Genomic DNA, 63,427 nt, shown 5'->3' with positions numbered 1-63,427 from the left:
TCACACCGGGTGCTGCGGCCAGCCTCCCCCCTGCCCGGGGCTCACACTGGGTGCTGCGGCCAGCCTCCCCCCTGCCCTGGCCAACATGGCTGGTGATGGGGCGTCCAGAGTGCTGCGAGGTCCGGCTTTCCCAGGCCGTGGCCACACATGACTGAAGAAGCGTGTCGACCCTCCCAGAGACGGGGTGCTTCTCCAGCCCTGGCGGCCCAGGAGCCCTCCCCCCTCGCCCCATTCCCGTCGGGCCTCGACCCTACAGGCCCTGGCCTGCTGTCCTCACCCATCTCAGGTCCGAGGCTGGTGTCCCCGTCCATTGACAGACTTACCTCGTACGTTTTTACTGCAGGTATTTCCATTGTGACGTCTTCAGCAGCCCCACGTGACAGGACACCGGCGGGTTTCCACCTTTCCCATGCTTTGTTCGGCCATGTCCTTGGTGGCATTTCAGGAATGGACATCTGATACTCGTGCCTGTCCCTCCCTCCCTCTGTCCTCCCTGCAGGGGGGGGAGTGGGTGGTGTGCATTGCACCCCGACCCACCTCAGAGCCAGCAGACCGGGCTTGAGATCTGCCGTAACCGGGAATGACAGGCACTTACTTCCCACGGCTCCGTGGCTGGAAATCTGGGGCCAGGGTACCGTGTGGTCGGGTCCTGCTGAGGATTCTTCCCCTGATTTGCAGAAGGCCACCCTCTCGTTGCGTCCTCCCGTGGTGGGGAGCCAGGGAGCTAATGCCCCTCGTGGGGCCCCACATCCAATACCTTTCCACTGGGGCCAGGCCTTCAGCATAAGAATGTGGGGGACACAAGATTCAGTTCCCGACACTTGCCTTGGCCACTTTATCGCTAGGGGGCCTCCAGGAACATTGCGAGGCTCTCAGACCCTCAGAACCTCAGAAGCTCAGAAGCTCCCCATCCATAAAATAGGGACAACTCCAACCACTGCAGATGGGGACACACAACTCTGAGCACCACGTGCGTGCGCCCGGCTCGGGGAGCTAGGTGTCACGTTCCCCCGGTGTCCCCCATCTTCTGACTGTCGCCCCACCCCTCACTCCCCCCCAGCCGCACATGAGCAGCTTCTTCCTGCTGCCCTCCAGGCCTGGGTCCCAGGACTCATCCCTCCCTCATGGGGCCTGTCCCCTGGGACCTTTGACGCCACACAGCTCTGCAGGGGCCGGTATAACCTCCAGCAGGGATACGGCCAGCTTTCCCGCCTCCCTCTGCGGTGGGACCAGGGGACGTGGCTCATCCTGTGGGATGTGAGTGCGTGGACTCAGCTGACCCCCTGCCCTCTGCCCCGACTCCGTCCTCCCGCCCTCGGTCTGGCTGCTGGAACAGCTGGTTATGGGAACACGGGGTGGGACGGGGTGGGCCGTAGGGCCGGGCGCCGGCCGCGCCGGGCCCTCCGGGGCTCCCACGTTGGAGATGAGCTCCTCCCTGATTGAAGCTGCTGTCCCTGTCGGCAGTGAGACCCCATCCTGGTGCTGACCCGGACACCCGCCCCTGCAGCTTCTCCTCACCATCTAGCCTGCTCCCTCCTTTCCCTGTGAGATGGGTATGACATCGCCTCCCCAGGAAGCTGCTGCCCGCCCCCCAAACCTGCCCATGCAATTTGACTCCTCGACAGTCTGTGCCCCCGGATGCCCTCCCCTGGCCGGCCTGGCCCAGTGGTCACATAGGTGAGTTTGGCAGACCCCATCCTGGGGACTTCATGGTCTCGGGGGCAGCAGACGTGGACCGGCGTGGATGCAGTGGTCGGGCCCATCCCAGGGCCCATACGCAGGGGGCGTATGTGTGCAGAGGATGCCTGTGTCCCCTCAGAACGCTATAGTGTGGCTCATGGTCAGAGTCCTCTAGAGGACATCATCCTAATTCCAACACCGAAGTGATCACAATTTTGTTTTTCAGCCTGGGAATGGCTGGGAGGGGCCAGGGACCTTGTTTCTCCTTTAAGTATGACTGACACATGGGGTCCATCCATGCAGCGGACTACCTTCCACCTTAGCCAGGACACAGGTTCCCTCATGGAGGTGCCCTGTGGTCGCGGCCGACACGGAAGGACCACGTCACGTGTGGTCGCCCCGATAGCAAATGGCCTGAACGGACAGCTGGAGAGGAACGTGGATTCGTGGTTGCTGGGGGCGGGGAGGGGAGCTGGGGGTGGCGGCTGAGGGGGGTTCTTGTTCCTGTAACGAAAGCATTCTAGCTGCCCGCGGTGATAGTCCTAGGACTCTGAATAGACGAGAACCCACTGTTGCGCTTTAAATGGGTGAGTTACATGGGGTGTGATTCGTATTTCAATAAAGCTGTTTAAAAAAATATATGGGCTGAAAGAAGTACCCACCCCCGCTAGGACCCTTTCCAAGGGCAGAGACAGGATGGAAGGAGTCCAGAAGCACCAGTTTCTGCCAGGTGCCCGGGGTCGCTCCCCGTGAAGGGGGTCTGAGGGCCTCCCCTGCCGGGAGAGGGCATCGGGGGCACCGCCCCGGGCTGACTCCCAGCACCCTGGCTGTGCTGTCCGTCCCAGGCCCCTGCTGCTCTCCTGCCCAGTCTGGGTTTGCTGCCGGGAGCTCTGCGGTCAGCGCCTCCCCTGTTCCCTGCCGCTCAGCACAAGGCCTGGCCTGTAGCAGGTGCTCAACTCTCGGGGAGCCTGTTTGGCCCCTGCTCCCCACTTAAACCCAGGCCCCATGGCTCCTGGCAAATGGAAGTGGCCGGGTCGGGACCCGAGGGAGGACTGGCATCCAGCTCACATTCACAGAAATGTGGGGAGTGGAAGGAAGAGAGCCCCGTCTGGGGCCTTGGACCCCAGGGCACCTCTGAGCTGCCTCCTGGTACCCACCGGCCATAGTTGTGCACTCTCTGGGCTCCCTGGCACCCACCTGGGAGGGGCTGCAGTCGGGGTCAGAAGTCACAGCCAGAGCTGGTGCCTGGGGGGCCTGAATTCAACCAGGGACAGGCAGGGCACGCCCTGGGACCCCCGTGGCCTCGGCCCTCTGGCCGTCACAGACCATCCCCAGAGGACAAGGGGGTGGAGGTGCCCTGACGTGCCTGTTGGATGAGATACGAGGGGCGCCTGCCCTGGGCATCCTAAAGGCTCAGGGTGACAGGGCTCCTGCCCTGGGCATCGCGGGGACGCGGGGCCAGGTGCTGCTCAGACCCTGCTGCCAGGAGCACCAGGGACCAGATCATCCGCCTGCTCCCACCACTGCATCTGCTGAGCACTATGGAGGCCACGTTCTGGCCCTCCAGGAGGTGACGCGAACTGGCCATCACCCCGTGTGGTCGCTGCTCCCTCAGACTCGGACGCCCAGGGAGCGCAGGGTCTGCCCACCTCTCATGCACTCACACTCTTCTGCACCAACCGCTGTGTCCAGCCATCCTGGTCTGAGTCCCGATGCTCCAGGTCATTCAGGAATGCGGCAGGGAGTGGGGCCCTGAGTTGAAGACCCAGGCCCCCCAACCCCCCCAGGGGCTGGTCTCTGGAGGGAGGGGACTCTGGGGTCACAGTGGGGGGGGGACAGGCCCACCCAGGCGGGTTCAGGGCCAAGAAAGCGCTCATCCGGGGCCAGCCTGCCACAGACTCTGAGACACAAACTCACAGAAACCCACAGGAAGGATGTACAAAACCACTGCGCTCTGCAAATTCACAGAAACAAACACATTGGACAGAGAGATAGGTTTAAATATTAAAATATATTTATATGCACATCATTTTAAGTGAGGACACCCGCCAACTGACATTCCACGGAAGTGCTGCCATCCTCGCGGTAGAATTCACACGTGCCTACTGAGTGCATCCCTGCGCACACCACCCTACCAGGTAAAAAACAACCCTATAAATAAGTTCATGTAAAATATGGGCCATAAATATCTGCTTATGTACGGTGCTCCCGTCCTGCTGCAGATCTGAGGACGGGAGGGGGAGCAGGTTAGAAAACACCGAGAGGGCGGCCCCCCCGGGACGGCGCCCCTGGGCACGGCCTCACACCCCCTCCCCGACCTCCGGAGAAACACCGGAAGTTAGGCCGGGCGGGTCCACAGGACCTGGGGAGCGGGACCCGTTCGGAAGCGCGGCCGGCAGACACCCCGTGGCGGGGGCCAGTGCCTTCTCCTTTAATCCAGTGGTTTCAATGGTGCCACACGCAAGGCGCTGTGTGCGCATGGAGGCCGGTGACGGGCCCTCCCCAGGCTCCCGGACGGGACGGCAACCGACAAACCTCCGGGAGGCACAGGATCCCGCACCAGGCCCGCAGGCGGCTTTGCGCTTTCTAGAACTAGCAGCACAGTTAAGATTGCATAGACCTTTTTAAAAGCACGGCTGTTAACGTGTCCAGGGGCTCTGGGGGCCCCCGAGGAAAATTCAGTGCTACGTGGCTGTGTCCGTTCATGGAGCAGGAAGCAGGAGGGGAACGGCTGTTGGGCCTCGTTCTTCCTGAGCCGGAGACACCATCACCCTGGTCCCCAGGCACCAGGAGGGAGGTGTGCCCATTCTCCACGTGCCTTGCTTCCACTCTCCCTGGTGTCTGAGAGTCACATGGGTCCTCCACCAGCTCAGGAACCCTCGGAATCCAGTGGGGGATTTCTGGAGGGTCCTCAGCACAGGGGTATCACAACGGGTGAGGGGTTAGCCCTTCTGGGGAGAAATCGACAGAGTCCTCACGAAGTGCCCCTGGGCAGACGGGTGGGCCGTCAGACATCACTCCGGAGCTGGAGGGCCGAGGGAGTATCCTGGAGGTCCATGGGGTTGTCGGAGGCCGAGGACTGGCTGGGCAGAGAGGCTGCCAGGCTGTTGGGAGACTCCGAGTGGGGCTTGTACAGCACGCAGGCGGTGGCAAAGAATAGGAAACCCAGCACCTGGGGGGGGGGAAGGAGGAGCTCGCTGGACGCACCCAGAGCCGCCCACCCAGCCCCGGTCCCCGAGGACCCCTGCTCTGGCGAGAAGACCTGCTTTCCTGCAGAACCCTAGTGTGGACACCAGTATTGTTCATGAGGGAGGTGGAGGGCTTCATGGGCTGAAGAGCATCCCCCCAGAATAGATGCCCCAACCCTGACCCCCAGAACCTGCAGTTGGAAATAGGTCTTTGCAGATGTCATTCAGTTAAGGAGCTTGAGATGAAATCATCCTGGATTTCGGGTGGGCCCACCTGCCATGTCGGGTGTCCTTACAGGAGCAAGGAGACCCACAGGGAGAAGGCCACGTGACCCGGGGGCAGAGATGGAGATGCAGGCCCAGGCCCTCCGGCAGGGCCCCCAGAGGGAACCGACCCTGCCACATGTGGGTTTGGGACCTCTGGCCTCTAGAGCTGAGGAAAGAATAAATATCTGTAGTTTAAGCCCCTGGGTTTGCGGTCAGCACTCAGCGCTGCGGAGGCCACCTCACCCGCAACCAGCCGCACAGACCTCACGGCCCCGCCGGGCTCCCACGCGGCCTCGGAGGACTCTGGGCACGCGAGGGCACGTCTTTACAGCTGACCCAGCGCTGACCTCCAGAGCCACAGAAATCCCTGCTCACACCCGGCTATCTCTATGCTAAGCCGTGCAGAGATAAACCCAGGGGGCCGACGGTCCTCCATTCTTGAGGCCCTTCGAGAAAAGCTTGAGGCGAGAGGTGGAACCCCTGAGCACCCCCTCCACCCGGAGAAGGAAATCAAAACACCCTTACAGACTGGCCCTAGAATTTCATGCTATTTTGAAGGTTTTGTGCCTTTTCCTCCAATCAGGCAAAATTCAATATATAAATACTGCGCTTCTCCCCACACAACGTGAGCCAAGTGTTCCAGCAGGACGTTTCTCCTAACGGGGTCAGGCTAAGGAAGGGGGCAGCGCCCAGGGCATGGGAAAGCTGGAAGAAGCGGGTATTGCTCATGCGTGGATCCATCAGGCTGACCCGGCCCAGACGGGAACAGGCCCGTCGGAACCTGAGCTCACAGAAAGGAGCTGGTTTTCACTTCTGCAAAGCCTCAGCTGATGCGAGCCCCAGGGCCAACCGCCAAGCTGCAGGGTGAGGGCCCCAGCCGGTGGGGGGCCCGGAGCGCCCCCATCGCAGCATCACGGGCCCGGCCCCGACGGCTCTAACTTGGAAAGGATGCTGCTCCTGGACGCCAGGCCACCAGGGTCCAGCGGGGGGTCTGAGCTGCGGGAAGGCCCCTGTGGGGCACCCGGGACCTGAGCTAGCTGGAGAAGATGCTCAGCTCTTTGGAGTGGCCTCTGGGGCTCCCTTGGTCCCGCGCACTCACCTTGTACACCAGCCCAGTGATGAGCATGTACCGGCTCATGGCCGAGTTCTGGTACACGAAGCAGGAGCCCCGCTGGCCACACTGGTCCTGCCAGAGCAGGCACGCCTTGTCAATCACCCAGCCGAAGGCGATGGGCCCGGGGATGGCCCCTGCAGAGAGAGGCTCAGTCAGTAGCCGCCAAGCACGGGGCAGGCAGGGTGGGCGGGCAGCGCTGAGACCCAGACCGCGCAGGTTCTCAGAAAGGTGGCGTCGGTCTTCGGTGATCTCAGGGGGTGCAAAGTGGACGTCAGTGTTCCTTTCTGGGGGGCGCCTGGCGTCAGGCTGGGGGATTCCCTGTGACTTCTGACGCCCTTCGCACTAAGGAGGAAAAGCCACCCTCTGGGCAAATCAATGACCATGGGTCCCTCTAGTGGACTGTTAGGGAATGGTGCCGTTCAGCAACGTGGGCACACACTGAGGAGACACCGGCTGGGTGCCCTTGTGCAGTGAACGACCTACGCAACTGTACCACTCCACAGAGCTACCCAGTCCACAGTACCTAGAGTTCTGACCACAATCCACTGGATTCCCAGCGCAAAGGATCTCTGCCGGTCACGGACACACCTGAAACGGAAGACGGCAGCGTCAGCGTCCCGGGGAGCGCGGCCGTCCGCCAAGTCACGCCCCCACACCAGCAGCCAGGTCCTGGCCAAGCCCCCGGCCGCGTCACCGCCTCCCCGGGCGACCGGCACCTCGCCAAGGCAGTCAGCGCCGTGAGGCCACAGGGCTCCAGGGGGCCCAGCACGTACCCTGCAGGGTCTGCAGGACTCCACCGCAGCATGCTGCAAGGGAAGGCTCTGCACCAGAGCGAGACCCAGGCCCGGGCTTACCGTAACGTTGCCGTCAGCGCAGGAATGCTGCTGAGGAATGTAAAGGTAATTACAACGAATATGAAAACCAGAAGGAGGGGCTTTCTTTGACAACTCGAAGAGCATTTCCCTGCAGTAGCATGGCCAAAACCAGAGGAAAAATTCTGAGGGACACAGCTACAGTCTCGGTACACCTGAGGGGCGCAACAAGACCGCTGGTTACAGGAGGGAGGGACGGGAGCCCTCCCGGGGCGGGGCGCGGACGGCACGCGGGCACCAGCCGCACCCACCTTGTGGCCGCCCGCGCCGGACGCAGCCTCCCCGCCGCACCCCGCGTGGCACGGGGAGTAGTACGTGAGGCTGTCGGAACCGCACACGGGGCTGTAGCGCTCGGGCCGGCAGGCACACGGGGCGTTGCAGGCGGCCGTCAGCTCCAGGTGGCCTTCTGGAAGGACGCTGCGGGCGGAGACAGGCGGCTGTGGGACCGGGCCCAGCGCCAGGGGACGGACGGGGGGAGCGCCCGGCCTCAGGACCCGGCCCCCGCGGCCACGTGGGCTCCACCCGAGGCAGGAGCCCCCCGCGCGCGGGGTCGTCGGCAGCTCTCACGCCACCCACACCACGCCCCCTTCTGCTCCCTGCCCGACTCGGTTACGGGAGAGGCAGTGTGCGCGCAGGGCTCAGAACCCAAAGATGGCGAGAGGACAGGCCAAAGCCCTCCGCCACGGCGCCAGCCCCTCGGGCCGCGGCTACACATTTGCACGGATCGTGTTGCACACACACAGCGGTGGTCACGGACACACACGCTTTCTTCTCTTTTCCACTCACATGGGAAACACTAAACCACCATCCGGCCCCTCCGGCTTGCCCTCAGCACTGTAACCTGCGGCCGGCCCCAGGGCCAGCTGCCGCCCCCCTCCCGTGGTGGCAGGGCCCTCGTGGGCCGTGTAGCCTGTCCCCTCCCCACCAACCCCGCCAGAGGACTGCACCCCACGGCATCACTGCGCCCTGTGTGGCTGGTCAGTTCCGCAGGGAATCCCGGGAGGGGCCCACCCGGCCCACGGGCAGGCGGCCGGCCCCTGCTTGACATATTCCCCTCTTGCCATCGGGGGGCTGTTGTTCTCACGTCCCCATGACACGGTGACACGTGAGAGCCGACCCTGGGCCTCTTTCCATGTGCACACGTGGAGAGGAGCTGGGTGATCATGGTCTCGTTTTCAGACGAGAACCCTGGGCTCAGGGCTGAAACAGAGCCCAGGGCTTCCCAAGGGCCGACGCTGGGCTGTCTCTAAGCAACCGTGAGCCTGAGTCTTGCTGCTATGGGCCTCTCCAAAGAGTGCCCGAGGGCCAACCCCACCTCCCCCAGCCTCTGGGGCCACTGGTGCTCCCAACAGGTGGGCTGGGGGCCCCGCTTTGCCCAGGCACTGCCCGGCCCTTACCTGCCGCTGTAGCTGGCCGTCACACCGGCCATGGGCACGTTGGGGCAGTGGATGAAGAACACAAAGACGGCCAGCAGGCTGGTCAGGGTGCAGAGCAGACACAGCTTGATGATGCCTGCGCCGCGGAGCTTGAACTTGTTCACAAGGAAGCCACCCAGAAATGTTCCGCCGCCACCGGCTGGCACCACCAGGTACCCTGCAGGAGAGGGAGGGGCTCAGCATGGTCCTCAGGGCCGCAGGGGTGGGGCCCGCAACCCACAGGGTCTTCTCATCTCCACGCTACAGGTGGGGAGACTGAGGCCCAGAGCCATCCGTCTGTCCCTGTGGCAGCACTTGGCTCTGACCTGAGTGCTCAGCCGCTGGACGGGGGGCCGCTGGGGGAGCCTTGGTCCAGGGGCCTTCAGGAAGGACACCTGGCTGCCCAGAGGCGGAAGGACGCAGGGGCGGGCCTGGGAGGAGGAGAGCTCAATGGCCCCTGCCCGCCTGATGGGGAGGCCCCCAGGACAACGTGTCCCCTGCCCACCACAGCTCCTGCTGCGTCCAGCCGCGAGCCACATTTGGAGACACCGTGGCCAGGTGGGATGAATGGCTCCCAGGCTGTCCCAGGACAAAGTGCAGACAGGGGTGGGGGATCGGTGGGCCTGTCTCTCCAGCAATGACCAAGGCCAGTTCTGGCATGGGCCCCTTACACCTCCGGGGTGAAGCATGGGGGCCCTGGAGGATGTTTTGTGTGGCCGCTTTGGGGAAGGGGAGGCAGTTGCGGATAGAGGTCTGGGCATGTGAGGTCAGCAGAGAGGCCAGGCAAGGAGGGGTGTCTGGGGGCATTAGATAAGGGGGGATGGGGTCCCTAATCGAACCCCCACGCCCCGTGCCGGGAACAGAACCCCGAGGGCTGGGGCGCAGCCTGTGCTGGCCCACGTGCTACCCACATGCACCCCACCTTTCACACGTGGCGTTGACCCCTCTGGCCAGGATCTGCCCCACGTCTGGCGTGGACCCTGTGCCTGGCATTGACCCCATGTCTGGTGACCACTCCCACACCCCTCCCGCCTGGTGGGACAGCGGCAGGAGGGTCTAAGGAGGGCCCCCTGGTTCTCCTCAGGAGTCCGAGCTGCCTCTGGCCACAGAATGGCTCCGGTCAGGCAGGCCCAGGGACTCCAACCTCATGGTCCCAGGAAATCCTGGGACACCAGCCACCTGGCTCGTGGGCATGGCTAAGCCCGATCATCCAGGTGCTCAGGGTGGTGCTGCCACCCAAACCTTTTCTGCAGCGAAACAGGGACGACGAAGGCCCAGGCCCTGGGTGGGGAGCGGCACAGATGCGCTGGGCCCCCCCCGACCCTCCCAGCTAGAGCGGATCCCCACCAGGACGGGTCCACCGAGGACTGGCCAGCACGCCCTGGTCAGCGCTCCCCACCTCTCGGGGAGGACCATCGGATCCACATGGTGACATTGACAAACAGCCCCACACCTGCTCCTGGGGCCGTCCCTGCAGGACCACACGCCCAGCGAGCCCTCCCGTGTACAGCTGGACTTCTAAAAGATACTCCAAACACCCTTCCCTCATCTGAGAACTCACGAAAAGTCAGAGGACCCCCAAGATTCCACGAGTTTTCTCACCAAACAAGGTGGCGGCTTCTGAGGCGCTCAGGCTGAACTGGGACTCCAGGAACTTGGGGCCAAAGGTGGACATGCCGGCAATGAGCGTGGCCTCGGTGGCCCCAGCCAGACAGAGCAGGATGAATGTGGGGTTTTTCAGGAGGAGCCAGATGGAGCTGGATGGGGAAGAGAGAAGAGACAGAGGGTCAGAGTGGACCAGAGCAGGGTGTGCAGAAGCGCTGTTCCCAGGGCCATGGTCCCTCCCGCCTGAGTACAAAGAGCCCCAGGTCCAGGAGGGGAGTGGAGTGGGCTGGTGAGCTGTCGTCGCTCCATATCCGTCCCAGAGAAATCAAGAGAAGGTGTGAGGCTGGGCTTCAGCTGGTGGAGAATGGGCCCCAGGAAAGACAGCTGGTAAACCAGGGAAGAGCCTTCCCCCTCTCCAGTGCAGGGAGACCCTACGGCACCGTTCAGTCACCTGGGGGGCAGCTGTGATGACCGGCAGATGGCCTGAACCAGGAGCAGGGGGCTGGGGGTGGTGCCGTCCCCAAGTCCAGGACTGGCCAGGCCCCCGTGGAAGGGGAATGGGCACCAGGGGGTGCGGTCCCTTCTCAACCACCAGCCCTGGAGAAGGGGGGACAGAGGATCCCCTCCAAGGAGGCTCAGGCTGGGGGTGGCTGGCCCCCCAGTTTCTCTTGGTGCGTACTTGCTGGGAGTGGTGTTGCCGGGTCCTAAGGAAGGATCTTGGCTTTGGCCGCCTGCACCTGGCCTGCTGATTCCCCAGTGAAACTGGCCTTGCTTCCCCTCTGAGGACTGGGAGTGGGACCCCTGCACGGCCCTGGGGACACTTGGCCTCCGATCTCGCTGCAGCCAACCCTGTGAGTGTTGGGCGTGGGCTCTGGCGGCTGTTCCCCCGCGTCCCCCTGAGGGACGGGCTGGGCACCGACCCTGCCCCACACCGCCTGCCCTCGGGACGAGCGCAGTTTCTTTGAGGGCCGCTCGCTCTGGCTGAACTGGGGTTCTGCATCTTGTTAGGGGGTCGGGCCGAGCAGGGCTAGCGCCTGAGTGCTGGTTACACACGCGACTCTACCTGGCCGTTAAACGTCATGAGGGGCACAGAACAAACTGTCCTTACAGGGTGCTGAAGGGAGCGAGCGGAGCTGAGTGGAAAACATACAAAAATTGCAGCCACGGGGGGTCTGGCAGTAAAGACGCTCAGCCTTCGTGGGGCAGCCCGTTGCCCCACACGCGAGGCTCTGGCCGCCTGCACATCCGATTCCCTGCGCCATCCCCAGCCGTCCCGCCGCGGGCAGCAGGTGCCTGGACTAGCTTGTCCCCGGCCCTGGGGCTGGTGAGGGAGGTGGGCTGGGGGCAGAGTTTTCCCTGGAGCCCCAGGTCCTGGCAGGAAGGACCCTCCCTCTCCTGCACTATGAAAAAGCAGATCCCGGCCATAAAGGACCACCGTCCGCCGGCCGCTGGGGGCGGCTCGGAGTACCCTCCTGGGCTGAAATTCTCGGGTCTGCAGCTCAGAGCTGTTCTATAACTGAACAGGTGCCCCTGCCGTCCTCGGGAGCCCCGCACCCAGCTTCCACGGGCGCCGCTGGTCATCCCCACGCCAGCTGGCGGGTCGCAGCTGCAAACACCTTCACACTCAAATGCTCTTCCTTCTCAGGACACCGGCCGGCAACAAACTGGATTTTGAAACGTCGGAACGTGCAATGCAGCCATAATTAGCCTCTGCACCGGGACCTCGAGCTGGCGGCCGGGAGGGAGCTACGGACAGACCCTCCCCTCGGCTCGGGCGTCTCAGCCGGGGGGCGCTCAGACTCACCGCAGGTGCCATTCCCCACCCTGGTTCTCAGCAAAATTGACTTTCAGGCTTGAAGACTGAAAACAATTCTCTTTGGTTCGGTACTTGAGTCCCACGTCCAGGAAGTGAAGGAGCCGCCCCCAGCGTGGGCGCTGGCGGGCAGGGGCTCGGCTGTGCTCTGCACCTGCCCCTCCCCCGGACCTCCTCTGTCGGGCTCTCAGGTGTGGGGATGCCCTGGGCCTGGCTGGTCGCCTCCCTGGGCCCTGCTCTGACCCGCCCAGGCTTTGGGGCACTCGGCTAGGCTCGGAGAGGGGGCCACCCTCACCTGTGGTGTGCAGACTTCCGTGTTTCTTAATCCCAGACTGTAGGATGCTCTGCTAAGATCCTTGTGTTGAATTTGCTCAGAGAACTAGTTGTGATGGTAATGAGGTCATGCGCTCCAGGATTTCTTACCAGCAACTGATTTGGGGAACTAAGCCTGGGCACAAACCTCCCCGCGGCCACTGTCCCCTGACATGCTGGGGCCCTAGCGTTGTGTGCAGGGGATGGAGGTTCTGCTCCAGCTCAGGGCAGCTCCACCGTGGGTGCTGGAGAAGCTCCTGGACCCCTGGCCAGCGTGGCCCTGGGCCAGCTCAGCCTGCTCTGGGGGCACCCTCAAGAGCGGGCAGCTCTTGGTGGTATCACAGGAAGTGGGAAGCAGGAGAACAAAGCCCTAAATGGGTCCGGGGCCATCCACCCCTCCACCCTTAGCATGACAGCCATTTCCTCTGCATGAGGGAAGCAAAGCAGCGGACAGTGGACGGCACGGGGCCTTCCCCCGAGGCCACCTTTGACCCTGATCCCCCTTCACCTCCCCATGGCGAAGAAAGACAACGGGGACTCATTCCCACCACTAACAGCCCCCGGCCCCAGGAGGCCCGTGAAACACAGCCATTCCTGGGCTCAGGCCCCAGGCTCCCGGAGGGGCAGGTGGGTGCTCAGTGAGGCCAAGGAGCCGGGTTGGTGACCCTCCATGGGAGAGGTCCCCTGTGGAGTGCCTGGTCCCGTGAAGAGGGGTGCTGGGCAGCCAGGAGCCGCCCTGGTCCCGTTTCTCTGAGACCAGAGCAGGCCAGGGATCTTTTCATCCCGATGGTGTGTGAAGACCACAAAGCCAGGCCAGGTCACACACAAAGAGAAAGAGGGGAGCACAGAAGGAGGGGCTGGTGCAGGGCTGTGAGGGCAGCGAGCCGGAGACCGTCCTGCTCCCCCCAGGGTCCCTGCTCCCAGGGTCCTCAGCCACCTCGAGGCACAGAGGGCGCTCGAGCCAGAGTCCATGCCAGTGTCACCTTAGTGGAATGGTCAGAGGACACAGAGTGAGGAGCTGGAGCCCTGGCCCCCACTGGGGCCAGCCCTCCGCAGCTCCAGCCCCAGAGGGCTCTAGCCACCGCGCCTTAGTCTCTCAGTTTTGGGGCGAGACCTGGCGTGCACTGGGCCACGGGGGAGGTTTAGGAGCTGTGCGCTGGCCATGTGGCCCTGGAGGGGTCACATGGACTCTCCTAGCCTGGGGTCAAGATCCAGGATGCGTGGGACCCCCAAGGATCTTCAGGACACAGGGACACAGGCGAGAGGCGCACACCACCCCCCATAAGGTCCTTACAGAGGCAGATCTCTGATGGTTTTCCCGAAGTCGGGGTTGCTGGCCGCCTTGTGACCACCGTCCTTCAGCTGGTGTGTTTCAGACACTCTCATGACCACGTAGCGCTGGGAGCCTGGAAGGCCGCAGATGTCAGCGGGAGCCAGGGACCGGGGGCTCTGCCTGAGGCCCCTCCCTGTTCCCAGGTCTGGGGAGGTGCCCTGGATGGAGGGCACGGGGACAGGTGGGGTATGGGGCTGCAGCATGGTGACCACTGGCCGATGACAGAGAGGAGGGGGGTGGAGAGCCCGCGGCAGGACGCACGTGGGACCAGGAGAAACGGAAGGAGGCAGAAGGGGCACGTGCTCCGGCTGCCACAAGCCCGTCCTGCGTGCCTCAGACGGGGAGAAGCCACAGGGGTGGACGGTGCCCGTGGTCAGTAGGACGGGGGCCCCGCCCAGCCCAAGTGAGGAGAGAGTGACGCACCCACCTGGCAGCTGCCGGGGGTACCCGAGGATGGGGATGGCGATGAGGAAGGCGGCAGCCCCCGCGCCCAGGAAGCCCACCCACCAGGCGCCGACCCATAGCGGGCTCTCGGTGGTCAGCTCCGTCCTGTGGGGAGAGGCGTGGGGGGTCAGCGTCCTGTCCACGTGCATTCAGGGCACCCACGCCGGGCATCCATCTGCACGCTGGTCCATGAAAACCTTAGCCAGGGGTTTGGAGAGCCTCCAGGCGGGGGTGGGGGTGACTCGCTGCACAGCACGGAAGCCCGCACCCCCTCCCACACCTGCCCTCCGCGTGTCTTCCAGCTGGTGGCTCCGGGCTCATAATCTGCTTAATAAACTGGTAATCTGGTGAGTGAGGTGCCTTCCCGAGTTCTGTGAGCCGTTCTAGCGGCTTATCACGCCCAAGGACGAGGTCGCGGAACCACCGATTTGTAGCCGGGCTGGACGGAAGCTGGGGGTACCCAGCATCTGAGGCTGGCATCTGACACGGGGGGGGGTCTCCTGGGGCTGAGCCTTAGCCTGCGGGGTCTGCACCGACTCCGGGAAGTCTGTCAGAACTGGGTTGAATTAAGGACACCTGGCTGGAAAACCCCACACAGATGAATCGCAACGGCAGCTTGAAAATCTGCCGTCTGTTCCGCAAAGGGCATCAGAGAAACGGTGACCTGCTGCCGCCTGGTCCGGGAAGCTGCCGACCCGCCAGGCTGTCCCCGCCCCCAGGCCTGCGCTCAGGGATACCACCCCCCCACCGACCCCGGCCCCGCCAGAGCAGGCCCAGCCCCGGGCTGCCTCCCGCTTGAGGCCGGGGAGACCCCCCCCAGCCTCACTGTGGGGTGCTGTCCCCCAGGGGCAGGGGGAGCCCAGGGCACTCACCGGCGGCCGATTTCTGTGTAAACGTTCAGCAGGGCGCCTCCGATCAGGTAGCCAGCGGCGGGGCCGAGGATGGCTGCCGTGTAGAAGGTCGCTGCGGAGAGAGGCAGAGCTGTGGAGGGGCCACCTGACAGGAGCCCCCCAGTCCGCACCTCTGCGCCCTCTGCCCCCACGGCACTGACCCTTCAGACCAGGGTTTGCATCCGTGCAGCCTCCACTGTGTCCGAGATCTAGCTGCACTTTTTATTTTTACTTATTTATTTTATTTTGTTTTTTTAAGCAGGCTCCACCCCCAGCGGGGAGCCCAACGCAGGGCTTGAACTCACAACCTGAGATCAAGACCCGAGCCGAGATCAAGAGCCGGACGCCCAACCACCGAGCCACCCAGGTGCCCCTGCTGCTAACTTTTAAAAGGGCTTCTACAGTTTCTCTGTCAAAGCCAAACGCACGCGGCATCTGGACTCCCTCTCCCTTGAGAGAGCAAAGAACCCGAGGGCCTCGTTTTGCGGGATGAGGGTGCCTCCGCTCAGCACCACAGGCCCACCAGCGCCTCACTGGAGTGACGGGGCCCCAGCGTCCCTGGGTCGGCAGCGCTCAGCGACTCAGAGCGACAGAGCCCAAGGTGCAAACGAGCAGGCCGGAGTCAGCAGACAGGGTGTGGCCAGGCCCCGGGGACGCCTGGCCTGGCAGGAGGGACTCGGGGAAGCGGGCGGCCCGAGGTTGAAACCCAGGGATCTCACTCTAAGGAAACGTGGGGATCTCAGCGGGAGCGTGAGGCTCGAGCGCGGCCCCTGCGGGCCGTGGGTGGCTGGCTGACCCCAGCACCCGAGGGAGGCCCGCGCTCCCCCGCGGCCTCCCCCGGGACCTCCCCCGGGACCACCGGTGCGGCCAACGAGGAAAGGCACGTCAGCGGCGTGGACGCGCCCGCCCCCTGGCCTCGGCGGCCCACTCACCGATGTAGACAGGAGAGTAGCTGGACTTGACGTTCTCGTCCAGGTAGGTGACGCCCAGCGTGTAGAGCGGTGTGGCGCCCACGCCGTGCAGGAACTGGCTCAGCATGAAGACCAGCCGGTAGCCGGCCAGGCCCGAGGCGCTGTCCCTGCACGCCACGCTGCGGTTGGCCCGGCACGTCCCGACGCCCTCGGCCGCCTCTGCCTCGTAGGCGCCCGCGGTGAAGTGGGGCAGTGCGAACAGCAGCGAGCCGGCGCCCATGACCAGCACGCCCCAGCCCAGCCAGCGGGGCTTGTGCCCGTTGCCCCCGAAGTAGCTGACGAAGGTGAGGCACAGGCAGGCGGCCGCGTCGTAGGAGCTGGCGATGAGGCCGCTCTGGTAGCTGGGCAGGTCGTAGCGGCGCTCGATGGACGTGATGACCGTGCTGACGAGGCCGTTCACCGTCATGCCCTGCAGGAAGGCTGCCACACACAGGAAGAGCAGGAAGCCCCTGGGCGTGTTGAAGGCCTGCAGGCACTTGGGCGCGAAGGCCCACCAGCCGCACGCCACGCTCTGTGGCCCGGCGGCCATGTAGTGCATCTTGGGGGGCGCCCGGCAGCCGTGCTTCTCGGCCAGCGGCGGGCACAGCGGCTGGCTGCAGGAGTCCGGGGGGCTGTGCGCGGCGGGACAGGGGGTGCCGTGGCCCGGGGGCGAGCCGAGGGACGCCCGCCTGCTGGGGGGGCTGTGGCCGCACTCGCTGTCCGTGGCCGAGGGCGGGCTTGGGAAGACCAGCTGCGGCACGGAGACCAAGGGCTTGTCCCCCATCGAGTGCTGAGGCATCTCTGTCCAGGGGGCACTGGGGGCAGCTGTGGGAGGCGCCGAACGGTATTCCGGTGTTTGGTTTGTTCTGTGAGAAGAGCTTCTGGTTACAAAGCTTACACAGACCCTGGAACACACGGACATCTCGGCGGGAACACCCCCGCCCCCCGGCCCGCTCCCTTGGGCGCCGATGGCTCTGCTGCCTGCTCCCCAGTCTGATGGCGCTGACCTTCCCCGACCAGCCCCTCCTGCATCCAGGGCCACACCTCCTGGACCCACACACCTGAACAGGCCACAGTCGATGCCCGTGTGGGCCCCTGGACCACCCTGACCCACCCTGTCCCCCGCGGCCTCTGCTCGGCCGGCGTGAGCCGTGCTCTCTGCCCCGTGTGGACACAGTCCCCACACTGTCCAGCCTCACACCCTTCCAGCGTTCATTTTAGTCCAGCGTCTGGAGGGCAACGAGGGAGGGGGTAGAAGCAGGGTCTCGCCCCGCAGGAGGGTCACTGGGCTCGCTGCCCACGGCAGGTTTTCAAGACGTCACAAGACACGTGTGCAGCCACGTGGACAAGTTAGGAAGAAAGGGCACCAACACTCCCTCTGTCTGCGGCTCCCAGCCCGGCCCTGTGCCCGGAGCCCCACCTGGGCCCTCGCTTCCCCCGACCCCAAGGAACTGGGCTGGGGTCAGGTAATCCTGCCTCCCGAGGCTCCCAGGGCCCCCTGCACACCCCCAACCCCCAGCCACCTCAGCTGTGCGGGTGTTGGGACACGGTGCCCTTAGAGAGCTGACTAAGGTCGTCAGCGAGGGCCCCAGTTGGCTGTGACTGGGGTCGTAGAGAAAGGGGGGACCTGGACACGGGTGGACAGCACATGAGAACACGGTCCACCTGCAAGGAAGGAGGCCTGGAGCAGGTCGCGGCCACACCTCCCTCTCAGGCATCGCTCCCAGAACTAGGACAATCAAGGCCTGGTGTTTCAGCCGAGGGTCTGTGGTCCTTCGTGTGGCAGCCCCAGGACACTGACACACCCTTCACCCTTTGGGTTGGGCCACTTCAAAGTCAGAGGTTCCCGGCGGGTCTGAAGCCTGGCTGTTTCCGGGAGCCGGGAGCCTCAGGCCGTGGGGGGCACAGAAACACCCCCGGCTCGTGCTCTGAGGCTTGGGGAGCTGCCTGCTGGCCTCGCCCAGGGCTGGGGCCCCGTTAGTGGTGACTCGGGACCCCGAAGTGTCCTCAGATCCAGGTTCACCAGGCCACGGGGACTACCTGCCCCCCACCATGCACAGCGCCCATGGTGTCGGGTGGACGCTGGGAGAGGCTCCTGCCATCCGATTCTGTCGGCAGCCGCCGAGTATGGAGTACGGCTTTGTTGGGCCCAGCACGGGGGGCCTGGAGGGGGTTGAATGGGGGTCTCCCCAAAAAGACGGGTACACCCAGACACTGAGTGTGACCGTATTCGGAAGAAGTGTCTTTGCTGATGCGATTAATGGTTTGAGATGAGGTCATCTGTTGAGGTGGGTCCTAATCCAGTGACAAGTGTCCTTAGAAGACAAGACACAGGGAAGTTATGTGAAGCCACCAGGAAGCGCGGGCGGGGGTTGGGGGGCAAGGAGCTGGAAGAGGTGGGAAGGGCCCTCACTGGAGCCTCCAGAGGGAGCACAGACCCGCGGACACCTGATTTCAGACTCTGGCCTGCAGAGCTGGGAGAGAATAAAGTTCTGTGGCTTTAAGCCCCCGGTTTACGGAGCTTTGTTAAGGTAGCCGTGGGAAAGTCACCAGCCCCTGGGGATGCCAAGAGCTGTCACGTGTGGCCTGGTTTTCAGGGGGCCACAGGCCTGAGGGGAGGTGGCCACCGAGCTTAATAGACACCTCGGAGCCCGCGTGTGCGTCACGGCTGTCCTCACCAACACCGTAGTGAAAGAACCGTGACTGGTCACGTGGCATTCGTGTCCGGAGCTGGCTGCTCACCGTGGGCACGGGTGCCCCCAGGCTCTCTGCGGCCGAGCGCCAAGGCTGTGCATGTCTGGCAAAATTCCACGGCAGTCAGCCCCGTGTGGCCGTGGCGCGTTATTTCTAGAGCCGCAAGGCCCGGCTCGCATACGAGCAGAGCTGGGAGGGCCAGCTCCTGCAAGAAGCCCTAGCGGACAGGCAGCTCCTCACGCACGCGGCCCAGCGCTGGAGCCGGCAGTCACCGAGGCCGCCTCCCGCACACGCCGACGCCCGCGCCCGGTGGAGCCTCGCGGAACACAGCCACCAGCGCGAGCCCTGGCACCTCCCAGCCCCACAGCTCAGACGGGCTGCCGAAAGAGCACACCGAGAAACACCACAAAGCCTCGACATCCCCCCACATTCCAAGGTCCAGAGGCTACCCCGTGCTGACTGGCGTCACGGCGTGTTTTCCTCTAGACGCGTGCACACATGTACACACACGTGTGCGTGCAGATCAACATGCGCACACATAGCTATCTGCATCTTTGCATACATAGACACCTGCTCACACATAAACCACACACACGATGCAGGACCATTGGCTGGGACAGGCCCTAAAGCACAGGACCCTCAACCGGGCCAGGGGCCACAGGGGTCACGGGGGCCACGGGGAGCTCAGGGAGGCCCCCAGCAGCCTGCGGGGCACGGAAGGTCAGTACCGGGCCCTCGGGAATGCTTCCTGGGTCAGTATCCCCCGTAAGTGATCTGGACACCAGCCGCCATCAGACACCTGCTCCCTCCGCTCTGGGCTTGCCTCGCACGCTGGGCCGTGACCCTTGGCCCCACCTCTGCAGGAGAGATGCAGGGGCAGGTGACGGAGGGTGGGGCCCACGGCAGGGCTCGGGAGGTGGCCGGATAGCTAGCATTTGTGATTAGGGACGGCCACGAGGGAAGAGCTCTCCCTTTTGAAACCGAAAGCCACAGGAGAACACCAACGTGCAGCTCCAGGTCAGTGGCGAAGTTTTCCCTGAACCGACAGCTACGGATCTTGGACATGAATATATAAAGCTCAAGCCAAGTCATACGCATCACATTATTTAAATTAGCAAATTGAAAATCCAATCTGGGGTATTATTAGCCAGATGACCCACTGGTGGCCACTGCCTGCACATAAGAATCGAATGGCAGCACTCAGAGCCGTGGGGCCGTGAGCCTCCTCCAGGGAGGCCTCCTCCAGCGGCTCCCGTCAGGAGCCTGACTGCTCCCGCCCCCAGGCAGGTCAGCACGCTCTGACAGAGCCTCTGCAAACTTTTCTTACGCCTGGAGTTCTGCCCCAGTTTTCCTGCACTGTCTGGAAGGCTCTCACCCTCACCAAGGCTCTTGATCAGACATGGGGAGGCTGGCCCTCCCGGGGCTACCCTGTAGGGAAGCAGGGTGCTGTGCCTGGAATCGTCCCCTCCGTCCGCAGGCCGGCGGCTGGGGCCTGAGTGAGTCTAGGGACCTGTGACACCTGGAGTCTCCCAGCCACCAGGATGGTCCTGAGTATCGTGGGACTTCCAGAGGACATTTCCGAGTTTGCACCAGGATCTGGGCAGATCTGGGCACCAGTATGTGCGTGGAGTGCCAGAGACGGCTCTGGACGTGGATGCGCAGATGGTTGTGCCGAGCTGGGTCTGAAGTGAAAGGACGCTGTGTGTGCCCGAGGATCGCCACCTCACCATAGAGGCCTGCGGTGGGACCCGCCTGTGGGGGAACCAGCAACAATGCAGGGGAGCATTGTGACCGGCCTGGCCGAGCCCAGCAGAGCAGGTTGGATGGGCACAGAGCTGCCCTGTCTCAGTCTCCTGCTCATCAGCTCCCTTGTGGGCAAGGGATCCCTGCTGGGATATGGGGGTGTGACCCAGGTCACTGACGGACAGTTTCTTTCCAGGATCTGCTCCCAAGATGGGCAGAGCTGACACCCAGTGTGGTCAGTGTGGTCAGCCGGGAGGAGGTGACTTCCCGGCTGCCCTTCCTGCCGGCCGCCCAGGCAGCATTGGCTGACCCACATTAAGGCCAGGCCACCGGCTCTGTGGCCACTGCCTTTAGTTTGTATCTTAGGCCCCCACAGGCAAGCCGGGGAGAAGGTGGCAGGGGCTGGAGGACCCAGTGGTGCACCACGTGGAGGGGAACTAGCCCCCCCGAGGAGGACCGGGCACCATGGTCCTTCCTCCTGGAGCCCTGTGAGCATGTCCACCAGGAACTGGTCTGAACAAAATGTGTCTGCTTTCTACCTGCTGAGGAGGCCGGACTGCAGAGCGGAGGCACGGGCACTTTCCGTGGGGGCCGACATCCCGTTCAGCTGATGCTGAGGTGCTGAGCGGTGCTGGAGCAGGGGGGCCGGCAACACAGCCAGACAGCAGAGGACAGGAGCTCCTGGGAGGCGGGAGGCGGGCCAATGGGGAGCCGAGGAGCAGAGAGAGCGCTTGGCAGGAGGGACAGGCCGAGAGGCCGCCCCCACCCCTTGGGGGCTCCAGGTGCCATTCACAGGTATCCTCACCCAAGGGACCCCCAGGGCCTCTCACTCCTGGCGGCCCCTCCCCCTCCTCCACCCAGAGCTACGGTCTGATGCAGCATGATGGCGGACTCCCCCTGTCAGTCTGGTGGGCCAGGAGGTGCCCCATCGGCCAAGCATTCCATGTGCGTCTGCAAGGGTGTTTCTAGAGAAGATTAGTATTTGGATTCATGGACTCAATGCAGGTGGGCCTCATCCGATCAGTTGAATGCCTGAATAGAGCAAAAGGGCTAACCCTTCGCTGAATTTCTCTGCCTGGCTACCTTTGAACTAGGACGTCATTCTTCCCAGTTCTTGAGCCCCACCCTGCCAGTGGAACCACACCCTTACCTCTCCTCTCCCAGGTTTCCAGCTCGACGACTGCAGACTTGGGAACTTGCCAAGCTCCATAATTGCATGGGCTGAGTTCCTAATAATAAATCTTTATCTTATATATAATATATAATATATAAATATGCATATTTATATATAACATATAAGTAATATATATAAAGATACACATAAAGATATAAAATATGTATAAAGCTATTAATATATATATTTCCTCTTGACTGTTTCTCTGGAGAACCCTGAGTCATGCAGCAGGTAATTCCACACAACACCTGCTGTCTGCAAGGCCCGTGACCGGGCACTGGGGTTTGGGGACCTCCAGGACACGGTCCTATCCGGGAGGAGCGCCCAGCCCCCTGTGCCTGGGGAGGTCACGTTAGCATCAGCTGCAAACGGCCCCAGCTCCAAATGAGAACTGCAGAGGTGAGAGGCGTGCAGCTTGGAACTGGCCTGCAGGGGCCCCAGGAGGGCTTCGGGGCCGGGGCACCTGGCAGGCGCCTGCCACCATCACCGTTCGTAAGCATTCTGTGGGCCTGGTCGTGGCTGAGCCCTCAGCCATGCACACGTGTCAGGGGCCGGGGCCTCCCACCACGGAGCCAGGGGTGCGGGAGTGCCAGCAGCAGGAACGAGCCCCCTCCCCCGTGATTAGAGTGGACTGGGGGCTCTGCCTGGGGTGCCCGCTCACACGCTGGGCGGCCCCTCCCTGCTGCTTTGTGGCCTTCGCCCTCGTGGGGGAACAATGAGGCTGTGAGCTCCTCTGCGGAGGGCCTGGATGGCTTCCCAGGCCCGAGGGACGCAGCCGCACATCCTCCTGCCCAGGGAGCCCGCTGTTGCGGGGACCTTGTCCCACCCTCCAGGCCTGTTCCCGGTCCTTGGGAGTCTCCCCACCACGGCCAGGAGTCCTCCGTCTGTTCCCGCGGGGAGAGGAGCCCTTCAGGATTAGCGGGGAGGTTAATATGTACCCTGGAGTCTCCAGCCAGACGCTCTGCACCTGGGGCTGTGGTGGGAGGGGCAAGGGCGTGCGTGTGCACGTGTGTGTGTGGTGTGTGTGTGTGTGTGCATGTGTGGGCTCACTCAGGAGGAGACCACAGGTCTACTGGCCTGGCCGTCAGCCGCGCTTCTCGGAGTCTGAGCCACTAGGCTGCAAGAAATCCAGGGCCCACTTCCTCCTCCCCCACCCCACCAGAGGCCCCCAACAGCTGCGGCGTGAGAAGCCAGCGGCCCCCGTGGGTGGCTCGCCATAGCCCCGTCCCCGAGAGCTGGGCCCTAGTCTCAGTCCAGGGCTGCCCACCTCTGTACTCCTTAGGTGCTCGCGCAGGGCTGTCTGCAGACCGAGTGGGGGGGGGCACGGGGTCACCCAGCACCACGACGTCTGGTCCTCCTCTGCCTGGCTCCCGGGACACTCTGGCTCTGGCCCAGCAAACGCCCCCGGGGGGCCCGAGGGTGACTAGTGCCCTTCCACGTTAGGGCCGGGGTGCTCCCAGGCTCCATCCTGAACCTCGCTCACTGGGGATGTGGCAGCTGGGGGCACATACAGGTTTCGTTTCTGCTTCCTCTCTATGCTCCAGCCGGTAGGTTCCCCTCTTCCTGCACCTGGTTGCTCTGAGGTTGACAGCCAAGCCCATGTCACCATGATGTGCCAGATACCACATGGCAGCCCTGCCTGAGCTCCCGCTCCATGGGTCCCCACCCTGTCCTCTGCCCTTCTCCCGCCCTTGCCCCCTCACACCCTGGATGCTTCCTCTACCCCGCCTGTGACCCTGGGTCCTTCCCCAACCCCTCCCCGTGACCCCAGGTCCTCCTCCCGCCCCGTGACCCTGGGTCCTTCCCTCCGTGACCCATGGAGGTCTTTCAGACAGCCCTCTTCTCTTGCCTCCTAGGTCCATGGTGGTGTCTCTTCCTCTGACTGAGGGAGTGGAGGGAGCTTTCACTTGTTGAAGATGGGGCTCAAAGCTATTTATAGAGCAGACACCGGGTGGCAGGATCCGGGGTGGCCGCAGCAGTGCCTGCCCCCCACCGAATTTGCATACCTGGTGACCGTGCACAAAGTGGGCAGGAAGCTGGCCACTTTGCATGGAGGCCAACAATGCACTGTCTGATAGAGAGCCGGAGGACCCGTCCCTTGGGGGGTACTCTGCTGGGACTCTCTGCTCCCCATCCGGCTCCACCAGCAGGCAGACATGTGGGGAGGGCAGGATGGACACAGAGAGGCGAGTACAAGTTTCCTTGTCTTCCCAACCCGTAACATTTGATCCATGGAGGGGACAGAGAGAGGCTCTTGCAGCCAGGCGCTGTTCCCACCTCGGGCAGGTGGTGGGCCTCTCTGCATTTCTCCCCTCCAACAAAAGTGTGCCATCATGGGGCGGAGAGAGTGAGCCCCTCTCCTCCTAGTGGGTTCATGAAAAATGAAGACCTGCAGCAGGGCCCTCACAGGGTTTGGAGGTGCTGGGGCATTGGCTCTGTCCCATAATGGGCCTGTCTGGGCACAGGTGGGGTCAGCCAGGTCCAGGTGGCCTCGTAGGCCCGTGGGTTCAAGCACCAGCCCCAGGGCATCTGCTGAGAGGCAGACCACCATGACGAAATGCACGGACCGCACATAAGCTTGGGGTGGGAATGGGGTGCCACTCAGCCCAGCTGATCCCAAGCCCTAAAAGGCACTGGGCCAAGGAGCAACACCTTGGGTACCCCCAAGGCTTCCTGGAGAAGAAGGTGGCCCCCTTGGTGGAGAGGATGTGTGAGATATTCCCCGGCCCAGGAGCCTGTGATTCTCCGGACCCTGTGCTTGGTCCTCAGTGGGCCTCGCCTGGTTGCGCTGTGAGCAGCTGTTGCAAAAGGCACGTGGTTTGTGAAAAGTGTCCACCCGCCCCCAGAAACGTGGTTCGAGAGGCTAATTCTGTGTCATCCTGGTGGGAGGGGGCTGCATCATGGCCACCAAGGGGCAATGAGGGGTGTCTGAGGACAGCAGGCTAAGGGCTGCAGCAGGAAGAGTCCCCATGACCAGCCAAGGAGGGGAGGTGGCCCAGGGCCCAGCAGGCCAGTTTCTTCCCCTGCTAACAGGACCCAGGGTCCACCCACAACACAAGAGCCCTGGTCCCCAGAGACGGAGCTGGTGCCTCCTTCCCACTTACAGGGGTGGGGTCCTGATGGGCCTGTTGATTACCTGCCATGGTGGAGACTGGGTCCTGCCCTAAAGTGGGCTCCCACATGCCACCCTCATGCTGAAGCCAGACAAGCAGCTCAATGTCCCAGAACAAAAGCAGCTGGGAGGTTCTGAGGATTATTGTATATCCCCTTCCAAAAGCAGACAATGGGCTCTTTGCCACGCCTGAAAAGAGGAGGCCACGTGGCTCAGGAGGGAATATTTCTGTGGTCTCTGTCCACGACGGAGAAAGCAGAAGTATGGCCGGGCGAGCCCTCTGGGTACCTGCTGGGCTAGCCGCCCCACTCCCTTCTGACCATGAGCACCAGGCCGGGCTCCACGACCTGCCCATGACCCACGGGGAGGCCTCGGGGACCAAAACTGCCACAGTCAGCGTGAGTGCACAAAGCTATGAATTGATACTTGTTCAGCAATGCTGACCTGGGAACTGGATTAACACTCTCGGAGACTTCTAGATCATTTGGAAGTGAGACCGAGACCCGGAGGTCAGGCTGCAGAGGCGGCTTGTCAAGGCAAGGGTCCATTGGAGACCAGGGAGAGCCAGACTCTGAGCGGAGTTACTCAGAATTGGGTGCTCTGACAAGGACAGAACATCAGCCCCAAGACCTCCATTCACTGGGCCATCATCAAGCCCAACCCCCAGGCTCCCAGCTCCCTCACCACGGAGGTGGGAGGGACTTGGTTGGGACCTGCTCAGGGACTGGCTTGAGGGGCCACACCCAGGGCAGACTAGGCCATGGCCACCCAGGAGGGAAGCAGCCCCATAAAAAATGTCCAGGTAGTGTCCACTAGCCCTGCCCAGCAGGAAGCAGGACTGAGGCGGGGCAGCCATAGGGGTCTGACCCAGAGGACCTTCTGTGCTCTCCCTGCGCAACCTGGGAAAGCGGGCTCGCTCTGTGAGAGGCCCCCTCCCCGCATCCCGTGGGCATTGGCTCCCCCCGCCAACTGCCCCAGTCCCCTTAGCCGTGGGCCCATCTGTTGCGACACTGCTCTGTGTCAGGCCTGGCTCACCTGGGTTGTCTTCTCCCCACCAGGAACAGAGCTGCAAAATGTCTGCAGTCACCCAAAGCTCCACCACATACTAGCTGTGTGCCCACAGGCAAGTCACCAAACCGCCTAGTGCCTTGGTTTACTCCCCTGTAACTTGGGAGACACAGCAGCGACCTCACACGTTGTTGCCAGGCTTGTCTGAGATAATGCTCAAAGCACTTAGCTTGGGGCGGGGGCGTTCTACCTGCTCCGTGAGCAGTTCCTCCTCTGCTCCTACTATTGGTACCCTCGGGGTCCCACACTGACCCGCTAACACCAGAGGCTTCATCTCCTCTGAACCCTGCGAGGCCCCATTCTGCACTGAAAGAAATCTCACGGCAGGACCTGTTCTGGGTTCACTGAGTAGGGCCAGTTTCTGATTAGGCAGAGGGCACCCAGGCCCCAAATATCACAGGGAGACACAGTGACTGGGAAGCTGGTTCCTTCAGGTGGAAAACTACTGAGGCTCCCCCACGCCTCCGCCTCCGGAGAGGAACAGGCCCCGCCACCAAGTCCCCCTGCGCACGAGGGAGCGCGTGCGCTCTGCCTGTCTCTGCCCTCGTGGCGCTGACCCCCGCAGGGCCCCAGCGGGCCTCTCTCCACTCCGGTCGCGCTGCCGGCTTCCGTGTCAAAGGTGGAAGCCCGGCGTCTGCCTCCGGTGTCCAGGTCTGGGGCCAAGCGTGCCCACCGGGCGCTGAAAGCGGGTCCGCATCCTCGTTTCCATCCTCCCCGGCCCTCTGCCCTCACCAGGGCGCTGGGGTCCCCCAGTCCCGCTCCGCACCGGCTGCCTGCGGTGGCGCTGGGAGAGGGGCCAGCCGGCGTGGGTCCGGCCGGGGACCAGCCCCACGCGCCCGCCCCAAAGCCCCGCGAGCGGGGAAGTCTCCGCCCGGACCCTGCCCCCACCCTGCCCCCAGGTGTCCGAAGCACAGGGGCGTGAACAAAGCCCGGCTGCCCGCGAGAAACTTCTGTGCTTGACTATTTCCTCCTGGCCTCCGCCGCAGCCGGATCCGCCACAGGTGGAGGGCCGGCCGCCACTCCGCACCCCGGGGGGGCGCGTCTGTCCCTGCCCTGACCAGCGGGGCCTGCGCCGGCGTGCGCGCCTAGCCACCTGCCCTGGACACCAGCCCCGCCGCTCCGTCCCTGCCCTCCCCTCCCGGTCGCCCGCCTCCTCCTGGGCAGCTGGCAGCGACGGGCGCGTCTGCCTCGGATTTCCCAGAGGCAGCCGGGCCGTGGGGCGCACCGCCCGTGCCCGGCGTCCGCCCTGCCGGCGCCACCCGGAGCCCGCCGGCCGCAGCCCGGCGTCCCTGGGCACCTGCCGCGCTCCTGACGTCAGCAGCCCGGGGCCGGCGCCCCACGATGGCGCCCCGAGCTCCGCGCCCGCGCCCCCCGAGCACTCACCTTCCCGACACCCGACCGTCGCGCTGCGCCCCGCGCTCTAGCGGCTGCTCGCGGCCGGCCCCAGCTCCATTCATCCCCTCCCGGGCCCGCCCGGCCCCAGAGCGACCGCCGGCCCCACCTACCCCGGCCAATGGCTGCGCCGCGCTGGCTGCGCCCGCCCCGCGCCCCGGGCCCGCCCCCTGAAGTGACAGCCGCGGGAGCGCGCGGCGGGGGCGGGGGGAGCGGGGAGCGCGGGGCCTCTGCCGCCCCGGGTCGCCGGGGCCCCCCAGCCCAGCGCGCCTGCCCCTGACGGATCCCTCCCCAGCCCCGAGAGACTCGGCATCCCAGAGCTGCAGGCCAGAAACCATCCCAGAGCTGCAGGCCAGAAACCGGAGCGGGGCGGTGAAGTCCCCAGGCCCTGTGGCGGCTGGTCTCTGACTCAGAAGGCCGCTGGCGTGTGGGACGGGGGCTGTGGCAGAGGCCCTGAGAGGAAGTGAAGTTTCCTGCCCAACCCTTCGGAAAGGCCACCCGTGGCTGGTGGGAGCCGGGCCGGGGCGCTGGTAGGCTGGCGTTGGCCTGGGCTGCGGGCGGGTGTGGGCCTCCTTGGTGCCTCCTGGGGCCCCGGGGGAATTGGGGAGGATGCCGGTTCGGGGCTCACCCTGGCTCATGGCGAGGCCAGCACCCTCACCTGGGGAATCCAGCCTTCTCTCTAGAATGATTCTCTTTCTGCCGCGGGCACGGTCAGGAAGGAGGGAGGGGCTCTTCTGCCATATGGCCACCAAACGGAGGGCCTGTTGGCATTCCACCACTGTTCTCCCCTTGTGACCCCGAACACATTGCTTAATCTCTCTGAGTCTAGTTACATCATCTGTAAAACGGGGCTGATGACAACACTTCCTCAGAGGTCCCTGAACGCCGTAGGGATGAGGCAGGGGATGGGGATGAGACCGAAGGGTTGCCAAGTTAGTACAGTAACAGCAGATCACACTGACACCCCACAGTTTTTCCTTTTTAGTTTTCACAAAATGAATTCATTTTAAAAGAATGGGGCACCATTAAAAAAGGGGGTGCCTGGGGGGCTCCGTCGGTTAAGCAACCAGTTCTTGATTTCGGCTCAAGGTCATGATCTCAGGGTCATGAGATCAAGCCCTGCATTGGGCTCCTCACTGAGCATGGAGCCTGCTTGGGATTCTCTTTCCCTCTCTCTCTGCCCCTCCACCCTGCTCGTGCAAGTGCGTGCGCTCTCTCTCTCAAAATAAAGAAAGAAAAGGAAAGGAAAGAAAAGAAGTCTACAAATGTCAACCATGTGTGTTTAAGTCCTGACGTCCGTTGGGTAAGGGAGAAATGACCAAAGCATGACCTGGGACTGGTGGGGGAGCACACACAGAGCCTTAGGCCCACACAGCCACCGAGGAGGCGTGGGACTGACCTCTTCCTGTGGGGGCTGGGGAGGGGCGGTGCTGGGGCTCATGGACGAACCCACATTTGCACAGTTATTTACGAAATGCTCTGCCTTCAGAGGGCCGGCTTCTGCCCACTCGTGCCAGGCCCCGGGGGTCCCTGGTCTTGTCCTTGCCTCCATGCAAACATCCACACCTGGAAGCTGGGGCGAGGTCTGGCCACTCCTGGAATATCAGCCTCCACTCCTGGCCCCACCGCGTAAGAGGAGAAACTACCAACAGTGTTCCCAGGAGGAGAAGTTCTCTCTGAGGATGAGGAACTAGCGGGAGGACCTCACTGGTCTGCCTGGGAAAGGAGGCTGCTGGAGGGAGAGCATGCTCTTCTGAAGAGAGGCTGGTGAGCTGCTCTGCAGACCTGGCCTTGGGGTGGAGCCCGCTGGGAGCAGCATTTCCCAGTGGACCTGACTGGAGATGCCTTTGGAAGGTAGTGAGCTCCCCGTCATGGGAAGTGTGTGAACAGAGTTGGCTGATCTGATAGTGATGGCATGAGAGCATTTCAAGTGTCAGAAGCAGCATTGGACTTACTGTTTCCAAACTTCATTTTGGATTTTATTCCTGGAGACTGTTATTTACACAATGTTTTTCCTTCGGACAATTCATGTATTTTACTAAAACAGTACATTTCTTTTTAAAAAGGTAAATCCGTGTCTTTATCCTAGAGAGGCTAGCATCAACATGGAAAAAGGAAAACGGAAAGCGGTGTTCACTTCTAGCCAAAGACTACTGCCTGCAGAGAGCTCTGGGCCTCGGACCTGCTCCCTCTTTGTTTGCCAAAGGGCTGCCGTCAGTCGCTAAGGGGCAGGAGACCATCTCCGGACCCGACCGGCAGGTGGGAGGAGGAGGGAGGAAAGGCCTGGCTCCCGCCGTGATTCCCTGCTGTTTGCCATTTTGCCTGGGCCCTGTCTCCATCCATGGCCCACTCGACGGAGCCTTCGTCCACCTCTGGGAGGCGCTGGCCCCCAGCGAGCCTGGGCTCACGGCCCTTCCCTGTCCGTACCACCAGACTAAGGGCTCTCCACCGGGGATCCTCTCGAGGCTCTTGTCCACAGGCACAATTTAAAAGGTAAATCAGGAGCAAACATTTCAGGCATATTAATGCAAGATGCAGGCCTTGGTTCTCAAAAGCTAACCAGTGTCTAGGCACCTCCAGAGGCCCCTGGGAGCACCTGTGTGCCCGAGACCCCACCCCGTGCAGCTTGCCCATAGGGACGGGGTGGTGCCTTGGGGTGGCTGCTGGCCCAGACTCCAGGCCCCTAGCGCTGTGGGCGCGGCTGTCACCCGGGTAGCCACCCCACCCTTCGTCCTGCGGTGGAGGGATTCGGAGAGGTAGTGGGGAGGCTGGCAAGAGGTCACCCACAGAGCCCAGCAGCCTATGAGAACAAGGGCAACCTGATAAAGTGCCCTGGAACATTCTGAACTCAATAACGTCTATCCTGGCAGGGTTTTGTCTGGGGCAGAAATAATTAAAAGGAAAAGAAAGAAAGAGCCCAAGTTCCGCCGGCTCCCCTGCGGTCCTGCGGGGGATGCCCAGCTGCATGTCAGGGCACCTCCAGGAGACTCTGAACGGGCCAGGTGCATGTTTATAGCCAATCATTCTCCTCTGATATCATCTCTGGAGGCACCCCAAAGCACTGAAATGTGCAGGCTTTTGCTGTCACACCGTCTCTCTGTGGACGTCTGCTGGCTTTCTGCACATCTCACGTCCAGGAGAGACGTCTCCTCCTGAGATCAGAAGCAAAGAGAGAGAAACTCTCTCCAGGTCTTGGGACAAGTTAATGGCCAAACTGGAAGTACCCCCGACACTCCACAGGTGGACAGATGAGGCGCCATGTTCTTTCTAGAGGCCACCAACAAACCGGTCACTGCTTAGAGATACTGGTGATAGAGACGAGGGTCTGGGTGGAGAAAGATGGACCACACAGCCCTGAGCTCTGAGGACCTCATCTGAGGACACGTGGGGCACCCTAAGTTCCAGGAAAGGCAGGCCCAACAGAGTGGGGGGCCCCCTCTGTGCCGGCGGCTCTGTAGCTCAGGAGCTTCAGAAGCTGCAGGGAGACAGGGGCCGGCCCCCAGTGCCCACGGAGCCCAGCCCTCGTCCAGACCCAGGGCCCGGCTGCCCAGCAGCTCCCTAGAAGGATCATTTGACTTTCATCAGGATCCACTTTCTGCACTCGCTTCTATAAGGAGACAACTATGTTTGCCAGCTGGAGGGCACCCAGAACTGCCCGGGCCTGCCCAGCTGCCCCGCTGGGCTGGGGTGGAGGTGGGGTCAGAAGGTCCATTTGGCAGAGCCCTCCCGTTCCGGAATGGGAATTGCTGGGAGCTTCACAGGTATGCACGCAGGGCCGTCCGACGTGGCCCGAGAGGGTCAGGCCTTCCAGCTTGCTCTTACCCCGACCCACGGAAGACCCGTCACTCCTGAATCCTGTCCCTGCCTTGACTAGCAAGACTAGTTTGCATCGAAGGGGTTTTGTGTCACACACATTAAAAGCAAACATTCAAATTATCAGCAATTATTTGTAGGCCTGCTTGGGCGTTCCTTCGTGTTTTGTTTTGTTGGGAACTGCCGCAAACCGAGCGGGCTGGAGGTTTCCCCGCCACCGAGGCCCTGCCCTCGGCATCCTTGTCCCACTAAGCCAAGGCTGCTCCTCAGGACAATCAACAAAAAGGAGCAAAAGGCCCTAGGAAGGGAAAAACACACAACGCAGGGCGGCAGGGGCCTCCGAGTCTGCCGTGGAGCTGGGGGGGTCTGTCCGCATCCCTCCGGAGACCCCCATGCCCTCTCGGCTCAGCTCCCCCCTTGCCCAGTGTCCTTGTCCTGTGTCTCCCACTGGCCTGGGGCTGGAGCTCAGAGCTCATACCTCCTGCCTGGCGCCCGGCTCCCTGCCCTCCCGCCTGATCTGGTTGCCCTCTCCCAGCCAGTGGGACCTGCCTGCCCCACAGGCACCCTGCAGTACACACTGTACTGTCCTTTTTCCCGAAAACTTCCTTCTTTGCCGACTGTGGACATCTCCATCCCACCTCCTCCAGGAAATCCTCAAGGACCTCGTCTCTCTCTCCGCCCCTGGAAGCTGGCTCTCTGAGCTCTGTAGGTCTTTGTCTGTGGGCATAGACCTCGCCCAGGTGCTGCCAGGTTGCATGCTCCCTGGAGAACCTTCCAGCAATCTGGCCATCCAGCGTTTGACACCCCAGCTGTGAGCAAGGCACTGGGGGTGAAAAAGAGGGGACGCACGCACGTTCATGAGACATGATTGCAAGGGGCTGCCTCAGTTTCCCCAGCCCCGGGAGACATCCTGGACATCCACAGCCTGTTGCCAGCCCAGGGTCCCCTCTGCTGGCAATGGCCTCGTCATGGTCCTGGAACTGCTTCCGGCCAGGTGGTTCTGTTCACTGAGCCACCAGGACACTGGTCTGCCTGAGCCCTTGGGCTACCTTCCTCCCCCCACCCAGGACCTTTTCGACCTTCATGCTGGACGACACGGCTCCATCCCAGAGAGGAGCTGCAGGGGCCCGAGAGGCCCCTTCCCCGGAGTAAGCCGTGAGGTCACCGGCAAACTCCCAACGGAGAAGCCGACCTCCAGGGCCTCTAACTTAGCGATGGAGCGGCGACCAGGTGGCTGCCAGCTACCCACAGAGGTTCTCACACATGCCTCAGGGTGGGTCGGAGGGGGATGCTGTGTCAGGGAGGCCGGCTGCCCCGCTCTGGAATGGCTCTGGGGTAGTTAGGGAGGGCAAAGTGGGCAGGGGCAGGTGGGAGAGCCAGGCTGACCTCAGGCGGCCAACTGCACGCAGCTGTCCATGGGAACCGGGTGGTCCTGGTGGAGGAAGGGCAGAGGGTCCGTGGTCACACAGAGGAGGGACCGAGCTTTGCAGGGAGACAGGACTGCGGAGTCTGGAGCTGGCTGGGGTGAGTCTGGGAGAGCAAGTGCCGCAGGCAGAGACAAGACCCCGAGGCGCGTCCTCCAGTCCAGAGAGACCCTCAGCCCTCGGCCCTCATGGGACGAGCTGACTGTGGGACTTCGCCTGAGGGGGCATGTGTCCCTGGAGAGCCTGGCTTGGGGGCAGATGGACCAGTGGCCCTCTCTCAGCACCCTGGCTATGAGCAGAGAGCTGCTCACGGAGGCCCCTGGAAGGACCCCTGGGGGAGGGGGGAGGGGGGAGGGAGATTCCTCCCTCAGCGCCCTGGCGGCCACCAGGACCCGGACAGCTCGTGTCTTCTTGCCCCGACCCGGGACAGGCCGGACCAGCGGGCTGGGGGGGCTCAGGTGGGTTCTCAGGGAAGGTGAGCGACAAAACCTGAGCCCACTTAGTGGTGAGGCGATCCTTCCCAAAGTCTCCGGGATTCGAGACTCGGTGGCCGGTGGCCAGCGCCTGGCAGAGCCGCTGAGCATTTTCCCCATCCCAGGGTACAAACGCGAGTCCCTGGCTTGCCAAGAGGCCTGGATGTTCTCTTAAACCCCAGGAACACAGAGACCCCAAGGGGATTTGAAGAGCTGCCTTGATATCTGGATCCCAGATGGCCTGTCCCATCACAGGAAGTGGGTGGCTTGAGGCTCTGCAGGGCCCGCAGGGGCGCCTTGCCTCCCTCACCATCCCCGCCCCTCCCCTGGTGGCTCCTCCTTCCTCCCAGCACCCCCCCCAGGCCAGGCCTGCAGGACCCCTCTCTGCAGGCACACCGGCTGCCTCCCCCCAAGATGCTTCCCACAAACCCTCCCACGGTCTCCAGGCTGGGCCAGCGGACCCACTGAGGTCACCTCTGAACCTGGGCCCCACATCCTCCTGTGCAGCCCCCACCCCTCATGCTCCTCCCCAACCGCGAGCTGACTCCTGCCCCTCCTGGGAACACGGACCCCCTGCCCTCCGAGACCTGACACGTCTGATGTCCTTCTCCACTCCCTCCGTCCCCTCAGCCTGTGGCCTTGGCTCCAAAGCTGGGTCTGCACCGGGCGTCCCCCAAGCTCTGCCTTCCAAGACCCACGATTGACCTCCCCATGTTCTCCCGGGAGGCATCCATGTGGGTCTTTCCGGCTGAACCCCAACCACAGCCATGGCCCAGGGCCTCCTCCTTGGACCCCAACGTGCTCCCTCCCGGTGTCCCCGTCTTATGCAGTGACCCATGGGCCCACCTGTTCATGTCCCCCAGTCTCCTGTCACCCCTGCCTGCTGCTGTCCCCGCTGGTCCCCTGGTGGACCTTTGTGTATTTGCGAAATGCCCACCTCCCCGATGTCGGTCCAGAGGCCGAGCTGGGCACCAGTGCAGACAGCCCCCTGTGCACCTCAGCACGTCAGGAAGCGTGATCAAAACTGCTCTCTGCACCCTGTCCCCACCTTGTGCACGGTCGTGTCTGTGTCCCCTCCCCGTGTCCCACCTCCACGGCTCCCTGGAGACCCCAGACCCCTTGGCCAGGATGTCCCACAGACTCCTTAGGGTCAGCCCTCTTTGTCCCCTTCCAGGTCCCACCACCCTTGCTCCCTGCCAAGCTTTCTTCTCCCCTTCCTCTGTGACTCCCTCTCTGTCTCCGTCTCTCTGTCTCTCCTGTTTCTGACTTTCTGTCTCTGTCTCTCTCACTGTTTCATTTCTCTCTCTCTCTCTGCCTCCTCCTTTTGTCTCAGGAATTTTATTTATTGCAAAAGCAACATTACAACAACATGACAGGAAATGTTTAATGGAGAAAAGTTTGCTCCCGGCCCCACAACCCGAGCCCAGTGGCTGCCTTCCCTGTTTTTCTTGTTTTCTCCTGGCCTTGGCCAGCAACGTCACGGGGACACACAGCTCCCGAGGGGGCCTCTCAACACTGTGCCCACGTCTTCCATGCTGACCACTCCTCGTCAGCAGTGCCATCACCATCCTCCCGAGGACGGCCACACGCCGTTGTCCCAGGCTGGTCGATGCAGACACCGCACATCTGTCCCTGAAGGAGCCGGCACGGGGGCCACGGCCGTGGGGGGAGCAGCTCAGTGGAGCTCACTTCCTGAGGCCTGGACGGATGCAGCACAGAGGAGCGTAGGGAGAGCACCGGAGAGCTGCTTGCAGCCGTCACAGGGGAGCCAGGTCTTTGTCACCCGAGTGTCCGTGAGAGAGCACGGTGCGTGGCAGCCACGTCCCTCCGACGTGGCACCTGCTTCAGCGAGAGGTGGGGAGGGCGCCTGCTACCAGCACTGGGGGCTACAGGTGGAGGGGAGCGGGGAAAGTGATGACTTTTCCTGGACACTCCTGCCTTGGCCCACGGAGCACGTATTCCTGTGCCTTAAGAAATGCGCTGGGGGCCCAGGCACCCCAGAAGCCCACTGCCCCCAATCTGGCGCACTGGAAGCAGCCAGGAGAAGGAACCTGGTGAACAGCCGAGCTCAGGAGGGCGCCCAGCCCGGGCCCATGACACTGCGCTTCTGAGGATGGGCTCCGTCCTCCACCTTGGCGCCCGCTCCCTGGGTGGCCCCTTGCACCCAGCAATTACCACCTCAGTCCCTCCCACACACATCCGTCCTGAGCCAGGCCAGCCACCGTCCTCAGTCAACACACCACCCACAAGGAAGGGGGTCTGGCTTCCTCCTTCTAGGCCCCTCCTCAAACTGGCTCCTCCTCCCTCCTGCCTTCTCTTTCCCTCCTCCTCCCTCCTCCCTCCTCCTCCCTCCCTCCTCCACCTTTCTTCTTCTCTCCATCCTCTCTCCTCCCTTTTTTCTCTCCTCCTTCCTCTTCTCTCCCTCCTCCCTTCTCTTTCCCTCCTCCTCCCTCCTCCTCTTCCCTCCTCCTCCTCCCTCCCTCTCTCCCTCCTGCACCTTTCCTCTTCTCTCCATCCTCCCTCCTCCTTCCTCTTTCCTCTTCCTCCCTCCTCCCCCCTTCCTCTTCTCTCCCTCCTCCCCCCTCCCTCCTCTCTCTCTCTACCAGGTTCCTCACCCTGATCACTTGAGCTCTGCCCCAGGTATGCTGGCGCCCCGCCCCCACCCCCACCTTATCTCCCAGCTCAGGTCTCCTGATCTCCTGTGATGACAGCCTCCAACATGTTCCTGCCATCTCAACGCCAACACAGGCTGCACTATGTCCCCCTTTGCATCCACAGGAGGATGCTCCCTCCTCCCTGAATCCCAGGCCAAGAACCCCCAAGGGAAGTGCCCACTTTACCCCATCCCCTATGGGAGGCCCCGGCAGCTTCTGGATGGGTAAAGGTGTAACTCCCAGGAGAGGGGCTGCCCCAGGTGGGCAGTCAGGCTCAACTCACACAGAGCATGGTTGCAGGTAGGAAGCCAGCTGCCGGGCTGGGAGCCACAGTGTTGAGAGTGCAGAGAGGCTGGTGTCTGCCAACCAGGCGTCCTGGGCTCGGCTCTTCGTGGACAAGCCCCCTTCTCCTGGCTGCTCCCAGTGTGCTAGGAGTCAGCCCCTTCACCTGGAAGCCCCTCCCCTGGTTTATTCTTTGCCTCTTGCTCTTATGGGGTGCTCTCTCCATAATAGCAGGTGCCATGGGGCCTGGTTCCTGCAGCAGCCAGAGCTGCTTGGGGGGCTGTCTTTGCTCGGACTTGGTTTTTCAGGCCACATGTCAGCATTTCTCAGGAGCACAGCCACCCACCTCTGACCTCCAGGGGCTTCTGAAAAATACACCAGCAAGCACTGTTAGTAAGACTGTAAAATCGCACAGCTGCTATAGAAAACAGTACGGCGGCTGCTCAGAAAACTAGAAATGGAATTACCATATGACCTTGCAATTCCATCTGTGGGCGTGTCCCCCAAAGAACTGAAAGCGGGGACTCCGAGAGACGTTTGCACACCCACGTTCACAGCAGCACCGTTCACAACAGCCAACAGGTGCAATCAGCCCCAGGGTCCATCCACAGATGGATGGATGAACAAGATGTGTATGTCCATGTGGTGGGATATTCAGGCTTGGGAGCTGGTTATGGGGCAGTTGCACTGGGTGCGGTTCCAGAGGGTAGGCTGCATGCTTGGCTGAGCGAGGTTGGGGTTGGCCCAGCCTACTTAACCTAACTCCTAGTGGTGAGTGACTCACAGCTGGTTGCCTCAGATCAGGGAAATGGAAAAACCCCAAGAGTGTTAATAAATATTTTCCTTATACACTTCATTGTGTCTCTACATGGCCTGGAGGATGTTAATTTCCTTCTGTCCAGGTCTCACTCACAGTGACAGAAACACTGTCTGGGGATGTCTCTTCTTCTTGGGTCCCACTTGTAGGGAGATGCTCCCTTGTTTTATAGACAAACTATGATGATAAGAGTGGTGGTGGTGATGGTGATGATGGTGGTGGTGATGATGGTGATGATGGTAGGTCAGAAGCTGGACATACAGCTCTGGGTTTGGGGGATAGTCAGGCTTGGAGGTGAAAAATGGTATTTTATCTGTGACAATTAGGTGGCATTTATCTGAGACAGGGGCTGGGGGGCCACTGTGTGGGGTTGGCAGGGAGGAGACTGGGAAAGATGGGATGTCTGGCAAATGGTCTTTCTAGTCTCTTGTGACATCCCACTCGTGATCCTGTGTCTCAAGCCTGGATTGTCCTTGGCCGCATGCATGCCTGGTCACAGCAGGGTGGCCGGCCTCCTCCTTTCCTTCCTTGGCACTGCTTTCCCGCACCAACCACACCCTTGGCAGGACCAGACCCCACAAAGAAATGCATTCCAGTAGCTGTTGTCCTGGGCACGGCAGCTGCGTGGGTAGGAAGGTGGCCCGCCCAGGACGGGCTTTTCACTGTTGTGTTTTGTTCTGTCTTGGTTTAGGGCAACATTAAGCTCTAAATCAAAGGATGAGAACAGTGGAATTCCATTGTGCATGGTGAAGCAGAAAATGCTCACTGGCCCCAGTCACTGCCCCTCAGTGACTGGTTTGATCTCCCTCACTGGTCCCAGACAATGGCCTGGCTCTGCTCCATACGCAGACTAGGGCACACACCACAAATGCGCTTTCTGTATTTCCGCTCTGGATCACGGGCAGTTACCTGGAAATGGGAAAACTGAGCTCATACAATGGGATTTGCATTAAATGTTCTTTGACCTCATTTCTGGGGAGGAAGTAAAGGCTGAGGCCTCTCCATGCGTGATTCCAAAGGCATGTGCCTGGCACGGCTGACCCGTGTGGACCCCGCAGAATTCTACGCAGACCGACTGGTAACTTTCAGCGGTTGGCGGGACGCAGTCTGCGCTGTCCTCACGTGTTTCGGCGGCAGAGCCATCCCGTCCATCTCTGGGAGGCAGGAGGACAGGCTCTTCCCATATCTGGGGTGAGGGCTTGCTGTGCCCTTCCCCGCCCCAGTCCTGGCACCATCTGCTCTTTCTGGTCAAACCATAAACAGTGTGGTTTGGATGGGCATTTCCCTTTTTTGATAGTGACATATTCAGATAATAATAAAGAACTTCCCTTAAAAATATCCAAATGCAAAAAAAATACATATCCAAAAGCAGAATTGCCTGGAGGTTTCATAGAAGAGGAAGCTCGCTTCGGGGTGGGGCGCTCGGCACAGGCACGAACGCCCAGGTGCGAGGGCCCCGGCTTTGTCCCGGGCAGCCCCCGTGGGTGCCCTGCGGAGGCTGAGCTTGTCGGCTGCCAGGCCAGCGGAAGAGGAGACAATGAGGTACACGCCGAGTCCTGAGGTCTGCCCCCTGACAGTCACTTCCTGTCCCTCTCCCCGTGGGCCCTCCCAACCCAGGCAGGAGGAGACCGCCTGCCGTGAACCTGAAGGTAGCGAAGGATGACCTCACTTAGCACCGCATCTTTGTTCTGGTCTGGTTCAGGGAAGTGGGGCAGAGCTCGGCCACAAGGCCGCCGCCGCGGTGCACAGTAGGTTGGAGCCCTGAGACCTTCGGGCTGAAAGGAGCCTGCATCCTCCAACACTTGTCTCCCCTGGATCTTCCCACCAGATGGGAACTGGGAACGAGTACGTCTAGCTGTCCTCACACCTTCGACCAGGGTCCTAAGTCCTTGGCAGCTTGGGCCTCCTCCCTGGAATGTTCCGTCCCCGGTCAGTGACGCTCACGTGTGGCCTGGGATGCACGTGGTCTGAAGGTGGGGGACGGCCAGGCCGCCCAGCACCCCGCCCACCACAGCTCTGGACGCATCCTGGGCCGGCGGCCCTCCCAGCAGCCGGTGCCCCCACCTTGCATCAAGAGCTGCCCCGCCCCTGCTCTGCCGGCTTCCCTTAGGCTGCTGAGTCATGTCCCGGATCCCGCTCTGGGCAGCTGTGACTTCTGGTTGGGCAGAAATGTTTCTGGTTGAGCTGTCCGTGGCTGAACGTCCTTCCTGCCCCTTGATAGGAAAGTTTCAGCTTTGGAAAATTACCAGGCCAGGAAACAAGGGAAGTTTCTGCCCTGGGCAGTCTGAACGAGAAGTTTCCTGGGCTGGTCTCAGCCTGTGAGGAGAAGGATTGACTCCTGGTAGCCTTTATTAGAACCAATTTCCTAAAAAAAAAGAAAGAAAGAAAGAAAGAGAAAGAAAGAAAAGAAAGAAAGAAAGAAAGAAAGAAAGAAAGAAAGAAAGAAAGAAAGAAAGAAAGAAAGAAAGAAAGAAAAAGAAAGAAAAAAAAGAATTTCCTGATTCTCTGGCAGCCATGAAATCTGTGTCCCAGACCGTCTTCACGGGCACCACCAGTTTGTTCAGGAGAAACTCCGTCCTTTGTGAGAGGTGGAGACTCAGCGTGTATTCAGAGCTACGTGGACTTCTTCCAGAAAGCTCGGGAAACCCCAGTGATTGCCTGAAATGACTAAAACACGCACCGAGCCCCAGCCCTGCCCCAGCCCTTCCTAGGTAAACTTCTCTTTGGAAGCACCTGACAGCCCGGTACACACCGGTGACAGGTGAGATAGGAGGTAAATCATTCGAACAGAAGTCCCGGTCGCCGGGCAGCCCGGGTCAGGCTGGTTCCGGGAGGGGCAGGCCCAGAACCGCCCCAGGGCGCCGCCCTCCGCGTCTCTAGGGACCTCTGATCTGGACGCGCGGCCCCGCAGCCAGCTCTCGCTGTCGCCGGTTGCGGTGTCGCCGACCCGACCCGCGGTGCCAGGGAGGGCTCCAGACGCCGCCGAGGAGTCACGCTCCGCTCTGACGGAGCACGTGGCCTCGAGCGGAGCGCGCGCACCCCGACCTACCCGCCGGCCCAGGTCGATCCTGGACGAGACCGCCTGCCGACAGAGGCCCGCGGGTGGTTGCGTGGCGCCGCGCCACGACCCGCCCCCGGCCTGGGGGTCTCGGTCCGCCCGGCTGTGAGATGGGGCCCGCCGCGCGCGGGAGAGCGGTGCCACCGCCACGTGCTGGGGCCACCGTCCCAGCGCGGGCTCACAGTGAGGGGGCGCCAATCAGACTGTCATCCCCTCCTGCTTCAAACCCTCCGCAGCCCGGCGACCTCACCGCGCCCAGCACCCGCACTCCGTCCCGCCGAGGCCGTGCCAGCTTCCCGTCACTGCTGTGACGGATCACCGCGGGCCCAGGGCTGAAAATGACCACACTCCGCATCTGAGTCCCAGGCCGACGTCCAGTCCGGGCGCACTGGCTGCAGGCGTCCACAGGATGGGGCTCCTTCTGGAGGCTCCGGGGACAATCCAGGTCCTTGTCTGTCACGGCTCCGGGGGTCTGCTTTCCTTGCCTGGGGGCAGAGGCCTGGGGTGGGGGGCATGCAGCCTGCACAGAGCAGAGGAGATGAACAAAGAAGGGCAGAATCTGGGCTCCCGGGCCAGGTGGGGCTTGGAACTGCCACGCCCCTCACTGCGGGAGGGAGTTCTCGGGTCCTTTGGCACCCCACCGAGTGGGTCTCCTAGGGCGGCCGGCCCCGCCTGGTTCCCCAGCCCAGATGGCCTTGGGGTCCTTGCTTGTCCCTCAGAACACCAGTAGTGCCTCCCTCATGGCTGTTAACCCAGGTGGGCTGCCTGTAGGCGGGGGTTGGCAACATGGCCTTTGACACCCGGTCCCATTCAGCAGCCACAGGGGCTTTAATTCGACCTTAATTAAATTAGATTTAAAAATTTTTAATGACACTCCGTTCAGTTACTGAAAACTTCTAAGCATCTTTGGAACAAGGGATCTCGTTTTTGGACTCTAAGTTTTATGAAGTTTAAGTACAATCAGTGATTTCTGATAAAATTTCAGTGGGTCGGTTGAGGCGTTCTGCGCGTGTAACCCACGGGGGTTTGAAGACAGTAGAGAAAAGGAAAGGATCTCATCAGTGATTCCTCGTATCAACCTGTGGAAGGGATACATTTTGGCTACATTGGATGAAATAGAACATACTGTTGAGATTAATTTTGCCTATTTCATGTAAAATTACGCGCGTGCCTCCATTTTATTTTTATTGGCTTGGGCTGCTCCAGACGCACAAAGTGTGGGAACCAAGCTGGACCCTGGAGGCGTTCCCGCGCCACCTGGTGGAAGCCTTCGCCCTCGCGGGCCGGTCTCGCGGGCCAGTCTGCGCGTCTGCGTGGGAGTGCGGCTGGCCTCGGTTCCGCGGGGGCTGCAGGACTTTCCTTGAAACCCCGACGAGAATTCCAGGTAAACAGCAAGGCTGGTACGACCAGGACCAGCCGGCGTGCAGGGGACTCCTGCCAACCCCTCCTTTGTGGCCCCTGGTGGCCCCCAGCCTGCGGAGTGCAGGGAGGCAGGAGGGCCAGTGTGCGTGGGGGGCCACCCCTGCAGGGCCAGCAGCGCCCCCCCATGTGGGGCACTTCTGGGGGGGTGTCCATGCCACGCGGGCCCTCAGGGAAGGGGCTGGGCTTGGCCCCGTCACCCTCACATCAAGGCCACTTCCGGGGGCACCGTGACCCCAGCATGATTCAGAGTCCATGCCTCCGTGCTCAGGAAACAGCAGGTCATGTGGGGTCACTGTGGTTTCTCCGTGACTGTCACCGGGAGGTGGAGTGGAAACATTTGATAAGCCATAAATCTTTCCCTGGGAAACTCCCCAGTCTTTGCGGGGCTGCCATGCAGCCAGACCTCTGGCCTCTGCCCCATTTGCCTGTGGCCAGGCGGGGGCAGATGGGGAGACTGAGGCACGGACAGGCTGCAAGAGGACCGGGGGTGAGGACTGAGCCACGTACAGAGAGCAGCCGGGACGTGCTGGTGCAGGACGTGGTGCTGGTGTCCCCGGTCCACTGAGGCGCCCCGGCCCTCCTGTGTCCCCCTGGAGGCCAGCCGGCCCGCAGAAGCCCCAGGGAGGCACCGGCAGCCTTTCCCACAGCCCCAACGCCGGGTAAATGAGAGAGAAGGCGGCTCTCACTCACCTTTCCCGGCCCCTCCATCTGGAATGCGCGTGGGAACCCCGGTGGGCAGAGGCCCGCCTTGTTCACAAGCTCGCCCATGGGGCTGCTCGCTGGGGTGGTTTCTGTCACCGCTGGTCCGCAACCTGTGCTTCCCTTTCCATGTCCTGCACTGGCTCAGACCACGAGATCGAGATGCACAGACTAGTGACGTGCAGTTGTGAGCAAGGCTGGGGCGAGCGCGTCTGGAATCCCTCCCGCCTTCCGCAGACCCAGCCTGACCCGGCCTCCCGTCCTGCTCGCCTCCTGCTCGCCTCCGCGCCTGCCCTGCTCTCGGGAAAATGTGAACGTGCACAAACATAGAGGGAAGAGCACGATGTGCCTGGCGTGCCCGTGACCGGCTTCGGCTGCTGCCAACGCTGACCCCACCCGCCCAGGCGCAGGCCCCCCCGGCCCCACAGCCCATACAGGAGGCTCATTCTTTTTTTTAAAATTTTTTTATTGTTATGTTAATCCCCATACATTACATCATTAGTTTTTGATGTAGGGTTCCATGATTCACTGTTTGTGCATAACACCCAGTGCTCCATGCAGAATGTGCCCTTTACTACCCATCACCAGGCTAACCCATCCCCCCCAAGCCCCCATCCCCCTCCCCTCTAGAACCCTCAGTTTGTTTCTCAGAGTCCATTGTCTCTCATGGTTCGTCTCCCCCTCTGATTTCCCCCCCTTCATTCTTCCCCTCCTGCGGGTCTCCAGGCAGGGGACGGGGGTTGACCGTGGTGGCCCTCACCCTCACTGCGGCTCACTTCCCGCCCTTCCGTGGGCTCCTGACCCAGACCAGCCGAGGTGCCCCCCCCCCCCCCCCCCGGGTGACATAGCGCTCCTGGCTCAGGGAGGCACGGCATGGGGGTCTTGCCTGGGTGCCCACGTCTGCTCCCTCCCTGGCTCAAGCCCCTCTCTGCTGGGCTCATCACAGGGATGCTTGCAACTCCCGCATTCGGTGTGAGTATTCTTCTCTACATAAAAGCACTATCTTTCTGACGGGCTAAGAAAGAGTCAGAGGAAAGGCAGATGGTCAGCTGGTCCTGGCCGGTGTCACGGGCTCTTTCCAGGGCCGCTCACGTGATGCACATCCCGGCTGCAGGGGGCAGGGGCCGGGAGGGGCAGGAGGGACCTGCTGCCCCATGCAGATCACCACTGTGGTCCAAGCAGGGTGGGGAGGCCCCTGGACCGCTGGCCGCGGAGCCAGCTGAGGAATGGCCCCAGGAGCATGGCGGCCGCCTCGCCACTGTGGAGGGAAGGTCCTGTGCAGGCCTGGCCCCAAGGCCGGTGTCTCGGCAACTGGGTCTGATTGGGATCCACTGAAACAGAGCATTTCTCTTAGAGCACAGTCCCGGTTCCTGGAAGGGAGCCCGTCGCCCGGTGGGTCGCTCGGCTGCAGCTGAGAAGCTGGCGTCTCGAGAGCGGGAAGCACCGGATTCTACCGGGCGCTCTACCCGGCGAATCGGGCCAGACCAGGCCCGGCCCGCGCACCAGATGCTGTCCACGTGGATGGCTGCGCTGCCCCATTTGACCCAGAGCTGTGTGGACGTCCTGGTCAAGCTGAGGTCTGGCCCTAGCTCCTTAGTGATGCCGTGAGACTGACGGTCCGGGTGGGGTTGGTGTGCATGCTGCTCAGCAGGTCAGGAGCGAGTGGAGGCTCTGGGGGCGGTATCGACGGGTGACCGCTGCAGACCCACGTGTCTCCCTCTACCTGCCACCTGCCATGGTCACACTGTCACTGGGCCTGGGACCCTGGCAGTGTGCACGTCCTGGAGGCTTCCATGGTGGAGGCCCCCAGGGCTGTGGCCGGTCACGTCCCGGGCAGTGACGCCCAGCGCAGTCCTGACCCTTGGCCGCTGACCCATGTCCACAGTGCCCTTGGGCCCTGAGCCAACACCTCATTTTCTCTCCTGGCCCCGCCTGTCCTGAGCCAGCATCAGAACCTTCCACCAGCCCTGGAGGGAGGCGCCTTGCTCTTCCCAGCCTTGGTTTCCCTATGTTGAAAACGAGGCAGTTGGACGCTGACGTCCCATTGTCTTTTTTTTTTTTTAAGATTTTATTTATTTATTTGACAGAGAGAGACACAGCGAGAGAGGGAACACAAGCAGGGGGAGTGGGAGAGGGAGAAGCAGGCATCCCCCAGAGCAGGGAGCCCGATGCAGGGCTCGATCCCAGGACACTGGGATCACGACCTGAGCCGAAGGCAGACGCTTAACGACTGAGCCACCCAGGCGCCCCCGTCCCATTGTCTTTTTAAAGTTTGCTGTTCTGTCATAACAACACAGGGTCCCGGTGGCACAGAGAACCCAACAGAGCCACCCTGAGCGCGGGCTAGGAGCCTGCCCGGGACTCCCCTGGCAGCCAGCATCTCTCGGGAGGGGGAGCAGGAGGTCTTGGATTCGCTGTGGCCCCCACAGCCCTGGACGCACCCCTGGTGGACACATGGGCACAGGGACCTGCCGCCTGCAGGCGGGCTCTCCTTCTCTCTCAGCACAGGCCAGCGGGGCCCCTGAGATGCCGCATCCCTGTGCGGCTGACGAGGAGCAGGTACCTGTAGATGACATGGCTGAGGTCTGAGAAAACAGATGAGATAGGAAGGTGAGGAAAGCGGCTGGCCGCCCACGGTGGGGCCACCCAAAGCAGCCAAGGACATGGGGCAGGCTGCGCAGCGTCGAGCGCGGGACCACTCCTCTCCCTCTGTCACCACCTTCTCCTCCCTTCCTTCCTGTCCCAGACGATGTTCCAGGGAGGTGTGGCCGAGAAGGCAGCTGCCCCGGTGAAGGGGCTCGTGTACATGGGGTGCAGGACCCAGCTTCCCTGTGCTCTCGGCTCAAGGGCACACTGGCGACCCTGGGCCTCGGGGCTCGTTGAGAAAGGCTGCCCAGCCCGGGGTCCTGCCCGGGACCCCTCTGGCTCCGGCAGCCACAGGATACTGGTGTAATTTGCTGGTGTCTGTGGGCGTACCGTGGGGGGCAGGTCAGCAAGGGGAGGGCAGGGCCTCTGGTCAGGGCCCTGGGACCCAGAGCGCAGGCCCCGAGCAGAAGCCCAGAGGTGTCTGGCTGGCCGCTGGTCTGCGCTCTGCCGAGCTCAGGAACCTCAGCTTCACCCGAGTGCTGTGGACGGAGGGTGACCTTGCTCTGTAACCTTGGGAGCACTGGAATCATACATTTGTCCTTTTGTGTTTGGCTAACTCCAAAACTTACGAGAATGTCTTCAAGCTCCATCCATGTTGCAGCATGTCATTCGTTTTAAGGGGAAATTATATTCCGTTGTGTGGACAGACCACATTGGATCTATTCCTGTGTCGAGGGGCATCTGGGCTGCCTCCACCCCTTGGGTCCTGTGAACGGCACTGCTGTACACTCGGGGTGCAGCCCTTCCAGACCCGCTTCCATCCTGCTGGGGGTGTTTCATCAGTCAGACAGCTGGATCAGACGGTAATTCTGCAGTTGACCCTATGAGGAACTGCCGCCCTGTTTCCCAGCTTCGCCTGTCTGGACTTGTTCGGTGTTCGCGCTGCGTGTCTGGCTTCTTGCGGTAACACTATGTTCTGAAGGTTCATGTGGGTCGTTGCACACAACTGAGGCCTGTTTATTTGCTTTGCTGTATTGTATGCCCTTGTACAAACACACAACCATTTACTCGTGCAGTTGTTCACGGGCACTTGGACTGTAGCCAGTTCGAGGCTGTTAGGGACGGCGCCACCCCGCCCACTGGAGCAGGTGCTCCGGTGAGCCCACGTGTGCACGTCCGATGGGTACAAGGTGCAGGCTCCAGGATATGCACACGCCTGAGCTGTATAATCCATGCCAAGCAAGATTCCCTGGGAAAGAGGTTGTGTTGTTCTTGAACGAACGCAACAACAATACCAAGGTTAACTGTAGCGCAGGTCTTTACCGAGTGCTTCCAAAGCAGACCCTCACGCTGGGAAGTGCATCCACGAAGCAGACATGATTATTTCTCCGATGTTACAGGTCAGGATAAAACAAGGAAGTTAGGTGGCTTGCCCTGAGTCCACGTGGTGGGTACAGAGCCCGGGGCCCAACCCGGGGAGTGGGGTGGGGATAGTGCCACGGTGTGCAGTCTTCATCCATTTTAAAAATCAGTTTTAATGGCAAGGGAAATATTGTGACTGTCGTCCCGCCCCAGCTCCCCGGCTCATTCCTCCTGTGTTACGACAATAACTGGCTTGCTAGGAGGATGGTGCCCGTCTTCCCCATCCATGTTTGCGACCTCGTGTTTGTTCAAATGCATGCCTCTTTGCATCATGATCCCAAATAACTCAACTCAAAGTGATTTATAGAACAAAATCAATGGGAACAGAAAAGAGTAATCAGCGGGAGAGCGAGGACACTGACCAGCTTGTCTTGTCATTTCTTTGGATTTGCAGTAAGTTTATGAGGCCCCTTGGTCACCTGAGAGCACTTGCAGGGATAACCAGTGTCCACGTGCCCTTGACCATCTGCTTATCTCACTCTCCACTCCTCTCTTCTTCAACAGCGTCTGCATCTGTCCACTGTTTCCATAACTCTCGGCAGCGCTCATGGTCACATTCCCTGTCAATAAATGTTCTTCCACAGCATTTTCAGTGGCTGCACAAGGTTCTCCCATGATCTGATCACGTATGTAGACTGTTTCCAGCTTTACCTGCTACGTGTCATGACTATTCTTGCATGCAAATCCTCACACAGGAACGTATGTTTTTAGGACATATTTCTATGAATTTCATTGGGCTCTTGGTTCATTGTCTCCAAATACACCGCATTGCCCGTCTTCCCACCCTCCAGAAAAGGCATGCCAGTTTATACTTCTACCAGCGGGCATGAGGGGTCTTTTCTCTGTTCTTTGGCCAGAATTGGTTTTACGATTTAAAACATTATTTGCCAGTTTGACAGAAGATAAATTGGGTGCCATTGATGCTTTGGTAGTGTTTCTTTGGTTCCAGTGAAGCGAAGCGTTGCTCATCCGCTCGCTGGCTGACAGGGCAGTTTGTAAAATGCCTGTGCAGGTCTTTTGCCCATTTTTCTGTGGGCGTGCTTGTCCTTTAAAATGTATTGCTTTACGAGATCATTATTAACCACTTGTAATACATATGGAAACACTTTCTCCTGGTTTGCCATTTGCTTTTAATTTTGGTTCATGGTGTCTTTAACCATCAGCTGTTTTAAATTGTTCTGTGGTCAGATATACCAATCTTTCCTTCTGTGCTGCTTGGGAAGGACTCACCATCCCAGAGCAATAATGCAATTCATCTATATTCCCCTATTTTCTCTGTCTGGTGGATTTGGGTATACAGTGGCGTGACACTTCCAAGCTTTGGCTCAAATTGCTTATTTAAATAATTAGCTGAGGGTCTGGCACTAGCGACCAGAGAGTGCAGATGGAATATAATTACATGGTTGAAAATGGATAGGGGCTTATGTTTTCTACAGATCTTCATCAACCGCCCAGAATAAACTTGTTTGTCCTCAGTCCGTGGGGTTGGAGGGAGGTGATCTCTCACCTACTGGACAGTGACCCCTGGGGCTGGGGTCCCTCTTGGGGCCACTGCCGATCCCCACGTGCACACGGAAGGTCTCTGACGAAAGCAAAGAGCCTGAAGCAGCATCCCCTTACACCCGCCAGGTGTGGTGTGGCCAGGGCTGCGTGGCTGTGTCTGGAGGTCAGCCCCCGGCAGGCAGGGGTGGGCGGGTGCCCGGGAGGGTCTTGGGCCGGACAGAGGGCCGCCTTGCACCAGGCACACCTGCCTGCGAGGACACCCCTGCTCACAATGCTGGGCGGCGTGGAAAAGACCTGACTCGGGGGATTTCGTAAATCAAGACCATTTTCGTTTCAAGGGTTGAAAATTGATTAACGTCTGAGCTGTCACGTGTCGTATGGATCCCTGAGGCCGGTCTCCCTCAAGCTCTCCTTGCCGGAGTCCCGAGTATCAGCAGTTTGCCTGGAAAGCAGTCTCTTTATGTTTAGTGTTGGTGCTGATTCCTGTGAGGCTGGCGGTGGTGGGGCTGGCAGGCAGGGGACGGCACAGGGCACTCCGTGACTGGAGTTTGCGCTGCTCCCGGGCTCTGCTCCGCTCCTAAAAATCTTGGCTGATGGGGAATCTGGGTCCTTTTATGACCCCTTGGGCAGACGCTGAGGCCTCTCGGCTGGAGGTCTCATGGCCGCCCTGTTTTCCACGTGAACAGCCCCCGGACGGCTGGGGACTCCCACCACCAGCAGCTCCCGGCGCCCAGGTTTGTGCTGGCCTTTGACATACTGACAGGCAGGAGGCCTCTTAGCTGATATTCCTAATGAACATTTCCACCACAGAATGGTTCCACCTTTGTGAAATGCTTCCTTTCGCCTCAGAACGGTTCCACCTTTGTGAAACGCTTCCTTTCGCCTCAGAACGGTTCCACCTTTGTGAAACGCTTCCTTTCGCCTATGATGAAAGTACCGCGGCATCCTAACCCGCACCCTAGAGTGGGGGCCTGGAGGTGGGAGGCGTTTCCTTCCTCGTCCACTAGCCCGTGGGATTTTGGTGAACATGACCCAAGCCAAGGCCTGATTTGTGTGTAGGTGTCGGGCTCGAGTTCTTGTGTGTTTGCCGTCACCCCGACAAGGACTGGCAGGGGCACCTGCTGGTCACAGAAGAATAGGCACCGCGGTGGTAGAGCTGAGCCCCACCCACAGCCCAGAGCCAGCGGGTCTGCCCTGCCCCGCTGACCTCAGACTCCAACGAGAAGGAGATGCTCCTTGCCACCTGCCGGGGGCGGGGGGGTGCCTGTTCTGCAGAAGTGACTGGTGCAGGGACAGCTGGGAGGTCTCTGGTGCTCATCTTACTGATTTAGCTCCTAAACGTTTGGGTGTCTGTTCACCTCTCGTCCCCCCCTTCCTCCCGCCACCGCGCAAGCTGGGTGACAGCCACGCCCCCTCCAGTGCAGAGCGCACTGACGGCTGTCTTTTGCTCTTAGAAGCAGACCCCCACAGCGGCCTGGCCGGTGCCCCTCGGGCGGGACCACACTGCCTCGGGCGCTGAGCTCGCCCCTCCCGCCCCGCATCTGCCCCGTCTTCCGTCCCCAGCCCTCGTGTCCCCGGAGGAGCCACTCAGGCCCCTGGGCCGTCGGTGAGCCTGCCTGCAGGTCCTGGTACAGCAGCCGGGGCTGGGCGCCCACCGGTTGGGGCCACAGCGGGCGGGGCTGCTGGCCTTTGCCTGAGCCCCTCCTCCCGACGGGGACTTCACAGCACCTCCTCCTGTGTTTCTGCCTACGCTGCCATCTTCCCAGGTGTCCTGAGCCATGAGGGGCAGTGGCTCTGGTCCCCACAGGCCCGGGGCACCCGGTCCTGCCCGCACGGCCCGGTCCCACGGCAGCTCAGGGGAGCACCGAGCTGGGAGGGGCATGTGGGCCCAGCTCTTGTTTGCCTGGTGGGGCTGCCAGATGCCATCCGGCCCAGGCAGCAAGGGGTGCCCTTCTCAGCTGGATGCTCCCACCCCACCCCGGCGGCTCCAGTCCAACCCACTGGAGGGTCCCTGACCTCACCCACCTCCTCCTCCCCAGCTGTTCTCTGCACAACAGCCAGGAACTGAAACTCATCTTCCTCATGGCCAACGGCTCTCAACCCCTGCCGAAAACGTCTGCCTAAAACCCAGCGTGCGCCCACCCACCCCACCGGCCCCGGGCACCTGTATGTTTCCTGCTGCGGGATTTTGTGGTTTCGTGGGCCACTCGCACCCACAACAAAGCGCCAGACCCACGTGTGTCCCTTCTTCTAGAGCTGAGGTAGAAACGCTACACTGATGCTCCGTGGTCTCTGCAAAACCGGCTTTTCTTCAGTGAACGTTCAAATTGTGATTCATTTTTCTCCTTCCTTTTCCAAATACACATTGAGATTTCAGAGGAGTTTTAGATTTACAGAAAGGTTGCAAAGAGAGTGGGGGGGTCCCCACATGCTGCCCAGCGCCCCCATCTCACACTGTGGTGGTCCACTTGTCACGAGGAAGGAGCATGGGATGGGAACCCAGCTTCACTACTATCCTCATGTCCTCTTTCCACCCCAGGACCCATGTGACACTGGGTCAGCATGTCTCCTTGGGCTCCTCTCAGCTGGGACAGTCTCTCTCAGACTTTCCTTGTTTTGGTGACCCAGCAGTTGTGAGGACGACTGGTCCAGTGTTTTGTAGAATACCCCACAATTTGGATTTATCTGAGGCTTTTCTCATGATGGGCTCATCGCATCTTCTCTGCTGCCCGATGCAGGTCAAGTGAGACCAGAGCCAGACCACTCCTTCAGCCTGAACACGGGCCCCGGCCTCCTTCAGTTGCAGGTGACAGAAGACACAACCTGGAATGTCAGGGCATTCTTGTTTCAGGTATGGCTTGATCAAGGGTTTAAAAGGTGTTGCTAAGATGAGATTTCTCTACTCTGTGTCCCATCCACATTGGCTCTGTCCTCATGAGTCCACCTCACCAACATGGAAGCAGCCCCAAAATCCCAGCTCCTGGAACTGACTCATGCTGATCTTCCCAGGGTCGCGTGCCCAAGCCTGGACTGCAGCCGGCCACCATGCCTGGAATGCATGGGCTGGAACAGAGCAGTGGTGGATGCCGAAGGCCAAACCAGTCCACCGCCGTAGGAAGCGGGGAGAGGGGCCCCCCACAAATGTCTTCTGCAACAGGGAAGGGATTCCCAGCAGACACGGGCCCTGCCAGTCCTGGAGCCCCGAGGAGGCAGGATTAGGGTTAGGAGGCATGTCCTCAGCCCCAGCTCGAATCATCACACAGTGTGAGAGGTAGTGACCGTGACCCCATGATAATTTTCCAGGTGAGTGACAATGGAGCAATGAGGGCATCATTGCCTTGGTTTGAAGCAGGCCCAGCATTTGGGGCCAAGTGACACAGGGCCCATGAAGAGTCGAATCTGCGGTATGAGCAAGGAGCGTGCTGCAGACGAGGCCCGTTTCAGCCATCAGGAGCTCGTCTGGGGAGGCGAGTTTGCTAGTTTCCTTGAATGGTATTTAAGGAGTAAATTCACTTTTACAACGACCCAAATGAGCATGGCCCATGATGGACACACAGCGGCCCCGGCCTTCCTTAGAGGGGGATGAGCGGGGACTCGGGCTGGCGCACTGCTTAGAGGGTCTGCTCCAGTGGTGACGTGAACAGGAGAGTCCCAGGGCCGAAGCCTGCAGAGCAGCTTTGCTGGGGTGTCGGTCACCTATGGTAGGGGACACGCAACGGACACGTGGGGGTTTTTGACATTTGCGGCAAATGCCATGTAGCCACCCTTGGACCCCACCCCTGTCCAGGGCTCCAAACTCTCAGAAAGTGGGAGCTGTGGCCAGCTTCTGCGTGGTGCCCTTCCGTGGGCAGGCCCGGGGTGTGGCATCCCCCAGGAAGGCCCCCTGAGCACAGAGAGGAAGATGCGGCGTGGGGCCCCCTTCCCACCCCGAGTCCTGCATCCCTGCGGCCGGGAGGCAGCCGGCAGCTGAGCTGGGGCTCTGCCAGCCAGCTGAGTAACACTGCTAAGGAGTAACACAGTTACAAATGGGCCTGCTTGCAACTCCGAGAGTGCTTTGCTGGCGTCCCGCCCAGCGCTTCCCAGCTCAGGGTCCACGTGAGGGTCCTCGGGGAACAGAGAGAGCCAGGGAGAGCCAGGCCTCGCCCCCCGCCCCCCGCCCCTTGCTCTGCCTGCAGTACGGTCCTTTTCGCTGCGCTCTTGCTGGCCGTGTCCATTTGTGCGCTCCAGCCGGGCGCTCTCCTCGATGGCGGGAGCTTCCCCAGCTCAGTGTCTCTCTCTCTGGCTCTCTCCGGCTCTCTCCGGCTCTCTCCGACCCAGCCGTGTCTTCCGCTCCCCGCGGGACGTGAGGTCATGTCTTCCATTGGTGTGAAAGCAAAGGGTTCGTCATCCCACCGAAGAACGGGCGTCACCTGTGAGTGCTCTGATCCCCGCTAAGGAAACCATGGTGACCAGGCATGAGCCTCCACGTGCATCTTACAGAGCTGCTCATACAGGGGTGAGGAAGAACCTTTGGGAGGATGGTGCTTTCACTGCAATTCTCCAAAGTGGCAAAGCTGAAATTTCCCTGGGATGCCGGGCCCAATTATTAATCAAGCCACGGTGCACCTCAGAGAAGAGTTTATAATAAACACAGGTCATGTCATTCCTAATGGCCACTGTGGGCTCCGCCAGCGGCTCATTCATATTCACGACCACTCACACCTGCAGGCCTGCCGCTTATGAAGCTGGGAGCTGCCCTGCGCCCCCGAGGACAAGGACCGGCCTGCAGGGCACCTTCCTGCCCCTGCCCCAGACAGGCACATGCCAACTCCAGCAGTGAAGGACAGGCCGCCTCCCCGAGACGCTGAGGTGCAGAGGAACCTGGGGGGGCATGGTACCCCAAAGGGGTCCCAGGTGGGGGCCTGACGGGAGCTGTCGGATGTCTGGAGCCGAAGGGTCCTGGCAGCCCCATCTTCCCTCTCAGGACCCGCCCGCTCCGCCTCTGCTGGTCCCACCTCGCCACTCCCCTGCCGGCCCCCCCACCACAGCTCAGCAGCCCCAGGCCCCTCCCGAAACTCTTACCTTCTCCAAACACGGTTGTGATGCAGTGCCTGGAGCTGGCTGCACGGTTCACGCAGGTGCCGTGGCTCTGGAGACAGGACAGGTGTGTGCACTGAGCATAAAGCCTGCTGAAGGGTTAGGAGCCAGGGGCTCCCGCGGCCAGCTGGGCACAGGGGGCGTGGCCGGGGGAGTGCAGCTCCCTGGAGGCCCCGCCCCTTGCCTGTCCTAAACCATGTCAGGGCCGGGGTCCCCAGGGGCCAAGGCAGCAGGCTTTCCCCGTGCCCCCCCCCCGCCCCCCCGGCCAGCCGCTCCCCCTGCTTTCGGCTGCCCTGTGGGGAGGGACTGGTATCCCTGGAGAGGCCCTGCCCTCAGAGCCCAGCCTGGGCCAAGACCCTGCCCTGCATGCACCTGCCGCATCTCTGGGCCAGGACCGGAGGGAGGTCAGTGGCCTGCCGTGACCTGCCGGTCTGCCTGGGCGGGTGGGGCAGGGCCTCCTCCCTGGGAGAGCCGCCTGGGGGGCAGCAGGAGCAGGGGGCTGGAACAGCAGCTGAGTCTGAGGCCAGCAGTGTGCATGCTTCCCGCCTCCGGGTTCTGAGCAGGGAGTCCCTGCTCCCAATCTCGTCCTGGGCAAACCTCAGAGGTGGGGGGTGCATGTTCCCCAGGGGCCCCAGCTGGGAAATGGAGCAGAGAGCCCCCCCAGCTGGTGGGACTGTGGCAGAACTTTGGGTTTTAGTGGCCCGACGCCCACCCCACCGAGGAAGGAGGTCCCTGTGTGGCTCGTCTGAGTCCTGGCCCACAGCCTCTGAGAGCAACACACGGGGTCATCTTACGACCTGAGTCTGAGTGCTCGTGATGTAGCAGTAACTGGAACAACGTTTGAGGTCCAGGGGCAGGACGTTTGGGGGCTGATCCCAGGGGGCCACCGCTGGAGGCCCTGAGGGTTTACTGTGGCACTTGCTAGACAAGCATCTCCTGCAGCAGCTCAGCTGATGCCCTTGGGTTGAAGCAAACGTTAGCTTCTCAGGCTCACCTCCCTCACACATGCTCTCGGTGCCTGGGGCTTCTCCTGCCACAGGGCCTTTGCACATGTGGGTCTGGCCACGGGGAAAGCTCCCCTGACCCCGAATGACATGTCTGTGCCTACTGTTTCCTGCTAGGGACATTATCTGGCACATAGTAGGAGCTTGATCTGTATTTATAAAGAAACAGTGAATGCAGGAGTGAAGGGCATGCAGCCTGAGTGTCCAGTCCCTCCCCATCTGTGGCTGAATGATGTGCCTGGCGCCTGCAGGCCCCACCCTCCCACCTGTGCCCGGGGCCTCACACCCCCTCACCACACTATGAGCCCCTCAATCAACTGGGGACCTCTTGAAATCCCAAGTCCTTAACCTGCTGGCAAGTCTCCTGACACTGCCTTCTCGCCTAAAACAGTTAACCACTGGGACAAGAACTTCCTGCTAGATCCCAAAGAAGAGCTGGGTTTATAGGCTTCTCTTAAGTAAGAAATTACTGTTCACGTTGAAAGCACACTCTGGGAAGCTCACCTTTAGGGCACACTTCGCGCTCTACTGTTCAAACTTTCAAGTCTGCACACGTGGGCTGTGGGTCCCCCAGACCCTGAAGGGAATTGGTTTGTCAGAACAGGGGCCGCCTCAGACATGCACACGGATGTGCCTGGGACCCTGCGGGAGGCGGTGGGGGGGGATGTCCCCACGGCAACGACCTGATCACCAGTCACTGCAAATATAAGAACAGAACCACCCGCGAGCAGACCCACACCACGCAGCAGACCTGGCCCAGAGTCCCTGCAGAGGGGCCGTGAGGGCTAAGGCAGAGGACTCTCGGGGAGCTGCAGGGGGAAGCTGGGGGTGGCAGGGGGAGGGGGACTCAGACGCACTTGAGGGGCCTGGGCAGTCCGTGACCTCATCTGAGCAGCCCCAGAGGGCTCCAACCAGAGCTGGGGCGGTGTGATGGGTGTCCGTGAGAAGAGGCGGCCCCCACTGCCATGAGGAGAGGGAAGGGGGGCAGGGGGCCTGGGGGTGCCTTTGCCTGCAGGAGATCCAGGCGGGCAGATATCTCAGAGACAGGAGGGGGCCCCGAGAGGGAGCCCAGGAGCCCCGGGTCTGGCTGAGGGAGAGGAGCCGGCTGGGGCACAGGTTTAGGGGTGCCCCTGCTGTCGCTAGCGGGCAGGTCGGTGGGAGCTGGATGCTCAGGTGTGGAGTTCAGAGGCAGGAGCGACGGGAAGAACCGGTGGGCAGATGGAGCTGACGGGGCCACGGCTGCAGAGAAGGGCCTACCCTGTCTCCAAGTGAGTTCTCGCTGCCCAGGGCAGCTGGCCTGGGGCTCTGGTCTTATTCTAGGCTCTTTGGGGGACATGCCCAGGTCCCTCTAACCTCACCATTCTTCCCAAACAAGGGACACCAGATCTGGAAGGACCCAGGTGTGTGGGCCGGGCTGCAGCACCTGGGTGGCAAGTGTGTGGTCTGGGGCCCTGGGGCCCTGGCTGCCCCCCACCTCCCAGCTCCTGTGGGCGGGCCCTGGGAGGCTCCCCCAGGGCAGGTGGGCGTCCCAGGGAACAGGCAGGGAGGGGCCCGGGTTCATCCCCACCTGGGTGTGGCCGGGGGTACGCAGGCCTGCACATGCCCTCCTTCCCGCCCACTGTCCCTCTGAGCTGGGGGGCCTGCTGCACCAGGTGCCCCCGGAACGTGTGAGACGCGCCCCTCCCAGCCCGGCCGGCTGGTGACAGCCCCTGTCCTGGGCCTCAGCCCGGAGCCCCGCCCCGCGCCTGCACACTCAGCAGACGTTCTGGCCAAAGGCCGTTGAGCTGCCGTGGTGCTTACGCCTTGTGTCCCCGTTCCTGCCCCGTGCTGAAGGGCGCCAGGGGTGCGTGAGACGCCTCTGCTCCCTGTCCCCTCCCTTCTACTGAGTCACGGCTGTCCAGCCAGACTGCCCCCTGCCCCCAGGCTCTGAGCTCATCAGCTCTGCCATCAGTGGTCTGTCCCCGGAGCTGTGGCGTGGGGCCAAGGAAACTTGGGTCCCGCGAGGGCTCTGCTGCCCCAAGCGGCAGGAGTAACTCAGAGGAGGCCGGGGCAGGGCCTCCGTGGGATGGGGGAACGTGGTCCCGAGGCCCCGGCTCTCCCGCTCTGTCCCCAAGGCTGCGGGTGTGTAGACAGGCCGGCTGCTCCGGCTGTTACCCGGGTCTGAGCAGGTTGGTCCGACTTTGACGCAGGAAAGGAAGATGTTGTGTCCACACGATATTGCCATCCCCCCATCGCCTGACCTGGCTCTGGCCACAGCCGCCCCTGCCAGAAACAGGACAGTTCCGGCCCGGGCCCCAGAAAAGAGCCCCCCGCAGAGTCCTCACCACCTGCCTGAGCTACGGGCTCCGCCCAGGTGCCCGGCACACAGCGGGGGCCCACACTCACCCCCAAGGCGCATGACCGTCTCTCCGCCAAGCTTTGCTGTCAGGAAAACCTTGAGGGAGCACGGAGGGGTCGTCTCAAACACAGCCCAGGTACTGACTGGCTGGCCCATCCCTCCACTAATTGTGACTAAAATCTGGACGAAATGTGAACAAGAACTGCTGCTGAGGACTCGTCGAAGTGAGTGGAACGCAGAGAAACAACCTGAGCGGAGTTTCTGGGTTTTCCCTGTGGCTCTGTCCAGAAGGCAAGCCCGTCTCGAATCAGCACAGCCACACAAGAGACTCCGACTCTGATAGAAACCCCATCTTCCCAGTGAGAGAAACCGGGAAAGGGGGCCCCGCAGGCAAGGGAGTGGGGGGACTCCTGGAAGGGAGAGAGCCAGACAAGAGGGTCTACTCTTGTGCGCACAGCCCTGCACACACCTCAGAACGACCCTGGAGGGCTCGTATGTGAAGCCCTCCCACAGAAGGTGAGACGGACCTGTGTGCTGCGCTGGTCAGCATCTCCAGAGGATGAAAACAGGACCTAGAGTTGGTACCACACAGCATTCCACTGCTCAGGATGTAAAACAAAATCATTCAACAGAAACCAGGAAAATGACCATCCCCTGGATGACTAGGTGCTTACAGTGGACATCCCGACTAGGTTTTGTAAGGACTCCCTCCCCGCCACAAACACAGAATATGATATGAAATGAATGATAAGAAGTCTCAGCAGAGAAGTAGGAAATAAATAAACAAATGAGTATTTCCAAATCCCAAAATACAGAATCTGAAATTAAAAATTGACTGATGGACTCATAGCAGAACAGAGATGAAGGAGAAAGTCAGTGAACTTGAAGGTAAATAGAAAATATCCAATCTACAGAAGAGAGATAGGAAGAGAAAGCGGAGGCTCAGGGACCAGGGGGGACGACATCAGAGAGTCCGGTACACATTTGGAGTTCCAGGAAGAGAGGAGAAAGATGGGGAAGGTATTTGAAGGAAAAATGACGGAAACACCCTAAATTTGGTGAGAGAAATAAATGAACACATTCAAGAAGCTCAGAGAATCCCAAAGAGGATAAACTTAAAGAAAACCACACTGAGAAACATAATAACCAAATTCCTGAAAACCAAAGAAAACATCTTGGAAGCAGCTAGAGAAAAACAACACATTACACCCACGAAACGATGATTCAGAGGCTTGACGTTTGCTGTCGGAAACCGTGAGGACCAGACGCTGCGGAGCAGCGTCTCTAAGTACTGAGAGAAAAGCACTGTCAGCCCAGAGCTCCATTTCCCGTGACTATTTCTTTCTGGAATGAAGGAAAACGAAGATAATCGCAGGTGAAGGAAAACTAAGAGGGTATACCACCTGCAGACCTTCCCACCAGAAATGGTGCAGGAGCGCCAGGCTGATGGGAGGTGGCACCAGGAGAAGGCAGAGTGTGATTCCCGGAGTAAATATCCAGGTTTGCTTTTCTTCCCCTTTAAAACGAAAAATGGTAATGCTGTGGGGGGATTTTCAACACATGGAGGTGTCATAATATGAGTGGCAAAGGCCAGTGAGGCTGGGGAAATGGACCTAAATTTGCAAGCTTGCTTTATTTTATGGGAAGGGAGAAAATACGAACTCTAAGGGGACTGTAAAATAAAGGATCCTGACATCCCTAGGGTAACCACTAAAAAAAGTATGTAAGAAGAGACAGCCAAAAGCCAGTGTATACGTTAAAATGGAATAGTAAAAAATAATATATTCATTAGAACAAACAAACTCAGAGGAGACAAACAGAAAACAAAAAATAAAATGACAGACCTAAATCCAACCATATGGATAATTTCATCAAATGTTAACGGTTTAAACATTTTAATTAAAAGGCAGAGATTGAGAGGGCACCTGGGTGGCTTAGTTGGTTAAGCATCCGGCTCTTGATCTCAGCTCAGGTCTTGATCTCAGGGTCTTGGGCTCTGCATTGGGCACGGAGCCTACTTAAAAAAAAAAAAAAAGGGCAGAGATTGACATAGTGAATATAAAGAAGCCAGATCCCACTATATACTGGCTACAGGAGACACACTTTATATACAGACACAGGTAGATAAAGTCATCTGAAGGGACAACATATTCAACTATTCCCCCCCACTGATGCTCTCTCTCAAATAAATAAAATCTTAAAAAAAAAAACACTAGGCCATTTATTACTGGGTTTTGAGAACTCTATATATTCTGAATTCAAGTTCTCTATCAGGTAAGAGGACGGGCAAATGTTTCCTCCCAGTCTGTAGCTCCTCTGTTCATTCATTCTCTTAACTGCCATAGAAAGAGCTGAAGTTCTTAATTTTTATTAAATTCAATTTACAAATTCATTTTTTTGTGGATCAATGCTTGTATGTGTCAGATCTAAGGTCTTTGACTAACCCAAGGTCACAAGAATTTCTTTTTCTATCTTCTAGAAGTTTTATGGTTGCAGATTTTCTATTTAGGTCTATGAGCCATTTTGAATTAATTTTTGTATATGCTACAATGCATGGGTCAAGATTCTTTTCTTTTTCTCTCTCTCTCTCTTTTGTGGCGGGGGGGGGCACATGAATATCCAATTGTTCCAGCGCCATTTGTTAAAAAGACTGTCTTTCCCCCATTTATTATCTTTGAACCTTCACTGAAATCAATTGACTATATATGTGGCCCTAATTCTAGAGTCTATTTTGTTCTATGTGTCTATCAGATCGTAAATACCACACTCTCTTAATCTCTGTAGCTTTATAGTAAGACTTGAAATCAGTTAGTGTGAATCTGCCAGCTTTGTTCTTTTTCAAACACTTCTTTTGGTGATTCTAGCTCCTTTTCTTTTTCCCGTGTAAGTTTTAAAAACAGGTTTTCCAACCTCTACAAAAACATTCCCCTGTTTTTGCTTTTGTTTGTTTGGGTTTTTTTCTTTTGTTTGGATTTGCATTGGATCTATAGGCCAGTTTGGGGGAAATGAACATGCTAACAATCCATGAACATGGTTCATCTCTCCATTTATGTGCATCTTAGCTGGCTTCTGTAATCAGTGTTTTGTGGTCCTCAGCTTACAAAATTTACACTCATTTCATTAGATTTATATCTAAGTATTTCGTATGTGTTTGGTGCCATTGTAAATGGTACTGTTTTTAAATCTCAGTTTGCAATTGTTCATTGCTAGTAAATAAACATCGGACTGATTTTTGTATAGTGACTTTGTATCTGAGGAACTTGCAAAGCTCACTTATTACTTCTTGCAGTTTTTTGTCAATTCTTTGAGACTGTCATATAGACTCCTGGTATGTGTGGATAGAGACAGCTCTGTTGATCTCCCAAGCCAGTAGGCACACCAACTTGTTCATTGTCTTATTACACTGTTTAGGGCTTTCCCCATCAAAAATGATGTTAGGTATGGGTTTCTTGTTTATCATTATTATCATTATTTTTTTATAGATGCCTTTAATCAGGTTGAGGAGGTCTCTTCATGATGAGGGTTTTCATCATGAATAGAAGTTAAGTATTTTCAAATATTTTTACAGCATCTATTGAGATGTCCACATGGTTTCTGTTCTTTAAACTGTCGATACGGTGACTCGAATATTGAATATCGAACCAGCCATGCATCGTAGGGATAACTCCACTTGGTCATGAGATAATTTATTTTTATTTTTGCTGGATTCAATTTCCCAGTATTTGTTGAGGAATTTTGTATCTGTTATGGACTGAATGTTTTTGTCCCCCACCCCAAATTCCCTCAAAATTCAGATGTTGAAACCCTAACTCCAATGTGACAGTATTTGGAGGTGGGGCTTTTAGGAAGTCGTTAGGGGTAGGTGAGGTTGTGAAGATGGGGCTCTCCTGGGGGGATTCCATGCCCTATAGGATGGGTCACTCTATCCACATGCATGCCATGGAGGAGCCATCTGAGGACACAGTGACAGGATGCAGTCTGCAAGCCAGAAGAGGCCCTCACCCAGAACCAGGTGACCCTGGCACCCTGATCTCAGACTTCCAGCCTCCGGAACCATGAGAGGAGGGGTTTCTGTTGTCAAAGCCAGCCAGTCTACGGTACGGCTATGGCCACCTGACCTGGCCAAGACAGCAGTGATGCTCATGTCCCTTCAGCCTGCTGGGGAAGCCCAACACTGTTTGTTCAGGGCCCACACCTGGCCAGAACGAGGTGGACACGGCCAGAGCCCCCAGTGGCTGTCTGGGCATGTTGACGTGCGCCCATGAGGGGCTGGCGGGGAGGGATGCTCCCAGCCCAATGACGTAGCCAGCCTCTGCCCCAGGTGGCCACCAGCCCCATCTCCCCTCCTGGCTGTCAAAGGGTCAAGGTCATTGCCCCCTGCTGAGTGCTGGGAGTGGGCAGGGGCAGAGCTCATGGCCCACCGCATGCTGTCCTCATGCCTCCCCCTGGCCAGGGCCCTCCGGCCTATGGGGGCTTCTGTCTCCTCACCTGAACAAGGGGCCTGCCCTGTGGTTGCCATGAGGATGGCACAGGGTAGATGCCCCAGGGAGGCCCTCCTCAGCCCCACCACCAGCACTGGCAAGGACCCGGCACATGCCATCCCCATGGGGCCTCTCCGTAGGTGCGCTGGTGCCGGGATGGCAGTGGGCAGGTGACAGCAAGGAGTACGGGGCCGGGTGTACTCGTCCACGTTCTTGTCTCTCTGCAGCCCACCAGCTGCCCCACACCTTTGCCATCTGTCTTGGTGCCTCCATAGGGTGAGGAAGAGAGACCGAGCCCCGCCTCCCTCATGCCTGCCCCAGCCCAGCCTAAGAAGGCCTGGCTCCACACAGGGCTCCGCTGGGAGGCTGGGACTGGCTCCCGGGCACACTGAGAGATGGCGTAGGAAAGGCTGGTTCGGTGCAAGACCATATTGTGCCCGTCACCGGCGCTTTGGTCCTTTGCCAAACCTCTGCCTCGCCTGGCACCAACAGATCCCTTTGTGTCCAAGGCCCAGGGTGCCGGTTGGTTTCAAACACTCGCTGTCTGCTGGACGTCAGGGTGATGGATGGGTTGAGTCATTGTCCTAGGATGAGCGGAGCCTGGAGGGACTGCTGGACATGTTGACTAGGACCTGAGCCTCCTGCCCAAGGAGGCTCCAGGAGCTGCCTCGGACACAGATGTCCCCAGCCTCCCCTCTCCTCTCCTCCTGCTGGGTTTTTAATTGATCATTAATATTGGGGCTGGGGGAGGCGGGCATGGTCATCCCAGTGCAGGCAATACTATCTTCAGAGGATTTGGACACTAATAAACTCAAATAGAAGCCAGAGAGGTGACTCTAAGGAAAGGGATGAGGAGCCACCTGCTTTGGCCCAGCGCCCTCCCCGAGCCTCCTCGCCTGCACACAGGCAGCTGGGTGATTCTCCAGGCGAGCAGCATGCTGGAGGCGTTTCTGTGCATCTCTCCGCGTGCGCGATGCTGTCCGGCCATGTATTTCCTCGCTGGGTCTCAAAGTTTGTCCCACGGATCCCCCGATGATCCTGTCCACAGCCCCAGCCTCAGGTCCTCCTGGGGGGCTCTGGGTGGCAGGCCCAGACACCTGTTTGCACCAAGCCCCCTTGCTGGGTCCTCCGTTCAGATGACCTAGGGAGCGCTGACCAGTTCCTCCCTCTGAGCTCCTCACCAGCCCCCATGCTGGACCCACCGGAGAACAGAACTTTCAAAGATTTTCTCACTACCCCAGTCCCCTTGCCCCCTTCCTTCCCCAAACTCTGACACAGTGGCCAGACTCAGTTTTTAAAGCTCAGCAGGTGATTTAATATGCAGGCTGGGTAGGCACTCCCGAGTCAGTGGTTCTCCAAGCGGGGTCCCAGACCAGCAGCATCATGGATTCTCAGTGCCCCAGACCTGCTGAGCTCTGGGCTTTGACAAGTCCTCCAGACGCACCTCAGGAGAGTGAGAACCACTGCCCTGTCCTCCACCCCCTCCCTCTCCAGGCCAGTGAGGCTGCAAAGCCCAGCCAGGCCCTCCGCAGGCTCAGGGTCCTGGGGGTCCCTGGCTGTGCTCATCTATATGGTCAGCTTCCTGCGGGCGGGAGGTCGCCCTGCGGTCCAGCTGCCCTTATTCACTCGAACCCCGGTCAGGGCCGTTGTGGTGTTGAAGGTGCTGCCTTGGAAGAGAGCCGTGTGGAGCAGACTGGCTGGGAGGGCAGGGGTGCGCGGGGGGGCTTCGGGCATCAGCTCGCCGTTGCTGCACGCAGACCAGCAGGGCACTCCCCACCTTCTCATGACAAGGTCCTCTCTGTCAGTTTGAGTTCCCCTTGTGGCAAGTGGAGTTTGGAAACCTCAGGAATCCAAGCTTCTCATGCGTGGACGAAGACACAAGACTCCAGACCCCCGCCCACCGCCAGGTTAGCACGCTGGGTCACCCCCCAGGCCTCACGAGGGAGAGCACCGGCCGTGGACAAAGGTCTGCTTGGATGCTGGTGCAGTCCTGTCAAATCCCACGGTGGTTAACCTGAGCCTCAGTTTCCCTTTGCAGACGATAGCACACTGCCATGGAGATGGTGCAGGAATAAATGGGGGGGCACCACGAGTGACCCTGGGATAAGCTTGCTACCAATTTGGACCAGGGCAGCTGAGTACCATTGTCACCTGACCTGGGACCTTTGCGCCAAGTAATGATGTCTTATGGACTTCACGTTTATCCCCCTCCCACACCCACCCTGCCCGCCCTTCCTCTCTCAGGTCAGAGGCCATAGGGCTCAGCCCCTTCTCCCTGCTGACACCTCTAAGATCACCCATGCACTCATGACCCCAAATTCATACCAAGGTTCCAGAGCTTTCCCTGAGCTTGTCTGAGCCCTCGGTCACCTGCTCAGCACCAGGAAGGCCCAGTGGGTGGCCCAGGCTCCGTGAGGCCAGACAGCACTGTCCACCAGCTCCCCCCAGGCTCAGGTCGCCCCGAGCTCTGCCATCAATGCCTGAGTCTGGGCGTCCCCCAACTGAGACTCCTCACCTCACACCCATCCATTCTGCAGCTCGTGGCTTCACCTTCAGGATAAATCTGAAATTCCCCTTCTTGTCCCACCACATCACCGAGAGCTCCTCTTGAAGCCTGGCCTCCTCACTGCCCTCAGGCTCCATACCTTCACTTCCCTCCCCAGAGCAGCCAAAGGGATCTGATGAGCACGGGGATCAGGTCCTGCCTCCGCGCTCCCCCCTGCACTCAGAATAAGGCTCCGCTCCGGATCGGGACCCACGAGGCCCCTGAGACTTATCGCTGGCCCCCTCAGCCTGGGCCGCAGCCAGGAGGGCCTCCCTTTGGGGCGGGGACCACCCCCCTCAGGGCCTTTGCACCTGCCGCTCCTGCCTCTGCATGCTCTCCCTCCGCGAGGCTGTGGAGCTGCTCCTCCCCTTGGCTCAGGCACCATTTCAGATCTTTCTTCCTGGGAGCGGTCTTCCTTGACCCGTCCGGTCAGTCCCCTCTGCTCCCCTAGACACCTGACTGTACCTCAGCTGCTCATTTACACGAGCGGCCCCCTGCCCCCTCCACTAGGCTGTGACCGTGGAGGCAGCGACCTCCTCTGTCTGGCGTGTTCATTGAATCCTGTTGTGCACTGTGGTAGAGACTACGGAGACTGCCGGCGCTCGCAGCAGTGAGAGATGGCGCAGCTTGCGAACCCGGCCCTGGGGAGGCCGTGGCCCCGTCCTGTCTCTGGCACAAGAGGGGCTGAGTCCCCGCTGCCTGTGGGCGTGCTCGCCTGAGGCCTCTCCGCCACGCTCCCTCCGCAACACAGAGGGGTCCGTGGT

At 60.5% G+C, this 63,427-nt stretch overlaps 1 protein-coding gene and 1 long non-coding RNA gene across 5 annotated transcripts in view; both read right to left on the bottom strand.

The window, feature by feature from the left end:
* Positions 1-3,811: 3,811 nt before the first annotated feature.
* Positions 3,812-27,143, bottom strand: SLCO4A1 (solute carrier organic anion transporter family member 4A1). Of its 4 annotated transcripts, XM_035025529.1 has the most exons (12): positions 27,058-27,143; positions 15,866-16,749; positions 14,916-15,006; positions 14,027-14,148; positions 13,561-13,672; positions 10,139-10,293; positions 8,519-8,714; positions 7,373-7,538; positions 7,104-7,276; positions 6,773-6,837; positions 6,235-6,383; positions 3,812-4,852 (listed from the first exon to the last, which is right to left on the bottom strand). In XM_035025529.1, exons 1-12 carry the CDS (start codon positions 27,129-27,131, stop codon positions 4,688-4,690), a joined length of 2,352 nt encoding a protein of 783 aa, XP_034881420.1. In that variant the 5' UTR covers positions 27,132-27,143; the 3' UTR covers positions 3,812-4,687. The 4 variants fall into 4 exon arrangements, 3 of the variants coding, with proteins under 3 accessions (XP_034881420.1, XP_034881418.1, XP_034881419.1); XM_035025527.1 differs by having other exon boundaries at positions 6,773-7,130; XM_035025528.1 differs by lacking the exon at positions 27,058-27,143 and adding an exon at positions 20,860-21,559 and having other exon boundaries at positions 6,773-7,130.
* A 24,548-nt stretch (positions 27,144-51,691) lies between these two features.
* LOC118024041 overlaps positions 51,692-63,427 on the bottom strand; it is a 41,898-nt gene continuing 30,162 nt past the window's right edge. Inside the window, exons 3-5 of the long non-coding RNA XR_004682983.1 lie at positions 53,804-53,876; positions 52,281-52,347; positions 51,692-51,726 (exon numbers count right to left, since the gene is read on the bottom strand). This is a non-coding gene — a long non-coding RNA (uncharacterized LOC118024041). The remainder of the gene's footprint in view (positions 51,727-52,280; positions 52,348-53,803; positions 53,877-63,427) is intronic.

This window comes from Mirounga leonina, unplaced genomic scaffold (genome assembly GCF_011800145.1).
Source record: "Mirounga leonina isolate KUSES-001 unplaced genomic scaffold, KU_Mleo_1.0 Mir_195, whole genome shotgun sequence".
In the NCBI taxonomy this organism is placed as follows: domain Eukaryota; kingdom Metazoa; phylum Chordata; class Mammalia; order Carnivora; family Phocidae; genus Mirounga; species Mirounga leonina.
The sequence above is the reverse complement of the archived record's forward strand: the minus strand, read 5'-3'. Positions and strand labels throughout refer to the sequence as shown.

What these genes read in the sequence shown, in the direction of transcription:
- SLCO4A1 (XM_035025527.1), bottom strand. Translation starts at nt 27,131, where the DNA reads ATGAATGGAGCTGGGGCCGGCCGCGAGCAGCCGCTAGAGCGCGGGGCG. An exon ending in TACACAGAAATCGGCCGCCG is followed by an intron (nt 14,149 to 14,915) that starts GTGAGTGCCCTG and finishes CTCTCCCCACAG; the next exon opens with GACGGAGCTGACCACCGAGA. An exon ending in TCACTGGGCTGGTGTACAAG is followed by an intron (nt 4,853 to 6,234) that starts GTGAGTGCGCGG and finishes CCCCCCCCCCAG; the next exon opens with GTGCTGGGTTTCCTATTCTT.